The sequence below is a fragment of the Motacilla alba genome, chromosome 8, assembly GCF_015832195.1.
Source record: "Motacilla alba alba isolate MOTALB_02 chromosome 8, Motacilla_alba_V1.0_pri, whole genome shotgun sequence".
NCBI classification, from domain to species: Eukaryota; Metazoa; Chordata; class Aves; order Passeriformes; family Motacillidae; genus Motacilla; species Motacilla alba.
The window spans coordinates 1,067,126-1,134,108 of NC_052023.1; the positions used below are offsets into that span (position 1 = coordinate 1,067,126).

General features: G+C 54.9%; 4 protein-coding genes across 8 annotated transcripts in view; 2 read left to right on the top strand and 2 right to left on the bottom strand.

Moving 5' to 3' along the window:
• The first annotated feature begins 356 nt into the window (after positions 1 to 356).
• GNG12 (G protein subunit gamma 12) lies at positions 357 to 19,055 on the top strand. 2 transcript variants are annotated; one of them, XM_038144913.1, is made up of 4 exons: positions 357 to 453; positions 7,925 to 7,982; positions 17,056 to 17,172; positions 18,025 to 19,055. In XM_038144913.1, the coding sequence occupies exons 3-4, from the start codon at positions 17,077 to 17,079 to the stop codon at positions 18,148 to 18,150; spliced, it is 222 nt and encodes a 73-aa protein (XP_038000841.1). In that variant the 5' UTR covers positions 357 to 453; positions 7,925 to 7,982; positions 17,056 to 17,076; the 3' UTR covers positions 18,151 to 19,055. The 2 variants fall into 2 exon arrangements, with proteins under 2 accessions (XP_038000841.1, XP_038000843.1); XM_038144915.1 differs by having other exon boundaries at positions 375 to 453; positions 17,053 to 17,172.
• A 2,292-nt stretch (positions 19,056 to 21,347) lies between these two features.
• On the bottom strand, positions 21,348 to 23,370 carry GADD45A (growth arrest and DNA damage inducible alpha). Its single transcript, XM_038145073.1, has 4 exons — positions 23,130 to 23,370; positions 22,945 to 23,046; positions 22,648 to 22,861; positions 21,348 to 22,041 (listed from the first exon to the last, which is right to left on the bottom strand). The coding sequence occupies exons 1-4, from the start codon at positions 23,360 to 23,362 to the stop codon at positions 21,928 to 21,930; spliced, it is 663 nt and encodes a 220-aa protein (XP_038001001.1). The 5' UTR covers positions 23,363 to 23,370; the 3' UTR covers positions 21,348 to 21,927.
• Positions 23,371 to 38,838: 15,468 nt separating this feature from the next.
• SERBP1 (SERPINE1 mRNA binding protein 1) lies at positions 38,839 to 54,514 on the top strand. Of its 4 annotated transcripts, none has more exons than XM_038144346.1 (10): positions 38,839 to 39,426; positions 42,481 to 42,643; positions 43,719 to 43,856; positions 43,973 to 44,068; positions 44,637 to 44,711; positions 46,414 to 46,591; positions 49,870 to 49,917; positions 52,279 to 52,452; positions 53,468 to 53,506; positions 54,336 to 54,514. In XM_038144346.1, the coding sequence occupies exons 1-10, from the start codon at positions 39,066 to 39,068 to the stop codon at positions 54,390 to 54,392; spliced, it is 1,329 nt and encodes a 442-aa protein (XP_038000274.1). In that variant the 5' UTR covers positions 38,839 to 39,065; the 3' UTR covers positions 54,393 to 54,514. The 4 variants fall into 4 exon arrangements, with proteins under 4 accessions (XP_038000274.1, XP_038000275.1, XP_038000277.1 ...); XM_038144347.1 differs by having other exon boundaries at positions 43,997 to 44,068; XM_038144349.1 differs by lacking the exon at positions 49,870 to 49,917 and having other exon boundaries at positions 38,849 to 39,426.
• A 175-nt stretch (positions 54,515 to 54,689) lies between these two features.
• The window catches only part of LOC119703885 (interleukin-12 receptor subunit beta-2-like), a 17,562-nt gene continuing 5,268 nt past the window's right edge, over positions 54,690 to 66,983 (bottom strand). Inside the window, exons 7-15 of the mRNA XM_038144345.1 lie at positions 66,519 to 66,598; positions 63,706 to 63,928; positions 63,012 to 63,212; positions 62,035 to 62,136; positions 61,802 to 61,957; positions 61,036 to 61,173; positions 60,473 to 60,560; positions 59,743 to 59,842; positions 54,690 to 59,479 (exon numbers count right to left, since the gene is read on the bottom strand). Coding sequence (XP_038000273.1) covers positions 59,078 to 59,479; positions 59,743 to 59,842; positions 60,473 to 60,560; positions 61,036 to 61,173; positions 61,802 to 61,957; positions 62,035 to 62,136; positions 63,012 to 63,212; positions 63,706 to 63,928; positions 66,519 to 66,598 — 1,490 coding nt within the window. The 3' untranslated portion in view covers positions 54,690 to 59,077. The remainder of the gene's footprint in view (positions 59,480 to 59,742; positions 59,843 to 60,472; positions 60,561 to 61,035; positions 61,174 to 61,801; positions 61,958 to 62,034; positions 62,137 to 63,011; positions 63,213 to 63,705; positions 63,929 to 66,518; positions 66,599 to 66,983) is intronic.

Consider the following 66,983-nt stretch of genomic DNA (forward strand, 5'->3'; position numbering starts at 1 on the left):
ACAGGCACGCCGGGCTCGTCCGGCCAGCACGCAAGCCTTTGCAAATCCCACACCTGCCCCTCCCTGGCGACCGCCACAACCCCCTAACTCCCAAAATTCCCAGCATTTCCACGCTCCGACCCCTCCACCCCGCCGGATCCTCTACCACCATCACCCCCCAGGAGCCCCGCGTGCGCTGCGATCCCTCGGGCTCACGCTTTTCTCCCTCAGCCCCTTCCCAAACGAACTGGATTTTGGAATTCCGCATGGATTTGGGAGAACGCAGTGGCCACGCCCACCACCCTCCTGGCCCCGCCCACCTCCCCGCGTAGCCCCGCCCCGCCCCGTTCGGGGCGGGGCGGGGCCACGCGGAGAGGTGGGCGGGGCCGCTGTGGATAGGGCGGGGCTTCGCTCGGTGGGCGTGGCCTCCGCTCCCGCTCCGGTCGCCCGTGGAGACACCGGGAGCGGCGCTCGGTGAGTCCCGGGATCCCGGATCCCGGACAGGGGGGGGTTCCCAGCGCCAACAGCGAGCTCTGCCTGCCGGGACAGCCCGCCCGGCCCCGCGAGAGCCGCGGGGAGCGCCATCCCGGCTCCTTGGGCTGCCGGGCCTGGCGGGGCGGGCGGGGCCCGAGCGGTGCCTGGCTGCTTTTGGGTCGTCTTTGGAGTTTTTTATGGGTTTTTAAAGCGATTTATTATTTTTTGGGTTGTGCTGAGGGGGATTCCCGGCGGGAGGCAGCGCGGGGGTGTGGTGGGGTTCAACAAGTGGCGCGGGAATGAGGGAAAATCTGCTTAATAGTGTGAAAAACAACGTGCTTAATCAGGCAAAAATAATCCTAAATTAGGCACATTTTTTTCTTCCTTTCCGTCTCCTTCTCGCCTCCTTCCCTCCGGACCTTCCCCGTGGCACCGATGGACACCCAGAGCTGGCGGCTCCAGCTCCTCAGGGAGCACCCCAGCTTTCAGTTAACTCCTTTCAATTTCCCCAGTTTTAGCATTCCCAGCCGCCGGGCCGTGGGTTTTCCTTGGAATCGCGGAGCTCTGCTTGACCGAGGAAGTTTCCCACGTGCGGGGAGCTGTGGGCCGAGTGTGGGAAGGAGGTTAATTAGTGGGAAGCGTCATTATTCCAGGAGGTTTCGTGTTGATACTGAGATTACACGCCCTGTTGCAGTAATAGGTTTGCTCGGAATCGTGGAATTGCAGAACATCCTGAGCTGGAAGGGACCCACACGGATCATCGAGCCCAGCTCCTGGAAGTTTCTGGTTCCTTTAGTAACTTTAAAATCGCGATTCTCTACTGCAAGCTTGAATTCTTTTTTGGGAGTGGGGGGGAAGAAGGTTTTGAGTCTATATTGTGGCTTTAGCCTGGTGTTTCTGGGAAGGAGCTGGAGCTGTGTCAGGAGGGGTTTAGGCTGAGTTTTGGAAAGGTTCTTCCTGCAGGGGGTGGTGGGCACTGCCCGGATCCCCTGGGAATGCCAGGGTGACATTTTGGGGTCGTCCTGTGCAGGGCCAGGAGCTGGGCCTGATGATCCTCGAGGGTCCCTTCCAGCTCAGGGTATTCCATGATTCTGTGACTTGGTTAGTGTGGCAGCTGGGAAGCAGCAAAACGGAATTCCCAGCGGTTTGCCAGGCGGTTATCCAGGGGTTTAATGGGCTCAGAACCCCCAGGGCCAGGCACACCTTGCTTGTGTGTGTTTGCCTGGGGTGTGGGTTGGTTCGGAAATTCTGGGTTGGCCCGGTTCTGGGAGCAGAGTGGTGGACAGTGGCAGGATTTTGTGCTGCTCAGTGCCACTAAATGAGCTGGAGGGATTAGTGTGGAGTTAATGACTCCTCAATCCTGTATTCCATCCCGGCTGGGATGCACCGCAGCATTTGGGATCTCTCTAATCAAGGAGCAATCAATCCAGAGAGGAGCAATGATGCTGAGGGCGAGCTCATTCCATAATCACCCAGCTGAGGGGGGATTTTTCCTTGAAAGATGAAATCCTCCTCTTGCCCTGAAAGAGTTTCTTGGGCTCCCAGGCAGCAGAACAACTGATCTCTCATGTCTTGCTGGTGTTAAATCCAATTAGTGAGTTGTGCTGTAGGTTTTGGATGGTTTTTATTTCAAATATAGTGTGATAACTTTTTAAAGTACTGAAAGTTCTTAGGGTTTTAGGTCCTGTTGCTAAAAAGACTCGGAATATTCGAACCAGGTTCATGTGGAGTTCTCTGGAGCAGGGCCTGGGGTAACACAGTTGAATCCCAGAATCCAAGACTGTTTGGGTTGGAAGGGACCTTAAATCCCATCCTGTGCCACCCCTGCCACGGCAGGGACACCTCCCACTGTCCCAGGCTGCTCCAGCCTGGCTTGGGCACTGCCAGGGATCCTGGGGCAGCCCCAGCTGCTCTGGGAATTCTATTCCAGGGCCTGCCACCTTCCCAATCTCCCATCCATCCCTGCCCTCTGGCAGTGGGAGCCACTCCCTGTGTCCTGTCCCTCCATGCCTGTTTGAAAATCCCTCTCCCTCCTTTTCCTGTGGCTCCATCCCTGCAAGAGCTGCTGGGACGCTGAGCGGGAGATGCTGCACAGACTCTCCGGGCTGGGAAGGGGCTCCTTCCCGGGCCACAGTTCCCCAGATCCCAGAGTCCCTGTGTGACTGTGCTGTGGAAGCAGATCCCCGTTGCTGCAGGGATCCGTGCTGCAGCCCCATGAGCGCTCGCCCTTCCCCTTTGTCCCCTTTGCCGGAGCAGAGATCACTGCCGGGGGCGGAGGGAATCGTTTCCAAAGGTTTGCAGTTATCAAGGGAAGCAGCAGCACGGCCCTGGCCCAGGCACACAGCCGGATTCCTGGGAGGATTGAGTTGCTGCAACTCCATCTGTGCTTACACAAACGCTGGGAATGGGGGGAGGCTGCTGGCACAGAAATACCCCTGAGCAGGGGCAGGACTTGCAGGGAAACTCCATCAATTGGGATGGAACACCCCCAGCTCTTGAAAGTCGTCGTGGACTGAGTTTTTCTTGGGAAATGGGAGCTGCGGATGCGTGGCGGCTCTTGGGGTTGCTGCACTGCTGGAGTTGTGCAGCTGTTTGGTGAATTTTGCCCTGTTGCACAGCTGGGGCTCATTTTTACAAACCTCAGCGTTCCCCCGCACTCAGCGTTGGGAGATCCTGGTCCCTCATCATTCCTGCTCCCAGGAATCACCTGGGGGGAGTTGGGAAGGGTGAGACAGCGCTGATGAAAAAAAAGAAAGCTGAAAAAAAAAAAGCAGAAAGTTTCCATTCCGTGTCTTGCAAGGATTGGTGAGAAGGAGCAGAGGCCGTGACAGAAGTGCTCGGGGTGACTGGGGAGTGCTGGGATTCTCCGTGGGATTTTCGGGAGGGAGGTAGAAGCAGGAAGGTGGGGGCAGCACTGGGGGTACCCACGGGAGGTGGGAGTGTGGTGGGGGTCCATCCAGCCCCTGGGGTGACACGTGGCCCTGGGGATCCAGCATTCCTTAGTGGGGAGCTGCTGAGCCCCTTCCAGCCAGGTGGAGAGGATCCACTCCTGGATCTTCTGGGGTATCACCAGAAGATGCCTCCACCTCTGGGACCCTCAGGAGAGGAAGGAGCTGGAGCTGCTGGAGGGAATCCAGAGGAGGCACCAGGATAATCCCGGGGATGGAGCAGCTCTGCTGGGAGGAAAGGCTGGGAGAGCTGGGAATGTTCACCTGGAGAGGAGAGGCTTTAGGGTGACCTCAGTGTGGCCTGGAGGAGCTGCAGGAAAGGTGGAGAGGGACTTTGGACAGGAGGGGAGGGACAGGACATGGGGAATGGCTGCCACTGCCAGAGGGCAGGGATGGATGGGATATTGGGAATTGGGAATTGTTCCCTGGCAGGGTGGGCAGCCCTGGCACAGGTGCCCAGAGCAGCTGGGGCTGCCCCTGGATCCCTGGCAGTGCCCAAGGCCAGGCTGGACACCGGGGCTGGAGCAGCCTGGGACAGTGGGAGGTGTCCCTGCCATGGCAGGGAACAGAACAAGATCTTTTAGGTCCCTTCCAACTCCAGCCATTTGGGATTCTCTGAAAGCTGGGGCCTGGCGTTCAGCGTGCCCCAAATCCCTGGGAGCCCCAGGCAGCGTGGCTGGGGCTGGATCACAGCTTTGGGATGTTCCTGGACACCAGCAGCTGAGTATTTTTAGTTGTGTTCCTTTGAATATTTGGTAAAACAGGCAATGTGTTTATATTCAGCTTCCTGTGTCCGTATCAGCGTCTTGGCATGTGCTGGAGTTCCAGGGGGAGGAGGGAGAGGGAAGAAAGTGTGTTGTGAGGGCTGTTTGTGCTGCAGCAGCTGAGGCCGCTGCCATCAGCTCCCTGTTTAAGCACTGGGCTCAGCTCAGGCGGGAGCCAGCCCTGCTCCCCCTTTGTTTACCCCCTTTGTCCTCCCGTCCCTTCTCCCTGGCTCTCCCATCCTGCTGTGCAGGGACAGGTGAGTTCTTGGCAGGCTTTGCAGTGGCTGTGTGACCCAAGCCCTCCTGCCCTGCTCCGAGGAGCCCTGCTCTGTGCGGGGGCTGTTCTCCAGCCTGGCTCTCGGGGTGTTTGGAGGTGGAAAAGCCCATCTCAGTCCTGCTGGAAGGGAGCAGCCTGCATTCCCAGCCTGCATTCCCAGCCTGCATTCCCAGGCTGCTGCCCTGATCCAGCTGCTCTGTGCCATCACCCCTTTGCTCTCCAGAGCCATTCCCTGTGCAGAGCCAGTGGGAGCTCACGGGAGAGGTTTTGTCTGGCGTTCCCATCTAAAGGAGGGTTTTCCTTGTGCCCAGCCTCCCCCAGCGCCCATAACCAGGAAGTTTCCTGGAGCTGTAAGCTGAGGAGAGAAAATTCTCCCTCCCAGTTTCCAGGAGAATGCCAAGGGGGTGTCCTGGGACCCAGCCCTTGCTGCCTGAACCAGGGAAACATCAGGGATTGGTGGTTACCATAAAAAGGGAAAACTAGGGCAGGTTTGGACGAGATATTGGGGAGAAATTCCTCCCTGTGAGGGTGGGCAGGCTCTGGACCCCTGGCAGTGCCCAGGCCAGGCTGGACAGTGGGGCTGGAGCAGCCTGGGACAGAGGGAGGTGTCCCTGCCATGGCAGGGGATTGGGATGAGGTGAGCTTTGAGCTCCTCCCAGCCCAAACCAGTCTGTGATTCTGTGAATCATTTTGAGCAGATCCCAAATTACATTTTCAGCTCTGTTTGTAGCTTCAAGCCCCCTGCCAAGGTCAGGGATTTTGGTCTGAGCTTGGAGCTGGGATAAGCAGAAAGGGACAGGGACCATCCTTGTCCCAGCTGAATCTGGTTCATGTTGCTGCTGAACTCGCAAGGGATTCCTCCTGCAGAGCAGGGATGCTCCAGCTGGAGCTGGAACTCCTGCAGAGCAGGAGGAGCTGGCTGGTGCTGCCAGCCTTGGCCAGAGGGACTGGGACCCATCCAGCTGTGGAATTTCCTCAGCCCACGTGCCCGTCCCTGATTTATTCCTTCCCGAGCAGGGCCTGGCCTCTGAGTGGGGCTTTTGCAGGGGGTGCATTACTCCAGCCTCCAACTATGCCAGCAATGCTGGCTTGGTGGGTTTTATGAGTGGTTTGATAGGAGCTTTGATTAGGCAGGAGTATCAGTGTGGCTCTGGGCTGGAAGGCAGCCCCAGGAGCTGCAATTACTGCTCAGGTGAATTACAGAAATTACAGATGGGCTTGGGCTGGCTGATCCCTGAAGGTCTCTCCCAGCCCGGACCATTCCGGGTGCTCCCTGGTTGTGGTGGCTGCGTTTGCACCCCCCTCAGGGTGCACAGGCCAATTGTAAAGCTCATGACATCGATGACAAAGAGCAGAGGCCGTGACAGAATTCCTCAGGGGTGTGCTGGGATTCTCCATGGGATTTCGGGAGGGAGGTAGAAGCAGGAAGGTGGGGGGAGCACTGGGGGTGCCCACGGGAGGTGGGAGTGTGGCGGGGGTCCCTCCAGCTCCTGGGGAGACACGTGGCTCTGGGCATCCAGCATTCCCAGGGCATCCAGCATTCCTTGTAGCCCTGTGGATGGGCTTGGGCTGGCTGATCCTGAAGGCCTCTCCCAGCCCAGACCATTCCGGGTTCTCCCTGGTTGTTGTGGCTGCGTTTGCATCCCCCTCAGGATGCACAGGCCAATTTTGAAGTTGTTCTTGTTTTTCCCTGGCAGCGTCCAGGGGGTGTGAGCGGGTTGGGATGTTGCACAGATAAGCAGAGCAGCAGCTTCTCCATTCCAGCTTTGATTCTGTGCAGCAGTCACACGTCCCTGGAGGAGGTTACGTGTCACATTTATTTATTTTGGTTTCCTTGCTGGATGTGGACAGGACAAGCCTGGCACGGGGACAAGGACTGTGGCAAGGCAGACTGTCCTTAACACAATTTATTTTCCTCCTCCACACAGTGATTTGACCAGCACTTGTTGAAAGTGTGATCCTGTTTCCAGCATGGGAAGTGGGGTGTGATTATAATGGGAATACTGCCCGTGCTGCCTGCTGGAATCTGGAATGCAGGGAACTCTCAGAACTTTGGGCTTGTAAGCTAAAGCTTAGAATTAAACCCAGCATTTGGTCTGAGACCTTGGGAAAGGCTCCCAAACTGAGCTGCTAGAAGTGAGAATGTGGGTTTGTCGTTTAAAGCAGAGACACGTTAAGCTAAATAAAAGAAAGTTTAGAGTTTAAGAGATGGAAAAAATAAAAGTAATTACAGAAGTAAACAAAGAGTTTAGAATGCAGCACTGTAGGTTTGTGTGTCATACCATGATTGGCTAAAAGAGCTTACACTGTAGCATGAGTCCATAAAACAAAATATTTAAATATTGAGTCAAAAACATAAATATCCTTGTTGACGGTGTTTTATTAGTCAATAACTCCTTAAAAAGTCTTCTAACTAAGGGTCTTGAGACCTTCGAAACCGTGTTGTAATGATATGAGCCAAACTCACCCTTCCTGCCCATGCAGAAGACAAGGAAAACAAACCACATCATCAAAAACAACTCAGAAGTCCCGTGTCCAATTCCTTCCAAAATCCCCCACAAGTAAATCCCCTCAGCTGCCTGCCTCGCTCAGGGCCATCCCTGGGGAATGTCAGGTGGGCTTTCCCCTCCTCCTTCCCTGGGAATGAGGGAAGGGGGTGGCTGTGGCGGCTTGGGCACGGAGCAGCTCCAGGGCTGGGTGCCAGGGCTGGCAGCGCAGGCTGGATTCATCCCAGAGGCTGAATTGTCAGTGGCAGCCCTGGATCCGGCTGTGCCCTGCCTGTGCCAGCGCAGGAAGTGCCTCTGGTCCCAGTGCCACGCTGGGGACCTGCTCTGGGAGTCCCAGCAGAGGGTCCCACGGGAATTGTGAGCTGCTGGAGCCCGGCGCACGCCTGTGTGTGAGCTGCAGGGACCGAGCAGCAGCACAGCCAGCAGAGCGAAGGGAAGGCTGATTTCACTTGTAAATCCCCTCCCTGCTCCTGCTCTCACGCAATTCCCATCACCCGATGGTTCCCGTCTCCCTCAGGGGGCTGGGGGTGCTCACCTGGAGAGGAGAAGGATCCAGGGAGAGCTCAGAGCCCCTGCCAGGGCCTGAAGGGGCTCCAGGATACGAGGGCTGATACAATTCCAGGATCCTCTCAGGGTGTGCAAGGCCTCCGCAGGGAATGTGAGCTCTCAGATTTGTTTAGGCACTGATTTACACCCAGCTGTGAGGACACATCACTGCAGGCTGACAGCTCCGAGTCTCCAGGGACAAAGTAATCCTGGAATGGTTGGAAGGGGCCTTAAATCCCATCCAGTCCCACCCCCTGCCTTGGGCAGGGACACCTTTTACTACCCCAGGCTGCTTCAAGTTTGAGGTGGATTTTCCAATCTCAAAATATTGTTTTTGTGATTAGAATTAAGGCACAAGTACCAACCCCCCCAGCTTTGGCTTTCTTGCACTGTGAAATCCTTGTAATTTTGATTTCATTCTTGTTTCAGGACCATTACACCGATAAAATCAAGGCAAGCTGGACAGGGAGCAGGTCTGCCTATGTAGGTGAGTTTCCAGTCCGCTCTGGTTCTTTTATTTCCTGCAAAATACAAAGCAGCATGACAGGTCCCAAACCCTGGTGATTTAATTTTATTCTGGAGCAGAACAAATGTAAAGTCCTTGGCAGGATTGCTGACACTTTTCACCTCATTATTTTAACTGCCTGACTGCTTTTGGGTTGAGTTCAGGGTGCAGAAAAACCTGCTTTTCCCACAGAAATTAAGCTTTTCCTTGTTTAGTCCCCTGATCAGGGGAAATTTCTTACCAGTCCCTAAATCTTCATCATTTCTCTCTTTGCTACATGTGTTTTGTTTGATCATCAAAAAATGCAAATTATTCTATATTCCCTCCATCCTTAAAAACAGGCACCTGGATAAATTCCTGCAGCCAAGGAGGAGGTGAAATCCTTCCCACCTCCCCAGTTTCTGGAGCTGAGCCCCGCAGGGCTCTCCCCAGAGCATCCCAGGCTTTATCTGTGCCAGACAAAGAATCTGCTGAAGGTCACAGAGCCTGGGGCCAGGCTGGAGCTTTCAGCACAGCCCTCTCCTGCTTTGCAGCCTGATTTTCATGCAGCTGAAAGTCTCTTTGCAAATGTCTCTTTGGAGTTTTCCCCTCTTTTCCCTGCGGGGAGGAGCAGGGACCTTCTGGGGAGAGGCTGCCCTGCAGTTCATTGCCTTTCCAGTGGCTTCAGGCTGATGTCTCTAAAATAGCACTGCTCAGATGTTTTTCAGAGCAGCCTTGATCTAAAAGTCGCTTCTTGCGTGTGCTAAAGGCACGAGAAGCGAAGTCAGGAGAAATGCAGAGGAAATCAAAAGCAGGTTTTTCCACTGCTCCTCTCCCAAAATGTGCGTTGGGTTTGACAGAATCCCACCCTGGGGGCTGCCTTTGGAAATCAAAGGGAGCTGCAGCCCAGTTTGATCAGCGGGATGCTGCTGGAATAACTTGGGAAGGGGAGCTTGTGCAGGAGCACAGCCTTAATTAAACACCCAGAACACCAAGTCAAATTGAAGGTCTTGGGAGTTGTCTGTTTCCTTTCATTTCACACCATTAAGGATTTTAATCCCCAATTAAGACACTGGCAGCATTATTTATAATAAATTAAAAAAAATCTCTGCTGTAGACTCTCTCAGTACTCTCTAGTGTAAGTTCTCTGAAGGAGGGAACATCACAAATGGATGTTCTGTGCTTTAAGGGGCTTTATTCTGTGTTTGCACTGACAGGCACCCTGTGCAAACCAGCTGCATCTGCCACAATTCCCAATTTTCATGCAGCCCTGGCTGCTGCACCTCCTCCAGGAGGGAATGGCAGCAGAGCTGGGCCTTGCTGGACCTTTTCTGCTGCAGAATTGGGTTTGAAGTCTGAGCTGCCTGAGCTCCCCCAGTCCAAGCTGTGGTGCACCCCAGAGCAGCCCCATTCTCCCCAAAACCACTGCAGGTGGTGCCACATGCTGCCACATGCTCCAGTTTTCCTTTTCCAGAGGCTGGATCTTGTCTGGGGAGGATCTTGCTTTCTTTCACCAAACCTAAACTTCTTCTAGTGCATGTAAAATATTTGTGCCTGTAAATCTCACCTGAGTCCTGTTTAAAAATCCCGGCTTGTTTAAAGTGCAGTTCTGCTTAAAAATCCAGCCCTTCTGCTCAACCAAGGAGCTGCTACTGACAGCTTGGTTTGGGGTAGGTGTGGAAAAATCCTTCTCCTTCCCCGTGATGGGAGCAGGGAGGTCATGGGTGACCCCTGTTGCCATTTTTCCTGGGAAGTTTGCACTGTGGCTGTTGTGTTCGGTCTGCAAAGGGCAGGAGTGGCTCGGGGTGCTCCCAGGAATCTGTGGAATATTGCACCACTCGTCTCTCTGCTCGCTGTGTGGGGAAGAAGGATCGTGAAATTCCAGAGTTTGGGCTGGGAGGGACCTCGGAGCCCATCCAGTGCCACCCCTGCCGTGGGCAGGGCCACCTCCCACTGTCCCAGGCTGCTGCAAGCTGGCCTTGGGCACTGCCAGGGATGGGACAAAAACACCATCAGAAGAGAACCGACCCAAAAGCATCCCGAATCCCTGCTTTACTTCACCCTCAGTTTCCTGTTTTCCTGCTGCCCAGGTCCATTTTCCATTGTCTTCGGCAGAAGGAAAAGGTTCCAGCTGCGGTGCTTCCACTGGGTGTCAGCACGGCCCCGCGCTGGGCCGGCAGAGCCCTGGGCTTTCCCCTGGGCTGCTGCAAGAACCGGGCTGGCAGCATGGCAGGGAGCAGCTCTGCCTGGCCGGGATGGGCTCTTGGGCTGGAGTTCCTTTCCCCTTCCTCCTTTCCCCTTCCTCCTTCCCCCTTTCCCCCTTCCCCCTTTCCCCCTTTCCCCCTTCCCCCTTTCCCCCTTCCCCCTTTCCCCCTTCCCCCTTTCCCCCTTCCCCCTTTCCCCCTTCCCCCTTTCCCCTTCCTCCTTTCCCCTTCCTCCTTTCCCCTTCCTCCTTTCCCCTTCCTCCTTTCCCCTTCCTCCTTTCCCCTTCCTCCTTTCCCCTTTCCCCTTCCTCCTTTCCCCTTCCTCCTTTCCCCTTCCTCCTTTCCCCTTTCCCCTTCCTCCTTTCCCCTTCCTCCTTTCCCCTTCCTCCTTTCCCCTTCCTCCTTTCCCCTTCCTCCTTTCCCCTTCCCCTTTCCCTCTGCACTGGGACGTGCCTGCCTGCTCCCAGTGCTCCCCAGTGCAGGTGCCAGCAGGTCCCGGGGCTGCAGGGTTTGCTTTGGGGTGGCGATGGCACCCAGCCTTCCCAGAGGTGCTGCAGGCACCCAGCTCAGGGTGCTCCCCTCCACGCCAGCCCTTCCACTCCTTTTCCACCCTGAATAATCATCCAGGCTTCCCAAGTCCTTTCCAAAATCCTTGGTCCTGCCAGGGCAAGGCACGTCCTTGCTGGGGAGAAGCAGCAGCCCCGAGGGCCATTTGGGTTTCAGGCGGGCAGGGGCATCCCTTGGCTGCTCCTTCCCCCCTCCTGCTGGGCTCTCTGTGCCTCTCCCACCCTTCCTGGGTGTCCTCGTTCCAGCTGCTGCTGTGCTCCGGGGTGTGCAGGACCAGGGGGACACCTCTGCTCTCACTGCACCTCCAAATCCTCTGCAGCACCTGGGCTGGAAACAGAGCCAGGCACACTGAGATTCCTCCACAGATTCTTCCACTGGAGGCCTAAAAAATCCGAGATCAAAAGCGGGGAATGTCACAGTGCAGAGAGTTTGTGCTGCTGCTGTGGCATTGCTCCAGCTGTGGCTGTGGCTGTGCTCCAGTGCCTGCTCGGAGCTCAGCTGTTTATTCCTGCCCCCACCTTCAGTGCCAGCAGTGGCCTCCTGGCTTGGACTGGGAGCGTTTTCAGGTTCTGCAAGTCATGACAAACCCTGAGCTCCCGAGGGTGCCCTGCAGGAAAGCCAACCCCCAGCGTTCAAGTCCCGACCAGCCGCTGGCCCCCGCAGAGCTCCCGGAGTGCAGCACGTGCAGAGCACCCCGAGACCACGGGAGCCTCACCCCACAGCTGCCCTGCTCCTGGAGGGGGGCACGAGGGCTCTGCCGTCACCCCCTGCTCGTGCCACCCCTCCAGGGGCCTTTGGGGTTCCTTCTCTTTGTTCTCCACAAGGATTTCCCTCAGCTTGGTGGCACCCCATGCGTCCCCTCTTCGTCTTCCTCCTCCCAGCGCCTTCCTGCCCAACAAATCCCTGCATTTGCAGAAGCAAAATTTTATTCTTCTTATTCCTGTGAGGCCTGGGGGGTGTGAGTCGCTCAGAGGAGGCAGCTGGAGTTGGGGTTTGGGGTTTGCTGGTGTTATTCCCAAATTGTTTGCAGGGTGCCAGCTGAAGGCAGCGGGATGAAAGCACGCCAGGGAGGAAGGAGGGAGCAGCGTGGTTCTGCAGGCAGGGCTGTGGAGCAGCAGCCAGAGCCTGTGTCAGAGGTGGTGACAAACCAGAGCCAGCTCCAAACTCTCCCAGCAAACGGCAGGGAGTTTGCAGGACTGGGAATGGTGTCACTGGGAAACCTGCAGCACCTCCAGCTCGAGCTCGGGGCTGGGAATGAGCTGGGAGCAGCAGCTCTGAGCTTGTCCAGCTGCTTGTTTCCCTCTTTTGCCCCTATTCCTGTGTATTTAGGAGAAGTGGGATCATTCCCAGCGTGGAGATTGTTTCTGGTTTATCAGGCAGCAGCATCCAAACATTTCCAGGCTGGAGCTGCTCCAGCGTGGATTCCCTGCAGCAGCAGCAGCAGTGACTCCTGGGGCTCCCTGCCACCCCATGGGCCTGCAGGGCACCCACACCAGGGGAGCAGGGTCGGTGGGGACATTGGGAACACCCCATGTCCTTTTCCTGCCCTTTCCTTGGCGAGTTGGGCCCATCCATCCTTCTTTCCAGCCTCCCCAGCAGGGCTCCGGTGGCTCTGGAGAGGCCTTTGGAACCTGCATTTGCAGATCAGCTGTAACTTTAGATCCCTGCTGGCAGCCCTGGAAAACAAACCAGGGCTGGAAAGCCAGGAGCAGGAAAACCAGGGGCTGGAAAACCAGGGCTGGAAAACAAACCAGGGGCTGGAAAACCAGGGCTGGAAAACAAACCAGGGGCTGGCAGCGTGTTACACTTGCAGGTGCTGTCATTGTCACTGGTGTTGGTTTGTATTTTGCCCAGCCTGCTCTGCTGATCCAAACTCTGAGTTATTCACCTCAAAATCAGTTTTATTTCAAAGAAGCAGTTACAAGAGGCCTCTGAGGCTTTATCCTGCTGCCAGCCAGGCTTGGCTGCTCCAGCAGGAGCTGGCTTGGCGTAACTGGAGCAAACTGGGAGCTGTGTTCCAGGCAGAGCTGCTGGGATTTCCAGCAGATCCCCAGCCCTGCTTTAGCAGGGCTGATTTAATTACCTTTCACTCAGCAGGTGCCTCACAAGTCCTGGATCTAAGAGAGTAAATAAGACAGTCCAGAGTTTAATTATCCCACTGGAGCTGGGCCTTGGCAGCCAGCCCAGGCGGATCTGGGGATCTGCTGCATGGCAACCTCGTTACCTAAAGCCTGGGGAAAGAAATAGGGCAAGGCCTGGAAAAACAGGGCTTTTCTCTGCAAGAGGGGCAGCTCCGCCTGCCTGCAGGTGTTTCGGGAAAGGAAGAAGAGCAGGTGTGTGGCTGCAGGAAGTGCCCTGGAAGTTTCCTGTGGTTTTGTCGCTCCCCGGCAGAGTGCGGCTGGTGGGAACCCTCCTGTGCAGTTTGCAGCGGGTAAATGAGAGACAAATCCTTCCCTGGCAGGGTGGGCAGGCCTGGCACTGGTGCCCAGAGCAGCCGGGGCTGCCCCTGGATCCCTGGCAGTGTCCCAGGCCAGGCTGGATGGGTTCGGAGCACCTGGGGCAGCGGGAGGTGGCCCTGCCATGGCAGGGTGGTGGCCAGGGGAGGCTGTGCTGGGTCTGATCTTTCGTCTGCTTTTAGGCTCTGAGTCAGACCCCAGGGAGAGTTGCAGCCGTGCCTGCAGCTGCTCTGGGCTTTGGGAATCTCTGTCACCACCAGCCTGGGTCCTGCTCAGCTTTGTCACGCCCAGGGGACCGAGGCTGTCACCAGTGTCCCTACAGGGAACCCCCTCCTCCCTGGAGCAGCGTGAGGTCACAGCAGAAAATCCTGGAATGCTTTGGGCTGGAAAGGACCTGAAATCCCATCCAGAGCCACCCCTGCCAGGACAGGGACACCTCCCACTGCCCCAGGTGGCTCCAAGCCCCAGAGTCCAGCCTGGCCTGGATCTCCAGCCACGTTTTGGTTTGGGTGGTGAACGGAAAAACTTGTTGAAAGTTAATTTTTGGTGCATTTAGCACAGAAGGAGGAGCTGGGACTGGGAGTGCTAGGACACCAGGGATCCCAAGGGAAGGAGGCTCTCAGGGCTGCCTGCTGAGCACCAGGGATCATTTCCTAGAAATCAGAGCTGTGCCCTCTCCAGCCGAGGGGTTGTTTCTGCAGGGAGCAGCTTCTTCTCCTGGCAGATCCTCCAAGCCCAGCAAACCCTGCCCGGGGCTCTGGACCCCCACGTTCTGCAGAATTCTGGCACCTCCAGTTTAAATCTGGGGAGTTCTGGGAAGTCCAGGGTGCCCTGGGAGAAATCCCAGGCTGCAGCAGCTCGGATCCATCGCCAGGAGCTGGGAAGGAAAACAGATTTATTGGGAGCTGACCTAGTTGTTGTAAATCTCCCTGCAGAAGAGATTTAGTAATCTTAGGAGGGCTATTAAATCTCGTGGTTGTTTGGAGATGGGCAAACGCAGCAATTTAATTTTCAAATCTTACGGTTTGGCTTGCTTTGTTTTGGTTTGTTTTTTCCAAACATCTCAATTATTAACAAAGCTAAGCAGCTGGGAAAATAAGCACTGGAAGTTTCCTAAGGAGGTCAATCCATGTAGGGTGGGAAGGGATCCCGAGAATCCAACAGCTCCAGTGGCACAAGGGGGTTTGGGGCTGGGGGAGGGAAGGCTGAGTGTGGCCTTTCCCCAGTTAAATGAGAGGATAATGGTTTATCTTTTAATTTTGCAACTTTTTTAACCTTAAAAAAAAAGAGTACTAAAGTTAGAGGAATTGGCAGCTCCTGAACTGTCCTCTCAGAGCTGCATTTGTTACTGGATAAAAATTAATTGCTGCGTGTTGGGCTTTTCACACTGCAGGTTTTGAATATTGTGAGGGGAAACTGCAGGGGCTGGGCTGGGACTTTGGGCTCCGTTTGTGGTGGATCCGTGCTTTGTGTGCGTGTGGAACAGCTCCTGGTTATCCCAGAGATACCCCAGCTTTGGGGCCCATGGGCACAGCCCCTGTTGAACCCAGCAGTGCCTGCTGGAGTTTCCTGCTGGGAAAATTCATTTTTCATCTCAAGGGGCTCCAGGAGAGCTGCAGAGGGACTGGGGACAAGGGAGGGAGGGACAGGACACAGGGAATGGCTCCCAGTGCCAGAGGGCAGGCATGGATGGGAGATTGGGAATTGGGAATTGTTCCTGGGGAGGGTTTGGGATGGAATTCCCAGAGCAGCTGGGGCTGCCCCTGGATCCCTGGCAGTGCCCAAGGCCAGGTGGGACAAGGCTTGGAGCATCCTTGGATCGGCAGGGGGATCTCTTTACTGCAGGAAATGAGCTTTTAGTGGCACCAGATCCGAGTGGATGTCCCTCCCCCGGCGTTTCCTGCCCCTTGGGAGCTGCTCTGCCCAAAGCTTTTCCGAGGAATGTCCCCTGCAAGCAGGAGCAGGAAAACGCTGTTCCCAGCCCGCTGGGCTGGCACTGGCACACAGCCCTGCTGCCAGGCTGGGTGACAGAAACCCGAGCCCTGCAGGGCTGCTCCAAAGGGAAAGGGCACGGAGCTGCCCGGGGTCATGCAGAGCAGGGGGGTCACTCAGGAGGGGTTCAGAAACAGGAGGGGCTCAAACAGAGGAGGGGTCACTCAGGAGGGGCTCAGATACAGAAGGGTTTGGACACAGGAGGGGTTCAAACAGAGGGGTCACACTCAGGAGGGGTCAGACACAGGAGGGGTTCAAATACAGGAGAGATCAGACACAGGAGGGGTCAGACTGGAGGGATTCAGAATCAAGAGGGGCTCAAATACAGGAGGGGTTCAGAGGAGGGGTCACAAAGGAGGGGTTCAGGCACAGGAGGGGTTCAAACAGAGGAGGGGTTCAGATACAGGAGGGGTTCAAACAGAGGAGGGGTTCAGGCACAGGAGGGGTTCAGAGGAGGGGTCAGACACAGGAGGGGCTCAGATACAGAAGGGTTGGACACAGGAGGGGTTCAAACAGAGGGGTCCCACTCAGGAGGGGTTCACACATACGAGGGACTCACACACAGGAGGGGTTCAGGCGCAGGAGGGGTCAGACCAGAGGGATTCAGAAACAGGAGGGGCTCAAATACAGGAGGGGTTCAAACCAGAGGAGGGGTCAGACACAGGAGGGGCTCAAATACAGAAGGGTTTAGACACAGGAGGGGTTCAAACAGAGGGGTCACACTCAGGAGGGGTCAGACACAGGATGGGTTCAGGCAGAGGAGGGGTTTAAATACAGGAGGGGTTCAGGCACAGGAGGGGTCAGACAGGAGGGGTTCAGAAACAGGAAAGATTCAGGCACAGGAGGGGTTCACACACACAATGGGTTCAAACCCAGCTCCCCTTATCTCCTGGAGCTGGGCAAAGCCAGCAGAGCCCTGCTGGAGCCTGCTGGGATGCTGGCAGGGACACGGGCAGGGCTGGGCTGAAGATTCCTGCAGAGCTGAAGAATTTGGAATCCCGCTCTGGTTTGGTTGGGAGAGAACTCAAAGCCCACCCAGTGCCACCCCTGCCGTGGCAGGGACACCTGGCACTGTCCCGGGCTGCTCCCAGTGTCCAGCCTGGCCTGGGATGCTCAGGACTGAGCCTAAGGTAGGGATCCAGCCAGGGCTGCTGGGATCAGGATGGTGTTTCTGCCCAGAAGGGTTCCCCAGCCCTGGAGGGATTGAAATCCCTGTGGATGTGGCACCTGGGGACATGGGGCAGGGGTGGCCTTGGCAGTGCTTGGACTGGATGAGAGAGCTTTTCCAGCCCCAATATCCCGTGGTTCCATGCTGGCTCACTCCTCGCTCTCACTCTGCTGGGCTCAGGAGCTTGTCCCCTCCCCTGGGGCAGCTCCCAGGGACCTTGTGGCTTTCCAGAACCCTCTGGGATCCCTGGAAGCCCAGGGGAAGCTGTGCAGGGGGGGTCCAGTGGCCCAAGCTGTGCCACAGCCTCAGAAAGCTGCACAATGTGGGAAATGAATTTGTAGAGAATTCTCAAGCATATAAAATAGTCAGCCTCTGGTTGTGATTCTAACATCTGTGTTGTCTCGGCCTTCTCACGAGACTGAAAACGGAATAAAAGCTTTTTAAACACCCCTCAGTTGCCCCATCTCTGGTCAGAAAAGGGCCTAATCTGACAGCACAGCAGCTCCACGCCTTTCTCTGGAGCTTGCTTTACCTGCAGGGTTGTTTTCTGGCCGATGGGTCCTGTTGGATGCAATAATAATAATATTTAAAAATCGCTTTTTGCGGCGTGTGGCGGGTGCCTGCATGCAGCAGCAGTTCAGGGTGCCGTGCTGCCCTCTGGAATAACAACCCCCTGTCTTCCCAAGCAGAGCCTCCCTGCTGCCCTGAAAATGTCAGGCAAAACAGCCACCACGAGCAACAACATCGCCCAGGCCCGCAGGACCGTGCAGCAGCTCAGGATAGAGGCCTCCATCGAGAGGATAAAGGTGAGCACAGCCTCCTGCCCCCTCCTGCCCCTCCTGTTTCCCCTCCTGGCTCTAGGACAGGGAGATAACAGGGTGTCTCCCTGTGTTTGGTGTCTGTGTGCACCCCCGGATCAGTTTCACCCCCTCAAAGCTCAACAAATCCAAATAAATAATGATAAATAATAATAAATAATAATAATAGATAATAATAAATCCACTTCTTGCGGCCCAGTATCCCACCCAGCCCTGCCCTCTGGCAGCGGGAAGCTCTTCCCCCTTGTCCTGTCACTCCAGGAGAGATGAAAATGCCTCAGGAATGATTTGGAAGCCCTGTGGGAAATGGATTTGCAGAGAATTCCTAAAGTTCTGGCAGAAGGCTCACACAGTGTGTGTTTGTATGCAAACTTGGAGATAGGAAATGTTGATCTGGGAACAGAGTAGGACAGATACTGCTGAGGGGGAAATGGAGCTAGAAACAAGTTCTAAAGGGTGGCTTTGTAAAAAAGGATGAGATGCTTTGGAGAAACGGAACTGGGAAGGATGAGGGGGAGTTATAGATGGTTGGCTTTCAGGTGTTTCTGGTACGGTAAGAGTCGGTAGGTGAGGAAGCACTCGGAGTGTGTTGTGGTTAGGAACCAGCTGGTTTCTGCTGGGGGGGTGAGGCCCCTCCTGGTGGTTCCCAGTTCCCCGTGGGAGCCTCTCCGTGCCTGGAGTCACAGCCGGCCCCGGGAGCACCAGGCTGCCTCCTTTCCCTCGTTCCCCGTGGACCAAACAGCAGACAGAGCCCTGCAGAACGAGCCCACCCCCCTGGGGGGGGTTTTGGTGCCACTTCCATGGCAATCCCCCCTTGTGCTGACCTCCTGTGCCCCGCAGGTGTCCAAGGCCTCGGCCGACCTCATGCTGTACTGCGAGGAGCACGCCAAGAAGGACCCGCTGCTGATGGGGATCCCGGCCTCGGAGAACCCCTTCAAGGACAAGAAAACCTGCGTCTTGTTATAGGACAGGGGCAGCTCCTGCTGCCCAGCCCCTGCAGCCCAGCCCGGCCGGGCCGAGCACCACCACTCCCCCAGGTACCTGCACCCCGTGGGCACTCCCTGAGCCTGCCCTGAGCATTCCCTCAGCTCCCCAAGGCATTCCTGCTCGTCCCTGTCCCTCTTAGGAGCTTTCTGACTCAATCCCCGTCTGTCCTGGCCAAGGGAATGGGCTCCAGGGGGGTCCTGGTGGCATTTGCCAACTCCAGCACGACCAAAGTTGCCTGAGCTTTGCAGATGAAGCGAAGCTGTAGAGACCTGATGGAATCACTGGGTTTACATTTTATAATATAAAATTATGGATTTTTTTTTTTTTTTTGGGGGGTGGGGGTTGGGTTGTGCCTGTGCTGGCAGCACCTGTTTGTGCACAGGCACGCTTCAAGTGCATTTTCTAGCAAAATCTACCTTGCAAAACGATTGTAGCAGCTGCTGGGGAGCCCCGGGGAGCTCTGCCTCAGCCTTCCTCCCGCTGGCCTCTCATCCCAGGGCTTTCCACGGATGGAGCTGGGAATCAGAGATGCTTTCCCTGCTTTCCATGAGTTGGAAAAGCACAATTTCCAGCTTGGATTCTGCTGTGTTTTCTTCTCGAATGAAACACCTGTGTTGGTGTAAAACACACCCTCAAAGAAATGAGAAAAGGAAGAGAGGCTGGAAGTGCCCTGGCAGAGCTGGAGGAACGCTGCCCTCGCTCCCAATCCCAGCTGGCTTCTGAGCAGGGAGTCAGAACTTGACTCGTTTTTATAAAAAAAATCCATTTTTAAACAGGAAAAATGCCAAATTAGCTCCAGCTTGTGGTTATGCATCTATAATTGAGGGCCTTTCCATCTAGTATATATTTTATATATACACATAATAAAAAAGTCTTTCTCCGTGTGTGTGTGTAGATACATAAACTTTATGTATTAACAGCAAAATTGGAAGGGTTCAAAAATAATCCTGCCTTCAGCTGGCTGCAAATGTCCTTCTGTGCAGGCAGCTGCAGTCATCTGCCAGAGCCCTGCATTTCTGGGAGGATATTTGCAGAATTCATGAGCCACTTGTCACTTTCGTTGCACGTTTGTCATTTCTGCACGGAATTATAGACCCACTTTTGATACAGAATAAAAAAAACTCAACTTTGTTTGACAAATCTCTTCGGCAGAGCCCCGAAAATCAGCCCGACAGAGAAAGCTGCTGCTTGCCCTGCCAATTGTTTTTGTAATCACAGTGTTTTCCTAGTGGCAGTTGAAAAAGCCAGCAGCGTGGCTCTGCGCTAATTCCCCTTCAGCGTGCCTGTGTCTGTCTGTCCCAGCCCTGGCCAGGATTAATGAGCTCTGTTAATTGCTCAGCGGGGGCTGCAGGGCTGAGGGCAGTCCAGCTGTGCCCAGCTGCAGGTGGGCTGTGGGGAGGGAAGGAGCCTCGAGCTCTTGCTGGTTGTTTCCCCAGGAATCCGGGAAGAAATTGGAATTTTTTTTTTTTTTTTTTTTTTTTTTTGTTTGCTTTGAGGTCGCCGTGGGGCTGCGGGGCTGTTTTGGTGTCTGCATTTCAGCAAAGCTCGTGGCAGGGTGCTGATCCAGATGTGGGATCCTGCCTGGCCATCCAGCGCAGCTGCCCAAATCTGGCAGCATTTAATGGAGATTTTTTGGTAAACTTGCCATTTTTGAAATGCAATGTACACTGAAATCTGGAGTGGTTATGTTTGCACTTTGCTTTTTACCATCAATACCCCCAGAAGGAGCAGGAATTGTAAAATCTGGGGGAAATGCAGACTCTGCCCTCGCTGATTTTTTTAAAAAGGAGAAATGAAACCATTGCATCCACAGGTGCTGGGAGAAACCCATGGTGAGACCCCACCACGGTGCATCACTGGGCTGCCCCTCGTCTCCTTGGCCAAGCTGGCTGATCTGGGGAGAAAAAGGAGAATTTGGGTGCTGATTTGGGGAGAAAAAAAAGAGAATTTGGGTGCTGATCTGGGGAGAAAAAAGGACAATTTGTGTGCTGATTTGGGGAGGGAAAGGAGAATTTGTGTGCTGATTTGGGGAGAAAAAAGAATTTGGGTGCTGATTTGGGGAGAAAAAAGGAGAATTTGTGTGCTGATTTGGGGAGGGAAAGGAGAATTTGTGTGCTGATTTGGGGAGGGAAAGGAGAATTTGTGTGCTGATTTGGGGAGAAAAAAGAATTTGGGTGCTGATTTGGGGAGAAAAAAGGAGAATTTGGGTGCTGATTGTGTGCTGATTTGGGGAGAAAAATGAAAATTTGTGTGCTGATTTGGGGAGGGAAAGGAGAATTTGGGTGCTGATTTGGGGAGAAAAAAGGAGAATTTGGGTGCTGATTGTGTGCTGATTTGGGGAGAAAAATGAGAATTTGTGTGCTGATTTTTGTGCTGATTTGGGGAGGGAAAGGAGAATTTGTGAGCTGGCCCCAGGACCCCCCAGTCTGTGGTGTGGGGACAGGGCTGGGGTGACACTGGGAGAAGCCAGAGGGGTTTGGATTGAACCTGAGCTTGGAGAAATGAACGTGCTGCTGCTGCTGCTGCAGTGTCCCTGGGCACAGGGTGGCACCTGGGCTGGACACAGGGACAGGGTGGCCTCGTGCTGGAGCATCCCGGGAGTGGGAGAACAGGTCCAGCCTCCCGTCCTGGCCGGGCTGGGGACACGGTGACCCCGGGAGGGACAGTGTGTGTCACCGCTGTCCCCGGGCAGTGCCAGCAGCAGGGGTGGGATTGTCCCGCATACACACGGGGAAATGCCATCTGTGCCAGCCTGGCTGTGTCACTGAGGAGGAGCTGCGAGCTGCCAGCCCCGAGCTGGGGCTGCAAACAGAGCCCGGGGCTTTGCAAGGAAACCCCAGGCCAGCTTTTCCTCCCCCCGGGAATCGGGTTCCCACCTGCCAAGGAGGAGCTGCAGGAGCACAGACACATCGGCAGCAAAGCCTTTTTTTTATTATTATTTTTTTTAGCCCCTGTTGTGGCAGCGTTCAAGCAAAATAAATAAATAAATAAGATTCCCAACATTTCCTGCAGCACACGGGCTGCTCCGGCGGGTAATTGCTTGGGAGGGGCCGGGAATGAACCCACACTGGAGCTGCACAACAGGACCTTGCCCATGGCCAGGAGGAGGAAGCAGCTGCTGCTCAGCCCTTGTGTCTGCGCTCGTGGAGTGAGGAAATAAAAGCCTGGGCCAAAGGTTTGATTTTACGCTTTATTTCATAAAAAGAAAACACAAAACAAGAACACCATAACCCCAAAAAACACTCGAATTTCAAACAATTATATTAATGGCGCTGCTTTTGCGGCCAGCTGGGAGAAGATTCGTGGCTGCAGACCAACTGCTCGAGGGCGTTTCGGTTCTCAAACCTCCAAGTATAAATAATTTTTCCATCGATATCAGAAAATAACTTATTATTATTATTATTATATATCTTAGCATAAAAACGTGAGAATTACATCCCAAAAGTACAACAACGTTGCTGGCAAAAGGCCTCGATTACCCTTGTTTGCTCGTTAAGGTGTTTAAAGCAGGAACTTTAAGTGGCACTTAAGGACAGAAGGAGTGAGGGGAGTTCTGGGGAGGGCGTCGGGCTGGGCTCACCCCTGTTTTCCTCAGCTCCAGCCAAACCCCCCCAAACGACATCACTTTTAGCTTTATTATTTTATATCTATTTTTTTGTTGTTGTTGTTGCTGTCGGGTTTTATTTGCCCTGCCGGAGCCGGGGCAGGGAGTTCCTTCCTGAGCGAGAGTGCTGCGGCGGCGCAGCCCGGCCGGGGTCACCGCTCCGGGAGGTTGATCACCGGCACCCACTGGTCCAGGTACCGGCTCTCCCGGCAGAAACACATCAGCTGACTCAGCGCCGGGTCCTTCCACTGCGACGCCTGCGGGTTCTGGAAAGGGGACGGCAAAAAGCTCCAGCGCGGCAGCAAAAACAAGCCGGGAGAGCGGCGGGGGGGCGGGGGGAGCGCGGCAGAAAGAGCAGCAGCGTGAATCATCTTAAATTGCTGCCGAGGCAAACAAACAAGTCAGGCCTGGGAGCATGTGAGGAGTTTAGCTTTGGACTCTGGGGCAGAGTAGGGAAGGGGGAAAAAAACAGGAGAGATAAAAGGGGGGGAAGGGAGAGAAAAACGGGGGGGGAGAGGGAAAGAAAAAGGGAAAAATAGAGAGGGAAGGGGGGAAAATAAAGAGGGAATGGGGGAAAAATAGAGAGGAAAGGGAGGAAAAGGAGGAAAACTAAAAGAAAAGACAGAACTGGAGAAAAGAGGGGAGAAACAAAGGAGGAAGATGGGGAGAACACAGCAAACGAGGAGAAAAGGCAGAAAGAAGGGCAGAAGGCAAAACACAGCGAACGAGGGCAGAAGGCAGCCGGTGTCCCGGGGCACGGGAGGCACCGCGGGACCCCCGGTTCTGGCCCGCGGGTTGGAGCCCCGGGCGCGGCGGTTCGGGGGGGTCCCGAGCGGCGGCGGGGGTCCCCCCGCGTCGGCGGCCGGGCTCACCGTGACGAGCACGCAGTGCAGGTCGGCGGGCGGGTCGGGCCCCGCGGCGGGCAGCAGCAGCTCGGCCAGGCGCGCCGGGTTGCTGACGCGCAGGATGTTGATGTCGTTCTCGCAGCAGAAGGCCCGCAGCAGCGTGAAGTGGATCTGCAGCGCCGCGTCCCCCGCCTCCTCCTCCTCGGCCGCCAGCAGGCACAGCACCACGTTATCGGGGTCCCTGCGGGGCACCGCCGTCACCGCGGGCGCACCGGGCGGCGGGCACCGGCGGGGACGGGGGACGGAGGGGAGGGGGGCACTCACACGTTGAGCAGCTTGGCCGCCTCGTAGACGCCGAGGGTGAGGCTCCGCTGGCTCAGCGCCTTGCTCAGCACCTCCTCGAGCGCGTCCCCCGCCTGCTCCATCCTGCGGCGGGACACGCGGCACCGGCCGTCACCGGCCGCCCCGCGCCGCTCCCCGCCCGGCCCCCGCCGCCCCCCCGGCCTCACCTCCCGGCGGCGCGGCGCTCCCCGGGCAGCTCCTCCAGAGTCATCACGGGGCCAGGGCCGGACAGGGGCAGGGTTCGGGCAGCGCTGGGGCTCGGGCAGCGCTCGGACACCGCGCTCCGGCCGCTCCGGCCGCTCCGGCCCCGCCGCCCGCGCCGGACAAAGGCGCCCCGCGCGCGCGGCCCCGCCCGCCCCGGCCAACCCGCGCCGCCCTCGTTTGCATAGCCCGCTCCCATTGGCTCATGCAAATGAGACCACGCCCACAAAGTCGCTAAGTCCGACCGGGTCCGGCCCCGTTTGGAACCGGGATTGGGATCCTGGCACGGAACGGCCTGGCCTGGGCACTGCCAGGGACAGCCACAGCTGCTCTGGGAATTCCAGCCCAGCCCCTCCCCGCCCTGCCAGGGAACAATTCCCAATATCCATCGAAATCTCCCCTTTCCCAGCTTCCAGCCGTTCCCTGTGTCCTGTCCCTGCAGGCCTTGTCCCCAGTCCCTCTGCAGCTCTCCTGGAGCCCCTTCAGGCCCTGCCAGGGGCTCTGAGCTCTGCCTGGATCCTTCTCCTCTCCAGGGGAGCACCCCCAGCTCTCCCAGCCTGGCTCCAGAGGGGCTCCAGCCCTGCAGCAGCTCCGGGGCCTCCTCTGGGCTCTCTCCAGCAGCTCCCGGTGCTGCTGATGTTGTCCCCAGGGCTGGGGCAGCTCTGCAGGTGGCGCCTCACCTGGGAGGGGCAGTGGGACAGAATCCTCCTTGGATGGATGGCGTTCTCTGCCTTCCCTGCCCCAGGGATTGCAGTGCTCCTGGCAGGGAGCTCCCCTGCGCCCGGCCTCAGCCTCAGCAGCCTTCAAACAGGGCCAGTGTTTGCCACGGGCAGCAACGCGGCTGCCCCGTCCCTGCAGTGTCCCAGGCCAGGCTGGACAGGGCTTGGAGCAGCCTGGGACAGTGGAAGGTGTCCCTGCCATGGCAGGGGTGGCACTGGATGGGATTTAAAGTCCCTCTCACCCCAAAGCAGTCTGTGATTCTGTGATCTCTCCCTTTGCAGCTTTCCAAGAACATGGTGCTCCTCCGGGAAGCTGCTCCCGCTCCAGATGTCCCGTGTCACCCTGAGACCTCCGGGCAGGGCTTCTCCTGATGGCTGCTGTGTCAAAGCTTTCCCAGCTGTTGCACCCAGGCCCCTCCATCCTCCCACAGCCCCTGCCAGAGCTCTTTCCCAGCCTGGCTGTGGGCTGGCACATTCCCTCCAGCTCCACGGGCTGCAGCCAGGACCCTTGGTGATCCCTCATGGAGATTTTGGCAGCATGTGCTTTAAAGTCTGGTTTGTGTTGGTGTTTTCCTGTTTTCCACAGCACAGTGTGCAGAGTGATGCCGGCTCCGTGCACCTCCTGCAGAACCCCAGAGCTGGCCGTTTGGGAAATACCACAGAATCCTGGGATGCTGTGGGTTGGAAGGACCCCGGGGATGGTTTTGTGCCACCCCTGCCATGGGCAGGGACACCTCCCACCACCCCCGGTTGCTCCATGTCCTGTCCAACCCGGAGCACTTCTGGGCCATATCAAAGCGTTTCTGCAGCAGAATAAAGAGGGCGATTTCTGTGCCCCTCCCGGCTGTGCTGGCTCCAGGAGGGAGCTCCCAGGGGTTCGTTCTGTCCCCCGGGCCGGCCCTGCCCCATCCTGCTGCTGCTGCAGCCTGGCGAGACCCGGCCCGGCTTAACGAAGCCGGGGGAAAGGCAGAAAAGCCCTTTTTGCATCAGGTGGAGGGGTGGCAGATGGCCGGGCCGCAGCAAAACAGGTGGGGGCATTGTGCGGTGACCCTCCCAATTAAGTTCGCTTAATTTGCTGTATCTCTATTAGCAACTGCGGGCTGCGGGCTCCGCCCGTGCCTCCGGCCCCGCAGCCCCATCTGTGCCGGGCCCGAGCTAAATCTGTCTCGGGGGCAGCTGGGGAGCAGCTGAAGCCTCTTCTGTCCCTGCCGGGCGGTGGCAGCTCCCGAGCCGGCTCTGTCCCTGCGCCATTCCCGGCCCGGCCGGGCTTCTCGGCTCCCCGGTTCCCCGAGGAGCGGCAGGGACACCGGGTGCGGACGGCACCAGGGACACGGGGACAGCGGTGGCCGTGCCGGGATGTGCGTGGCTGCCGCTCCGGGCAGCCCGGGATGGAGCCGGACCCGCGGTCGTCCCTCGGTCAGCCCCCAGCCGGCAGCTGCTGCTAAACCTTCCTTTCATGGCCTGCCAAAAGCGGCCGGGGTGTTTCGCTCCCCCCCCGGCCTTTAATCCTGACTTTCATCCTTCTCTGGGCTGGGCCTGCCCTCCCCTCCGTGCTTGGCGTGGCGCAGCCGGGGGCAGGAGCTGCGCTGGGCTCGGGCTCTGCCGAGGGGCTCAGCTCTTCCCCCCACCCGGCAGACGCTCGCCCCAAATGTTCTCTGGGCTGCCCGAGGTCGGAGGCAGCCTGGGGAGCAACGGGTTAACCCTGGGATGTGGGAGATGCCCGCTGCAGCCCTCCATGGGGGAGCACGCCGGGGCCAGCTGCAGAGGCGCTTCCTGCACGTAAGAGCGTCGAGTTTGTTTAGTTTCGGGTTTTGGGAATGAGAGCAACCATCAAACAGCGACAGCGAGAGGCGACAGAGCCCCAGCCCGGCCGGAGCCACGGCAGCTGCCAGGGCCCTTCCCGGGGCTGCCTCGGGGTGGTCCCGGCCCCGAGCCCCGGAGCAGCGCCAGGGGCTGCTGCTGCTGCCGTCCCTTGGCTCCTGCTGTCCCTTCCAGGGGTGTCCCCATCCCCTGAGCCCCGGAGCAGCGCCAGGGGCTGCTGCTGCTGTCCCTTGCCTCCTGCTGTCCCTGTTGGGGTGTCCCTGATTCTCTCCCTTGTTTCCCTGCTTGGCCTGTCCCACCCGGGACCTTTGCCCAGCCCCGCTGGCCGCTCGGCCATCCCGCTGCTGTGGACAATCCCTCTGTGTCCCTTTGCTGGGACACCCCGGCCGCCCCCGGGCACCCCCCGCTGCCAGTCCCTCCGGATCCGCGGCATCCCGCGGGCAGCGAGCGCAGCAAACGCCAGCTTGCACATTCCAGGGCCGGCCTCTGCTCCCGCAGCCGCCGTGTCCCCGGTGCCACCCGCTGCGTGTCGCCGAGCTGCCCCTGTCCCCAGCTGCGGCAGCGTCCGGGCACATCCGCCTTCCCAGAGCGGGGCATCCCGCCCGGGGCCGTGCAGGAGCGGCTGCCCCGGGCTCTGGCAGCCAGGGAACGGCGGCTTTGCCTCTCCGTGGGGCAGGGCAGGAGCCTGGGATTGCCCGGGGTTGCCCCGGGATCCGGCCGGCACCCCGGCACCATCGGTGCCACGTCCCCTCCGGCACTGAGCACAAGAGCAGAAGTACATTTCCCCCTTTTTCCTTGGAGTCCCTCCGTCCCCGATGGAGCTAAAAGCGGGGTTCAGCTGCGGCCCCGCTGCTGCCGAGCGGGGTTTGGCTCTGGCCGGCCCCAGGGAAGCCTGGGCCCGCCTGGCTTTGGCTCCGGAGCCGGGCACGGTGCCCGCAGCTTTCCCAAGCGAAGCCCGGGGCACGGCTCGGCGACACGGAGCAGGGGTGGCACTGCCCTGGCACGGCATTCCCTCCTGCCTGCCACAAGCTCCTCTGCAGGCTCCTGACGGGGGGCAGGGGCTGGAATTGGGGGTGTGGGGTGTGTTTATCCCGGCCGGTTTGCCTGCGCTCAGCGCATTCCTGCTGCCCTCCGCGGGGCTGGGACACGGCCGGAGGGAGCCGGGCCTCCCTGGCGACACACTCCGGGCTGGCAGCAGCGGCTCTGCAAGCAGGGAGCACGAGTGCGAGCCTGGGAGAGCTTCGATGGCTTTAAACTGAAGGAGGGGAGACGGAGATTGGAGATTAGGAGGAAATTCTTGGCTGTGCGGGTGGCGAGACCCTGGCAGCTGCGGCTGCTCCATTCCCGGGAGGTTTGGAGCAGCCTGGGGTAGGGGAAGGTGTCCCTGCCTGCTCCCCAGGGGACTGGATGAGGTCTGAGATCCCGTCCAGCCCAAAGCACTCCAGGGTTCTGTGATTCCATGGATCACCCATGTCCCACCACCCTGGGTAAATACCTGAACTAACTTTTCCTTCTGCTGGAGGGGATTCCCTGCTGGAATATCTTTCCTGCCCCAGCCCGTGAGGCGCTCCCCAGCCCTGGGGTTGCAGCGCTCGGCTCCCAGGGCAGCAGAAAGCTGTGCTGCTCCTGGCAGGGACATTCCCCTGCCCTGCATGCCCCCCTCCATCCCTTCTCCCTGCAGGCACAGCCTTTTCCCTCCCGGGCGCGCCGGGCACACGTGGCAGCCCTGGTGGGAATCACCCGGCCGGGCAAAGTCCAGAGCGGGGACACAGAGAGAGCTGCACTAAAATAAAAACAAACTTTGTCCATTTGCTGGCGCCGTGGCCAATAAAGCAGCGCACGGGTGGCACTGCCGTGAGGGAACACTGTCCTGCACCACAGGGAATCTTCCTGTGCCCGGCTGCAGGCAGCCAGCAGCCCCCGCAGGGCAGTTCCCTGTTTCCCAGCTTTTCCCTCGGCTCTCCCTTGCGCGGGAGAGCTCCGGTGTGAGCAGAGGGAGGGCTGGACCCTCCCCAGGGCAGCCCAGCCGTGCTCGTGGAGTCAGGGAGCTGGGCTGGCTCAGCCTGCACTCACAGTGACCTTCACCGGTGCTCCTGTGGGTGGCAGGGAGCTCGGGGGGACCTCAAATCATTCACCGGGATTCACTCTGTCTCCTATGGATGCGTGGAGTGGAAGGAGCGTTTGGAAAGCAAAGAGCAAGGAGCGTGGGGTGAAGCTCAGGGTTTGATGGTTGTTGCAGTACAGATAATGAAACCGAGGTGTTTACTTGAGAGCAGATTTTAAAATACAAGCTAAAATATATAATGCTTTATAAGACCCGATTTCAGAGCTGCCCCAGCACCTGGAGCTGCTGGAGAGAGCCCAGAGGAGGCCCCGGAGCTGCTGCAGGGCTGGAGCCCCTCTGGAGCCAGGCTGGGAGAGCTGGGGGTGCTCACCTGGAGAGGAGAAGGCTCCAGGCAGAGCTCAGAGCCCCTGGCAGGGCCTGAAGGGGCTCCAGGAGAGCTGCAGAGGGACTGGGGACAAGGCCTGCAGGGACAGGACACAGGGAATGGCTCCCACTGCCAGAGGGCAGGGATGGATGGGAGATTGGGAACTGGGAATTGTTCCTGGCAGGGTGGGGAGGGGCTGGGATGGAATTCCCAGAGCAGCTGTGGCTGCCCCTGGATCCCTGGCAGTGCCCAAGGCCAGGCTGGACGGGGCTTGGAGGATCCCTGCCCAGGTTCAGTCCCTGCTTGGACAGGGACAGGGAAAGGGACAGGGATGAGGACAGGGCCAGGCATGGGGACTGGGACAGGGACCGGGCCAGGAACACGAACAAGAACAGGGCAGGGACAGGATGAGGACAGGGACTGGAACAGGGAAGGGGACAGGACAGGGATGGGGACAGGGACGGGGATGGGGACACAAGCACAGACAGGAACACGGACAGGGATGGGAAAAGGACAGGGACTGGACAGGGACAGGGAAGGGGACAGGACAGGGACAGGGACACGGACAGGACAGGGAAAGGGACAGGGACACAGTGGGGACAGGGACGGGGACATGAACAGGACAGGGACAGGGAAGGGGACAGGGACACAGACAGGGCAGGGACAGGGAAGGGGACAGGGCCAGGGCAGGGACAGGGACCCGGCGGGGCCGCCGCCGTCTCTCCGGCGCCCTCTGGCGGCCGCAGCGGGGGCAGCAGCCGGAGCCCCGCGGGCATGGCGGCGCGGCAGGAAACGCGTTTGTTTGTTTAATGTAAGCGTAGTTTAGCAGTAAGGAAAAACAGAACGCTGAGTCCAGCCTTACCGCGGGATCCTGACGGGGAGAGCCTGGTGGGAGCAGCGGGGCCGGGCTCTGTTTGTGCTGACCGCCCTGCTCCGCTGCGGGGCTTTAGGCTGGGGGTCCCCAGCAGCCCAGGGAGCCACTTGGGCTGCAAAACCAGAGGAAAAAGGGTGAGAAACCATCCACGGAGAGGATGGAGGCGGTGGCAGGAGCAGGATGGGATGGAGCTCAGGGTATCCGTCCTGATGGCGCCTCCACACCAAACCCGTCCAGCAGTGCAGAGAGTGGGGAGCCCTGGGGAATGTGGGGCTTGTGCCCCAAGCCCAGAAGCTCTTTAGGAGGAATTAGAGGTGATGAAGCGAGCAGAAGAATGCAGCAGCACGTGCCCCAGCGCACCTGCAGGGAGCTGCTTCCTGCCTGGCCTCACGGAGCAGCAATGTCCCATGGAGCAGCAGCAGGGCTGGGGGCTCCCAGCCCCCCTGGATGTCACCGTGTCACTGGGATGTGGTGACACTGCTTTCCACCTGCCACGGGCGGCTGAGGACCTGCCACCGCTTTCTGCAGCAGCACCTGTCAGACCAATCCCTTAACATGGACCTGCGACAAGGGTGACTTATTTTTCTTGAGAAAATACACTTTTCCCCCCCAATATGCATCATTTTCTAATTAGAACTAGGATCAGTTGGAACGAGATGGTCTTTAAAGTTCCTTCCACCCCAAACCATTCTGTGATCCAGTGACCTTGACCACGAACTTGTGCCACGGACAGGATGGGATGCCTGCCATGCCACCACCCTGGGGATGATGCCCATCACGCCACCAGGACGCCTGGGGACTGCCCTCCCTGCAGCCTTATCAGAGCTGTCAGCCCTGCAGTTCCCTGCGGGTCTGTGTCCTTATCCCGGGCAGCAGCCGCGGGGACAAGCCCTGGGACAGCCCATGAGCCACGCGAGGCAGCGGCTGAAGCACCCAGGGTGGGATCCCCAGCACGGGGAGGGGTTGGGGGTCCTGCCGCAGGTCCCGGGCTGCAGGCTGAGCATCTCCCGCGTGTCTGCTGTGCCTGCAGCCCAGGGCCCGGCCGGGATGGCTGGGGTCCGGGGAAAGGTTCACTTCCAGGGCAGGAGCTCTCCCGAGCACATCCCGAGCCTTTGCAGCTCCTCCTCAGGCATTTTGGGGCCGGTGCCTTGTGTGAGCTGCAGAGCCAGCCCCGGCATGCTCAGCCTGTGAGCAGCCTCCTGAGCACTGCCCCGAGGTCCAGCCCCTCCATCCCCCCGTGAATTCCATGGAGCAGGGTGCTCTGGGTGCTCTCTGCCCCTCAATATTCCCACTCCTCAGCTCCGGGGGTCCAGCCCCTCCATCCCCCCATGAATTCCATGGAGCAGGGTGCTCTGGGTGCTCTCTGAGCTCCAGTCCCTCCATCCCCCCGTGAATTCCATGGAGCAGGGTGCTCTAGGTGCTCTCTGCTCCTCAAATTCCCACTCCTCAGCTCCTGGGGTCCAGCCCCTCCATCCCCCCGTGAATTCCATGGAGCAGGGTGCTCTGGGTGCTCTCTGCTCCTCAAATTCCCTCTCCTCAGCCCCGGGCCGCGCTGCACCCCGAGGATGCACGGAGAATTCCCGGGGTGCGCTGCCCCTGCGGGCTTTGGGCTGCCCCGCGCAGGGCAGGGCACCGGGCCGGGCCGGAGCGTTGGGGACGCCTCCCCAGCTGCCACCCGAGCCGAACCGGAGCGCTGGGGACACCTCCCCGGCTGCCACCCGAGCCGAACCGGAGCGCTGGGGACGCCTCCCCGGCTGCCACCCGAGCCGGGAGCGCTGGGGACACCTCCCCGGCTGCCACCCGAGCCGAACGTGCCGCAGCAGCCCCGGGGCTCGCTCGGGACGTGCGGGCCGGGCGGGCCCCGCCGCTCGTTAGCCGAGCCGGGCGCTTTAATCTCGCTAATGAGCGGGTGCCGGGCAGCAGCAGCAGCAGCAGCACGGGCGGCTCCGTGACCTGCTTTGGGCGCTTTGATCCGCCGGGCCCCGCGCTGCCTCCGCCGGGCCGGCTCCGCCCGGTGGGCCGGGGGCTCCGGGAGCCGCGCCTGGGCTCGGCCGGTGCCCTGCTCGGCCCCTGGGGACACCAGCCTGGGAATGCCGGCCTGGGAATGCCGGACTGGGATCACCAGCCTGGGAATACCAGATTGGGAATACCGGCCTGGGAATGCCAGCATGGGAATGCCAGCCTGGGAATACCAGCCTGGGAATACTGGCTTGGGAATGCTGGCCTGGGAATACCAGCCTGGGAATACTGGCTTGGGAATGCCAGCCTGGGAATACCAGCCTGGGAATACTGGCTTGGGAATGCTGGCCTGGGAATACCAGCCTGGGAATACTGGCTTGGGAATGCCAGCCTGGGAATACCAGCCTGGGAATACTGGCTTGGGAATGCTGGCCTGGGAATACCAGCCTGGGAATACCAGCCTGGGAATACTGGCTTGGGAATGCTGGCCTGGGAATACCAGACTGGGAATGGGAATACCAGCCTGGGAATACTGGCTTGGGAATACCAGCCTGGGAATGCCGGCCTGGGAATACTGGCTTGGGAATACAGGCCTGGGAATGCCAGCCTGGGAATGCCAGCCTGGGAATAGCAGACTGGGAATGCCAGCCTGGGAATACCAGATTGGGAATACCAGATTGGGAATACCGGCCTGGGGATGCCAGCCTGGGAATGTCAGCTTGGGAATACCAGCCTGGGAATACAGGCCTGGGAATGCCAGCCTGGGAATGCCAGCCTGGGAATACAGGCCTGGGAATGCCAGCCTGGGAATGCCAGCCTGGGAAGACCAGATTGGGATCACCAGCCTGGTCTGTGACAGCTGGCACCGGCAGGAACGGCTCCAGCTCACGGCCCAAACCTGGCACTGCTGGCAGGGGCAGTGTCACCCCTGCTCTGTGGCAGGGCAGTGTCACCCCCACCCTGGTGGCAGGGGCAGTGTCACCCCTGCTCTGTGGCAGGGGCAGTGTCACCCCCACACTGGTGGCAGGGGCAGTGTCACGCCTGCTCTGTGGCAGAGGTGGTGTCACCCCCGCTCTGTGGCAGGGGCGGTGTCACCCCCACACCGGTGGCAGGGGCAGTGTCACCCCTGCACTGCTGGCAGGGGCAGTGTCACCCCCGCTCTGTGGCAGAGGCGGTGTCACCCCTGCCCAGGGGTTTCTGCACCAGAGCTGCTGCTCCTGCTCTGCCCAGAATCCCACCGAGCTCCTGGATCCCACCAAGGCTGTTCCAGCCAAGCCCAGCAGGGAAAAGGGATGCCCAGCTGGCACGGAGGGCTTGGCTCAGGGGGTTTTGTGCCAAATGCAGCTGCAGGGACAAGAAGAACCAAGCACTGGGGCTGGATCGTGTTTGGGACAGGTCCCTGGTGTGAGGAGGGCTGTGAATGCCAGAGGGATGGGTTGCACTGATCCCTGCTCCAGGAGGGTTTTCCCAGCACCACGAGGCTCAGGGTTCAGCTGGTGCAGCGAGGAGCCCGGCCAAGCTCCTGCTCCTCGCTGTCCTGCAGCTGCCAGGTGGGAAAATGTGTCTTCCTTCACTCAGCCCTGCCTTGGCCGTGCCCCAAAACAAACCCACACTCGTTCCTGCCCTGCATTGCGCTCCATAAAACAAAAGAATCTTTTTTATTTGTGTGGCAGATGAACTCTGTGCTGCACGCAGCTCCTGGAGGGGCAGGCTGAGCATGGTGAGGGTGAGCAGGAAGGATGAGGATGGTTGTTGGAATCCTAAATGCTGAAAATTTTAAACTTTCTGTGCTGAAGGGCACAGACCCACCAAAAATTACAATATTTGAACTGAGGCTGTGAAAAAAAACTTCCAAAATTAACTTATAACACCGGGATTATGAGTGTGTAGTTTGATTAGAAGTGTGTGATATCACTACGTAGAAGACTTCAGAGTTTAAAGTTTTGAAACATGACAATGTATATGGAGCGAGATAGAAGTTTTAGAACAGTACTTAGTTGTTCTTCAGCTTCTTCCTCATAAATTCAGACAGTGTTTTGGAATTGGACAGGAAAGCCTGCATTGTGGGCTTCGAGCGATTAGTTATGGGGTTAAAAGGGTGAGCAGGGAGGCTGAGGGTGATGAAGGGAGGCAGGCAGGCTGAGGGTGATGAAGATGGGCAGGCAGGCTGAGGATGATGAAGGGGAGCACTGCCCCTCTGCAGCCCCATGCTGGGCAGGGTTGATATGGGTGACTCAGGGCAGGCTGAGGATGGTGAAGGGGAGCAGGCAGGCTGAGGATGATGAAGGGGAGCAGGCAGGCTGAGGGTGATGAAGATGGGCAGGCAGGCTGAGGATGATGAAGGGGAGCAGGCAGGCTGAGGGTGATGAAGATGGGCAGGCAGGCTGAGGATGATGAAGGGGGGCAATGTCCCTCCGCAGCCCCATGCTGGGCAGGGCTGGTGAGGGTGACTCAGGGCAGGATGAGGATGATGAAGGAGGGGAGGCAGGCTGAGGGTGATGAAGGGGAGCAGGCAGGCTGAGGATGATGAAGGGGGCTCTGTCCCTCCACAGCCCCACGCTGGGCAGGGTTGATGTGGGTGACTCAGGGCAGGCTGAGGATGATGAAGGTGAGCAGGCAGGCTGAGGATGATGAAGGGGGCTCTGTCCCTCTCAGCCCCACGCTGGGCAGGGCTGCTGAGGGTGACTCAGGGCAGGCTGAGGATGATGAAGGGGGCTCTGTCCCTCCTCAGCCCCACGCTGGGCAGGGCTGCTGAGGGTGACTCAGGGCTGCCCCAGGCGCGCAGCGATCCCCGCGGCCCCGGCGGAGCTGCCGGCTCAGCAGCCCGGCCCGGCTCCCTGGCCGCCCTCCACACCCCGCAGCGCTCGGAGCCGGCTGCACCGACAGGACGGGCTGGTTCTCAGCAGGCGGAGAACGAGCAGCGCTCGGTGCTGGCAGGGCTCGCAGCAGCGCTGAGCACCGCTCCATCCCCACCATCGCTGCCCCAGGGACCGTGATGGGGGAGGGTCTCCTGGATGGTCTCGGTGGCAGTGCCACCGTGGGGCACGGTGACACTCGCAGCCCAGGGGTTTTCGGTGCCCCAGGGACGGTGGCAGCCCAGATTTGGGCTGGCTGGCCGTTCACAGGGCAGTGAGTCAGCCCCTTGCAGGTCCTGGAGCTGCTGTGCACATCCCACGTGCCAGAGTGTCCCTGTCACCGCTGGCACCCCGTACCCCTCTCGGGGACCCCATTCCCCCAGCAGCAAGGCCTGCGGCGGTGTGTCGGGGTCGGCAGGAGGCTGAGCAGCCGAGGCCGGGCAGCGGGGCAGCAGTGGGGGAAGCTCAGCTCCCCACACGCGGGGAACGCCGGCCGTGGGCTGCCCGCGCCCCGCGGTTTAACGTGTTCCCCTTGCCGCCGCCCGCAGGGCTGCCACACCACCCCGGCCAGCCTGAGATGGAGCGGCACGGGGGGCGAACCACGGCAGCTTGGCTTCTGCCAGGCAGAGCGGGCCCTGCTGCGGCCACTCCCGGGGCCGTGTGGCAGTGCCAGCGTGGGAGGTGGCAGCGGGCACCCAGCCGGGGCAGCGGCGGCGTGGCAGGAGCTGCCCGTGGCAGCTGGAGCTGGCAGGGAGGAGCAGATTTCTGCTCAGACAGCCACCAGCCTGCCCAGCGGGTTCCACCTGGGCACCTCCCAGTGCTCTCAGCACTGCCGCTCTCGGCCCTCGGCTGTTTCATGGAGACTCCTCTTGATTTTTCCCCCCCGATTTCCCCCAGTAAGGGCCCTGGGAAGAGCTGCTGCGGGTGCCGGGGTGGCAGCCAGAGGGGCTCGGGCAGGAGGGCTGGGTGCCCAGCAGGAGCTGAGCACAGCAGCGATGGCTGCTGGGGTGTGGAGGCTCCCCTCGGTAGCACAGCGCTGCGATCCCCGCGTGCCTGAGCTCTCCTGAGCTTCCTAGCAGAGAAACATTTCTCTTCTCCGTGTTTTCAGATGAGGAGGGCAAAGCCTCTCTCCTCCAGGGCAGTTTCCAAAGGAGGTGTTTGACCAGTGCAGCCAAGGAGGCTCCTGTGCGCCCATCCCTGCAAGCGTTCAAGGCCAGGTTGGGGCATTGTGGTCTCGTGGAAGGTGTCCTTGCCCAGGGCAGGGGGTGGAATGGAATGAGCTTTCAGGTCTTTCCAGCCCAAGCCTTGCTGTGATTCCACGATTCCATCCCCCAGCCCCTCCTGGCACCGCCATTCCGCAGCTCTGAGAGCCAGGGAAGGGGTGGCAGGAGCACAGCTCGGAGGAATCAGCCCAGCTCACAGAAATAGCAGCGACAGAAGGAGCGTTTGGTGTACCCGACCTTCTGCTTCGTATGGCTCCAGTGCTGCTTTCCAAACTAAAAATACCTCTTACCTTGACTGCTCCAAGGAGGAACACTTGCTCGGCAGGTTGTTTAGGATTCAGGGGAAGAAAGTTCAGGCAGAGCTCAATTAGTTTGCCTTAATTTACAAGCCAAGTTCTGTGTCTGCATGATTTGCTTTGCTTGTCTGTGCACATTTTAGAGCACGGAGCAATGCTGTGGGAGGGCGTTTTTCACTGCACGTACTTAGGGCAGAAACGCTGCTGTTATTCACATGTTTACAGCCCTCCTCGAAATGAAACTGCTGCGTTTTCTGACATATTAAAAAAACAAAAAAAAAGGACCTGTGATGTGCTGAAATGAGCAGAATATGTGGGAGGATAAAGATGTGCATTGCAGATCGTGGATCTCCTCGTGAGCTCTGCCTTCTCCTGCTCGTTCCTGCTGTCCAGCTGGGCAGTGCTGGTTAATTCTGGGAGCTCTTCTCAGAAGGGACCCGTGTGTGGATGAAAGCTGAGAAGTTGTCACATTTCTCCGTGATGTATGTGAGTTTTTTCATACTCAGAAGTCATGGCCATACTTGACTTTATTTGGAAGCAATCCCTGTATTTCCTGTGGCCCAGAATCACAGAACCATTAAAGTCAGAAAAGACATCCAGGACCATCGAGTCCAACCTAAGGGAAGATTCCCGCCAAAAAAACCTCCAAGCAACATCCTCCTTGTCCATAAGTTATTATATCAGCCTATGCTGACAGCGAAATAACTGAAAACCCCACAAAGTGGGTCCAGAAAGTCCAAAATTAGGAAAACCGTGGCTGAACACTTTTCCCCCCGCTGTGAACTTGCTGCATTTCCTATTCCTGCTTATTAAGCAGGCAGCTGACAGCTGCTGGCACGGCTTGGGAATAGCAGAGGAGCGTGGCGTGTCCCAAGGCTCTCCGGGCCACTTTTGGGCAGCGGCTCGGGAGCAGCTCCTTAGGTGGGATAGCCCTGCGTGTCCCAGCCTGAAATAGCCTGGGAATCTGCTCCTCCGGCCGCTGGGAACGCCGGTTTGCTCGCTGGGAAAGGGGAGCACACGCGTCTGTCGTGCAGGAGGAGGCCGGCCCTGCTCTGGTGGCGGCTCCTGGAGGATCTCTGGGTGGTTTTTAATCACTCCCTCGCTGTCTGAGTGCCACCCATCCTCCCCTCGGCTGGCTGCAGGGGATCTGAGTCCTGATCCAGGGTGGGCTGGGATTCCTGCAAGCCCTGCCTGTCCTCTGGGGAAAGCTCATCAATTGCAACGTGCCAGTCAATGAGCTGATTTTCAAATCAGGCCTAAAATAGGTGGCTTCTGTCCTGCCCTGGTCCTTCACATGAGCAATGACTCTGGTGTGGGTGCAGCACTAGGATCTTCCCTTGGTGTGAAAGCTTCCTTTTAGCTGAGATATTTTAAACACCCTTTTTTAAGGTCAGGAATGGTAATATTGTCTTGAAGGCGGAAGTGCCTGAAAACTGAATTATACTGATGGAAAGCGTTGTGTTTTGGACTTTTGACCCATGTGGCTGATTGCGGGGCCGTTTCAATGCCAGCAGCAGCGTGCAAGCACGGTGTGTGACACCCCAGAGCGGGGCTGCAGCTTCCTGCAGGCTGCAATCCCTGCTTCCTGCTGCGTGGGATGCACACCTCTGGATTGCCTTCACGCGCTGATCCATCTCCCTCGGTCTATTAAACACCTCCAGCCCGTTTCCACCAGAGAACGGGATGGTTTGGGTGGGAAAGGACCTTACAGATTGTCTGGTTCTGCCACGGCAGGGACACCTTCCACCGTCCCAGGCTGCTCCAGCCTGGCTTTGGACATTCCAGGGATCCAGGGGCAGCCACGGCTGCTCTGGGCACCTGTGCCAGGGCCTGCCCACCCTCCCAGCCAGGAATTCCCAATTGCCAATATCCCACCTGGCAGAGGGAATTCCCTGTGTCCCGTGTTTCAGTCCAAAGTGCCACCCCGAAGCTTTAACATTGGAAAACTGTGGAATCCTGAGCGAACGTCAGCAGCACGGGGAGCCGGACACGCGGAGCCCTTGGAAAGCAACAAGAGGCAGATGCTGTGCCTTCCCCCGGAGCTGCAAATCCCAGCCCTCGGAGCCCATTTCCCGAGCAAATCCCCTCCCGTAAAGCTGCCCGTGCCATCTGGCACAGGCACGTCAGGGATCCGAGCGGGAATGGTCGGTGTTTTGTCCCTAAAACGTGCGTGTGGTGCAACCGTGTGTCAGGGCGTCCAGGCTTTTCCCGGGAATGTCCTTTCAGTAAGGTGGTGCTCGGTGCCGTCTGATTCATCCCTAAACGGCTGTGAGAGAATGTGTTCCGTTCTCGGGGTGAAATTGAGGGGATTATTCACATCCCAGCAAGGGGGGCGGCTGCTCCAATCCCCCTCAGAGCCACCGCAGGAGGGGTTTCCTCAAAAACCTCCCCAAAAGTCAGCACAGGGAGCTGGGGGGCTGCAGGAAAATAGAATATATCATGAAGAACAATCCACGAAACCAAAAATTTTTAATTTATTTGAGAAATTTTTCATTTATTTGAAGAAACTAAGCCATGGAGCTTTCCAAACCAGTCTTGAATTTGTGAGCAATACGCATTCAAGAACTGAACAAACGCAATTAAATTAATTTTTAAAGCAATTATTTCAAGCTTCTTGGAGCGGGCAAAGCAAATATTGGAAAGAACATCCTTGCTGAGGCACAGAGTTTATTTTATAGCAGGTGCCAAAATGTTCTGATGACTTAGGATATAAACTGTGAGCAACCAACTTGTGTTTTGAAGGACATGTCAAATCTGTGCCTGTTTATTATGTTGTGTATATATCTATATCTATATCTATATCTATATCTATATCTATATCTATATCTATCTATATCTATCATCTATATACACACACACACATATATATATATATAGAGATATATAAATGTTTTATATAGATCTCTTGATATAATGCCTTTTGGTTATAATCAGATAATACTATATTTATTATAACATATCAATATTATAATAGTGGTCAATATGTTACTATTAATATTTATTATATTAATATTATTATTAAGTGTACACTGCACGTTATGTATTATGCATGATGCATTTTTATTACGTTTTATACATTACCATATATATACTATACATTACATATTATTATATATAGAAATATACAGTGTTTATACTGTATTAATATTGCAATATTAATAATATGTTAACACGTATTAATACCGCAAACACCTACCACCTCCACTCCACACTACCTGCTACCCCTGTCCTCTAATTAAACGAGCAGAAATGACCACGAAAGCGGCAAATCATGCCGTAACTTTCAGATCAAGGCCTGGAAATCAACTTTTATTAGTCAATAATTCCGCTTTATTTAGGTTTTATTTCTGAGGGAGCCCACACGCGGGAGGTACCATCGGCGAGCGAAGCGCGGGGGTCGACGGGGGAGGCGGGGGGGGCGCGGTGCGGGGCTCCGCCCCGCCCCGCGTCCCCCCCCCGCCTCCCCCGTCGACCCGTTCCCCCCCCCACGCTGCCGGCGATGGTAGAGCCCACGGCGGGAAACCCCGCGCCCGCCTCGCACAATGCGCGCGCAGTTCGCGGCGCGGCCGCAGGCGGCGCTGCGGCGCCCGCCCCGTGGGGGTGCCCGGATGCGGCCGCGCCGGAAGAGAAGCGCGTCTCCTCAGGGCCCGCCATCTTGTGCGGCAGCGAGCAGGGCGCGGGGGGCCCGGTAGCATCCGCGCAGGATCCCGCCGACGGGGGCCCATCATGCCCGGACACCTGCAGGAGGGCTTCGGGTGCGTCGTCACCAACCGCTTCGATCAGCTCTTCGATGACGAGTCCGACCCCTTCGAGGTGCTGCGCGCGGCGGAGAGCCGGAGGAAGGAGAGCGGCGGCGGCGGCGGCGGGAGCCAAGCGGGCGGCGGGGCCCGCGGCCCGGCGGGCGCCCAGAGCGGCTCCTCGGGCGGAGCCGGAGGAGCAGGCCAGGCGGGCGGCGGCGCGGGCAGCGCGGCCAAGCAGCTGCGCAGGGAGTCGCAGAAGGAGCGCAAGAACCCGCTGCCGCCCTTCGCCGGCGGAGACCGCCGGGAGGATGGCGGGGGCCAGCCCGGAGCGCCGCTGCGGAAGGAGGGTGAGCGGGCCGGGGGGTCGGCGGGGAGGGTGGGCCGGGCCGCGCAGAGGGGGCCCGGGCTGGGCCGAGCCGCACGTGGGGCCGCGCATGGCGGAGCCCGCCCCGGGAGCCCGCCCGGGGCGCCCGCGGGGCCGGCGGCGGCGGCGGCGCTGGGCTCGGCCGGCCCCACGTGTCCCGCGGCTCGGCCCGCGCAAAATGGAGTCGGGCGTGCGGGGCGGCCCGAGCCGCCTCGGTGCCGGCGGGAGGGAGAGGAGTAAGGCCGGAAAGAAATGGGGAATGGCAGCAGCAGTGGAGAGGCTCGTGGTGGAAGGGATGGGAAAGGCCATCCCGTTCCATCCCTGCCGCAGGGCACCTTCCACTGGCCCCGGCTGCTCCACGAAGCGGCCAGCATGGGCTTGGGCACTGCCAGGGATCCATGGGCAGCCACAGCTTCCCTGGGCACCCTGTACTAGGGCCTGCCCACCCTCCCAGGGAAAAATTTCTTTCCCGTATCCCATCTTAACCGGCGCATGGAACTCTAGAATGGCTCGGGTTGGAAAGGCCCTTCTCGTTCACCCCCTGCCCTGGACAGGGACGCCTCCCACTAGGCCAGGTTGCTCCAAGCTCCGTCCAGCCTTGTATCCTGAGCTTCACTCGTGTTCCAGGGGCTCCGATGGATTTTACGGGGTATCTGGAAGTTCCTGGGCTTTCCAAGAGCTGTTTGGGTCGTTCTCTAGGGGAGCAGCGCTGATAGCCATCTTCTTGTTTTCATATATATTTAAATAATCACCTGCATGAATTCTTAGTTTCTCTGAATTTTTAAGACGTCTTACATGAAAAACTTTGGGAAAAAATGAAATTAAAGGCTGGAGAACGTGCTTTGGGAATTGGGAGGCCGGGGCCCCACATGGATAGGGAGGGATGTGGGCACATGGCGTCCCGTGCGGCTCCACCGCGCCCAAACTTCAGCGCTCGGCAGGTGGGTCACAGCTCAGGTTCACAGGAATCCTTGGAAAAAAAGCCATCGGAGTGTGCTGAGAGCAGAATGACGTGGGAGCAAGGGAATAACAGGTTAACTGCAATTTCAACAAGCTTTTCGCAGAGCACGGTGCTGCGTGAGAGCATCTTAATGCTTCCGCTTTTATGTTACAGAGTGGTTCTGATTCTCCGCTGCTTTGTGCTGTTAAGGAAAGAAATAATTTTAATGTGTTGCTTGTTTTGGAAGGTGGGCGTTGTGAAGGTTATTCGAAAGCACCTTGTGAGAAGACAGATTTAGGAAGGATGTTAGAAATACTCTTTGCTTGTGGATCTCGCGCTCATTAACGTTAGCAGTGTTTTCTGTGTGAGGGATGCAGTGGTTTGTCCAGAGTCCCAGTTCGCCAGACCAGTGTCCTCTGGAAGCCTTAGTGGGGTGCAGGATTGCCCCCCGAGATCCCCCTGGGACACGGCAGAGTCTGTGGCACCGCGGGAGGCCTCTGGGCAGCCCCTCTTCACCTTCCGATTTTCGCAGCTTGTTTTCAAGAGCAGTGTGAAAAATAACTATTTTCGTGGTTTGTTGTGGTAGTGAAACAGAGAAAGTCGGGGCTGCTGTTGTAGCAGTGTGGTAAACAAAGTCAATTTCCAGTTCGAAAATGTCTATTTTTGTGCGTGGCTGTTTTTGCAGTTCTGGCATCACAAAGGTGCTCGATGCCAGGGTTTGTTTCCTGTGTGAATGTATTTTAAGCTATTCCACTACTCCATAAGGCTGCGAGTGATTTGCCTGCTGAATTAGCAGTTCAAAGCTTGGTGATGCTGAGAAATAACTCGTATTTTGGGTTAGGCTTCAGCAGGAACTGGGTTTTTCTGAGTGCGGGGCGTTGAACTCGAAATTCAAAAGCCGTGGCTGTTCCATTCCAGTTCTGCAGCATGCCTGCTCCTCTCCCTGCCTCTGCTCCCGGGGAATGCCTGTGCCCACTGGAGAGCCCCTCTCCCAGTGCAGGCTGCCTGGTTTAGCCCCTTGTTTCCTCAGGGAGTCGGGAATGCTTGGGGAGCTCAGTGTGCCATGCAAACTTCATGTTAAACACAGCTTGGAAGGTGAGGGAGACATTGTTCATCTGGGTGTGTTGGCTTGGATATCATTACAACTGCAACTTCTCTAGCCCCACCCAAATTTGACATTGCTTGCTAGGCAGGAACTCGCTTCTTTAAAAAAAAATTAAAAATCAGCTTTGAATTTAAAAGCTGGTTTGTTAATTCTGGAGCCAGTGTTTTGGCAAGAAAGCGGTATAAGAGATGTGTTTGTACTCATCTTTTAAAGAAGAGTAAACAAGGCCTTTCACATGAGTGGAAAAGAAAACTGTGTTATATCTTTGAGAGGGCTTGGTGGAGAAGAGAATGCCCACGGGAGGTTTTTATTTGCAATAAAAACCCTTTCAGGAGGCCTAGGCAGGGAGGAAGAATGCTGGGCAGCTCGGTGGCACTGTGGATTCTTCAGCTATTTTGAGAAGTGCACCAGGAGCAGAATCTTTGTCAGGGAATGTTGGACTGGGAGGATCCATGGGGGTGAGGAGCCCGCTTAGTCACTGACCAGAACCTTCAGGACACCTTCAGACACCTGTCTGGTACAGGCGGTGGCACTGCTGCCCAGAAGAGTTTCCAAGGACAGAATCACAGGATCATTTAGGTGGGAAACACCTCCAAGATCATGGGATGGGGTGCTGCTGTAGAACAGCACAGGATGACTGTCCTAGGCAGCACAGGATTGACTGTCCTAGGGCCAGTGAGGCCATGCTCACTTCATTTGGGTGTTCTTCAAATGAAACCCACTTGTTTTACCTGAAAAGCCCCTTTCAGAGAAAAATAACAGTAATAAAACCCTGCTCACCTTGATCTTTGTTTGAAAGTTGACCCTGTCATTTCATTAGGGATTTCTTAAGATCTCAGTCAAACGCAATTTGAAATCCTGGGTAAAAAAGGGGCTGAGAAGAGTCAGGTGGAGGTGGGGCTGCTCAGTTTATGCAGCAGTAAAACTTCTATTCCCGCTATCTGTCCCGGAGCACTCCACATTCCGTTGATGTGTCTGGCCTGATGTTTCAGGGATAAGGAGGATTGGCAGGAGGCCTGATCAGCAGCAGCAGCAGCAGCAGCAGGGCGAAGGCAAACCCATCGACAGGAGACCCGAGCGACGACCTCCCCGCGAGCGCCGCTTCGAGAAGCCCGCCGAGGAGAAGGGCGAGGGAGGAGAGTTCTCCGTGGATAAGTAAGAGTTTTGTCTTGCTGAGAAACAGCTTTCCTAGCTTTGACAGGCAGGGCTGTCCTGCCTTCTGCTGCTCAGGTAAAAAAGCTGATTGAATGCAGATTGAATTGCTGTCATGCAGATGATAACACTTCCTTTTCCATGCTTTTGTTTGCAAACCTAAGTTACAGGCTGGGAGTGATGTGGATGAACAGGTTCATAGGTGTAACTGAATTGTGGTTTAAATCGAGGTACTCGCCATATTTCTCACATCCATAGCAGATAGCTCAGGAAGGGAACCCAGCATAGCTGTTTCCTGCAGGATGAGATTTGTTTGCTGTTACAGCTGTGGCTTTAATTTGCGCAGCTGAATTAAAGCCAGCAAAAGTTTGTCCATGTAGGTGTTTGCATCCTGGCTGCAACAGCTTCAGACCTGGGAGTGGTGAAGCCATCTTAGATCTACATGAAATTAAAACTGTCTTGAGTATTGTGAGACAGCCAGAATTCGAGTAATGTTCAAATATTAATGTTTCAATTGCCAAAGCTAAAATCCTCCTAAAAGTAAGTTGGGTTAAAGCGAGTTTAGTTGAAGTTTTAACATCAGTTAATTATGTAACAGAATACAAAGATTAAGTTTTGGAATTAATGCCAGAAGACACAAACAAACAACAATCCTGAGTATTTGTTTCCAGATTCTAAAATCATGGAACCGCAGAATGGTTTGGGTTGGAAGGGACCTTGGAGGTGATCTGGTTCCAGCCCATGCCACAGGCAGGGACACCTCCCACTATCCCAGGTTACTCCAAGTCCTTCCACCCTGGCCTGGGACACTTCCAGGGATAGGGGAGCGACTTTTGTGGAATTAGAGCCTGAACCCAGCTACAAACTAATTACCAAAGGAGAAACAAGTAAATAGAGCTCTCAGGAGGACAATAACCATGAAGCAGGCTGTACATTTTTGGAGGCGAATCACTTGACCCAGCTTACAAACAGCAATCACCAAAGCAAAACCAAGTCAATAAAATCCTCAGAGAGGACAGGAGCACGCAGTGCTGTGTGTTTCTGGAGTGGATCCCTGAGCTGGGGCTGTTCCTTGCAGACCCATCCTGGACCGACCCATGCGTGGACGCGGCGGCCTGGGCCGGGGCCGCGGGCGCGGGCGCGGCATGGGCCGGGGAGACGGCTTTGACTCTCGCGGCAAGCGGGAATTCGACCGGCACAGCGGCAGCGATAGATCGTGAGTCTTCACCTTTTCCCGCCCCTTGTGGCTCCCCTTTCCCGCTCCGCCCCGTTTGAAATTGATCTTTTGAGTTTCTGTGTCTGGACACTATAATGTTAACTCAGTTTTGTTAGTTCTGTTTCACATTCACATTTCAGCGGCCTAAAGCACGAGGACAAGCGCGGCGGCAGCGGATCGCACAACTGGGGAACCGTCAAAGACGAGCTCACGTGAGTGTCCTGTCGTGGCTCAGAAAACCATTAGCGCTGTGTTAATCAGCCCTAATTATGGCTTGCAGAACGCCCAGATTTAGCTGCCTTTTTGCCTTTGATCTCCATGGTTTTTGCCACGCTTCTGCAGAGTTTAAACCCCCAGCGATTTCTTGTAGCATAAGAATAGCTTCACTGCTCAACCAGAGTTTTGGGGAAGTTTGGGAGGTCTTGTGCTGGTTTGGTAACGGTTCTTGGTTAAAATGAGAGTGTTCCACTTTTGGTAAATTTTGGTCAGGATAAGCATTCATTTTGTATCACAAAAGTTCAGCTGTCACATTGAGATCTGTTTTTAATGCCCAAATCCATTTTGTGTTGGAAGGGACAGTGGGAGCCTTTCAGGAGGGGTAGTAGGAAGTATTGGGGAAAACCATTAGTTACGTGAAAAGCATAGAGTTTAAAAGGCACAGAGAGCACCAGTCCTTACTGAAACAATAAATCCACCCTAGATCTTGACTGTTAATCTTACGTATCTTTAAAGAGGGATGAAATTGCAAAAACCCCAACTCCCACCGTTATGTAATTGCAGTGAATTGGATCAGTCAGCTGTAACTGAGGAAACGCCGGAGGGAGAGGAGCACCCGCCTGCTGATTCTGAAAACAAGTGAGTAGCACCCCTCTCCGTGCTCCTGGGCTGCTGCAGGGGTGCTGTTGCATTCCCTTCAACCTCTGCTGTTTATCCCCACATCTGTTTGGCCAAACTCATTGTCAGTAGATCATCCACAGTGCTGCTGAATGAGTCTCCTTAAAAGCCTTGTGTCTGGAAATTGTTGTCTTTAAACCATTCCTTGGTGTCCCGCAGGCTCTTTCAGATTTATTTATTTATTAATAATAATTTCTAATACACTTTGGGTCTTGGGGTTACAGCTCCAGATTCCAAGCCCAAAAGTGTCTGTGCTCACACTAAGGTAGCAGCACCAAGCAAATGGGACAGAAATGCCAATGGAAGGCAACTTTTCCAGCTTAATTTTCCAGAGCAGCCTTGGAGACCGTGTGGCTGAGCTGTAGGAGAAAGGTTGTATCTTTCATTCTCCAGGCAGTTTTCAAAGTTACCTGGATCTCTTCCCATCTCGCTTGGACACTGTTTCAGGAGGAACCAGGGACTGGAGGAATGAAAGAGTAACCAGAGCAGCAGCAGGAGCCCTACTTTTACTGAGCTGATGTAAAATACAATACGGATTTTTATGGTAGCCTAGCGTGACTAAGGCTGTATTTTAATGAGGAGTGGGCTTTGTAGAGGACTCAGAAAATGGCAAACAGAATTTTGAAGTACTTGTTCCTAATGATTCCCAATGTGTTTGCCATGGCTTGGTTGCCTCACTGAAAAGTTTCTCTAGAGAAAAGCATCTCCACATGGGGAACTTTTTAATTGTCTGGTGTTATGTGGATCTTTGCTCTCGGCGTTTCAGCAGAACTGTAGGATGTTTTACTGCAGTAAAACAAAACAAATTCTGATTGCATCCTGTGTCAAAAATCATTCTCTCCTACACAGTGAGAAGAAGTTGAAATACAGTTATTTTGACAAAACCTTTGCATTACTGTTCAAAATTAATGGCTGCCAAATGAAAACCTTTGAAATTGAGGCTTTCACGATCTCTTTGCTGCACGTACACAGCATTGGTTTCCTATAAATCAGAAATTCAGTTGCATAAACACACTGAACAATGACCAGAGGCTTCCAGTAGCTGGAATATGATCTGTTACTGAGCACAGTGCTTGTGTGTTTTACTTAAAAATAGCCTTTGGCACTCGGGAGATGTGCTGTATCTCACAAATAAGGTGTGTGCTGTTACTTTTTCAAATTAGCTGGAAGTAAAACTTGTTTGAATAATTGTCTTTGGTTCAACCAAGGAAGCAAATTATCCAAAGCTGCTTAAATTCTGGTTTTTAAAATCCTAAAAAGCTTGAAAACTCTGGGAAGCATGAGTTCTCGCTGCCTTGACTTGAATGTTTATGAGAGATGTAGTTCAAAAAGGGGGGAAGGAGCTCCAAACAAGTCGTGCCAGAAGTTGGGCTCTCAGATTTGGAAATAAAACTGACAGTAATGTGGAGATTTGGTGGCCTGGGTCAGTTTTAATTTTAACATTTTGCTGTGCTCAGAGGTGGCTGGGTGTAATTTTTTTGACACTCCCTCTAAAGGTGAATTTTCCTGTGGTGGAAGCGAGTGTTCCTATTTTCACCTCTTAACTGCTAAATCCTTGACAAAGATCAATTTGTAACCTGGTAGCAGGCAGCAGATGATTTTGGGATTGTGTGCAGAGTGTAAATCCTTAGTTGTGACCATGACCTGCATGAATTGACCACAGAGAGAATGAGGTTGAAGAAGTGAAGGAAGAAGGCCCCAAGGAGATGACTCTGGATGAGTGGAAAGCCATTCAAAGCAAGGACCGCGCAAAAGTCGAGTTCAACATCCGCAAACCAAACGAGGGAGCTGATGGGCAGTGGAAAAAAGGATTTGTGCTCCACAAGTCAAAGAGCGAGGAGGTAAAGTGCCTTTCCGTGCTTGGAGCGTCCACCTTGTGAAAGTTTTGCTGTTGGTGAGCATTATTTGGAGTGGAAGCTCCGTTCTGGGAGATGCTGACCTGCAGCTGGAAGTTTAGAAAGTGGGAGCAGCATTTTTTTTAAATTTGAACTTCATTCTTGTTCATTCGAGCAACATTCTTTTAGCAGCATTGAACTTCTGCGGTAGCACGAGCGGCCGTTCTGGCTGTGCTTGGCTTCAGGAGCTGAGCTGTGCCCTTATCTTTGTAAGAATTGCCTCTTGGTAGAGTGTGTGGGCAGTGTTGTCAAGTTTGCTCTCTGAAAAAGGCAGCTTGTGTTATTTAGCTTCTGCTCTGCAGTACACAGGTTCCTGGAGCTTGCTGAGGGATGTCAGCGTGAAGGAAGACTGGTCATGCCTCAGAGACCTTAAACCCAACTGTGCATCTGAAATTGGTGGTGTGGGTGTCTCCTCACTCAGTGCTGTGACACAGGCCAGCCCTTGGGAAGGCAGTTGGAATGATTTATGTGCTCCAGTGACACTCGGCCTGGCTGCTGTCGAGTTGTTTTAAATTTGTAGTTTCTCATTTCAGGCGTTGCATAATGTTCATTATTCTGTTCCAAGAGTGGCAAGGGGAGATGCAGCAGGGAGGGAAGTGCTGAGAGCTCTGGTTTTGTAATGCAGGGCTGTGCTAATCTTTGTTTCTAATCTTTGTTTTTAGCGCTCTATAATATGTTAAGTAGCTCACTTAAGAGATTGGTGGCAGCCAGCAACTTTGTATACTGGTGGTGCTGAGTCCTTTGAAGTGACCGGATAGTGTGTAATACTGTTTGTTCTTCTGAAATGTGTTCCTGCTCTTCCCACCTTGCCAGTTTTTATCCTGGGAGCTGGGGTGTAATACAGGGTGGGGGGCGCTGCTCCGTGTTCCAGTGGAGGTTCCATTTCTGCTCTGGTTGAGCTCCCAGTGAGGCTGCCGTTGTGACAGATCAGGCTCTTCCCTTGCTGTGTGGGGCAGTTCAGTTCCTGAGGTGATTGCGTGGCTGTGTCTCCTCTGAAGTGTTCAGTAAATGCTGCTTTCTCTGCCTTGGGTAGCAAAGGGAGTTTGAGTTACATTTAGTGTTGCTGTGTGCTGAAAGAATGTGTTAAACAGAAGTATTTATGTACTTTACCAAGATTTACTGAACCTGGAGTTCTTCAAATTCCCCCAGTCTCTCTGATCAGATTTATTTGACATGTACTCATCCGAGGGCACTTTTTTTAATGTATGAGCATACATGGTAGTAAAGGTGATGCTACTTGTGAGAAATTTAGAGGCTACAAAGATCCAGACTGTATTTTCCTTTTGAAAACTGGATCAGTTAACTAAAAAAAAAACCACAACCACCCTAAAACAACCAAGCAAAAAACTATAACAAAAAAATCTGAACAAAAACTGTGAATAATCAAATTACTGCCGTGGAAGACCTGACATAATTAGTAGATTGTTCTGTTTAAGAGGTGAACTTCTCAAATAAACAAGTTGGATATTTTTAGCACCATCACATAAGAAGGTAACAGCCTCTTGCTGCGTAAGCATGAAAGTGAGGTATTAACAAATCTGCCTTCAAATGGAGCTGCCTTTAGCCTGCTTTATTGTCCATCCAGCAGATGTGTCTCCCCATCTCCCTTCTTCATTGTTCCCTGATCCCATGGGAAGCAGTGTGGGGATTTTCTCTCAGGATTACAGGAGAATAGCTCTATAATACAGGCCTTAGGAAAGCTCCCACTGCAGCTCCTTTGTGAGCAGCTTTAGAAGGCAACATATTTCAAAAAACCACCAATCACCTGCTATTTCCTCTCTTTGTCCTCTTGGATGTACTTAGGAGTCAAGAAATTAAGGTTTCTCTGATTCTTATTGGTAAGAAGGAGATGATGTGTGGAAGTGATTTAGTTTATAGGTAAATATTGGTTTTTAGCCCCAAATCTTCTGTACTCTTATGGCTGAGAAACCATGTGTGCCCCAATAGATCTGTCAGAAATCTGAGGTGTTGTGATGAGCACCTGCATTCCTGGGGCTTGACAACTCTTTGGAGAATGCCCCGGGAGCCTGGGGAAAGGGAGAGTGAGGATCTGATGCTGCTCATCCTTGGGAAGGAGCTGTCCTCCTTTTCCTCCTGGCTGAGGGCTGAAATGCTCCCCCTGCCTGAGCTCTGTCCTCTTGTTGCCCTTCACTCTGCAGGAGTGGTAGAATGGACTCGCAGTTCTGCCTCAGGTTCTTGCTGCTTCAGTGTGACATGCAGGGCCATCAGCAGCCCTGCTCCGAGGAGCCTCTTCCCAGGACACAGGGCTATGCCATAGAACAGAGTTCCTCTTTTTCTCTGCAGCTGCTTTAGTGCCTGGAGTCTTCAGTCCCTACAAAACCAGGAACGAGTTATATTGTGGACAGATCCTAAAATTCATCCCAAAAGGGGAATCCAGGACTCCTGGAAAAACTGATACCCAGGAGAACACTGTCCCTGCTGTGCCTCTTCAAACCTCCTCACTAATCCAGTCCTTCCTTAGAGGAGGTTGCACTGGGAGATTAGGAAATGTATTTTGGAAAAGAATGATTCATCTCCTCAAAGTTGGGAGGAATGACTCTTGAATGAAGGCTCTGCAGGAGGATTTCCATGAGCAGTGATTCAAACATCCCAGCTCTTCCCATCTCCCTGCCTGACCTGTGGCCATGCTGGAGACCAGCCTGCACATGTGGTCTCTGCCAGGGCTTCCTGCAGCTCCTGGGCAGCTTCCTGGTGTCCATCCACCTGAGCTTTTTGCTTGGTGTCCATCCACCTGAGCTTTTTGCTTGGTCTCCATCCACCTGAGCTGTTTTCTGGTGTCCATCCATCTGAGCTGGTTTTCTGGTGTCCATCCACCTGAGCTTTTTGCTTGGTCTCCATCCACCTGAGCTGTTTTCTGGTGTCCATCCATCTGAGCTGGTTTTCTGGTGTCCATCTGAGCTTTGTTTTGGTGTCCACCTGAGCTTTTTATTGATGTCCGTCCACCTGAGCTGTTTTCTGGTGTCCACCTGAGCTTTGTTTTGGTGTCCATCTGAGCTTTCTCCTGTCTCCACACTTGGCACATCCATCCTGTGCTGTCTCTGGCTGCTTGCGCAGCTGCTCCATGTGCTCAGTGCCATCTGTACCAGCAGCTCCTGTGACCTGATTACCTGTTGTTCCCGTACGTAGTCGAGTCTCATTTCTTCCTTTTGTTTTCTCCCTTTGTTCCTTTTGTCACTTTGGCGTGGACACGCAACTGTCACCAGACAAAGGCGATGACAGAAATGCAGGGGAGTCTGCTGGATTCAAATGAGGTACCGATCCTTTCTCTGTCACTGGTGATCCCTGGTGTTGGCTTCAGCCCCTTCAGCAGGGAGCTGATACTAAAAACTCACCAAAAGAAAGAATTGTTCTGAATGTGGAGCTTTTCTGTCCATGCCTGCTGTCTCACTGTGCACCATCCAGCACCCAGCGTGGTTTTAGTCCCCTTGCTGCTCACCCTGCTGGTTTCAAACCTTATCATAAGAGCTTTTGTCACGAGTCTCTCTTTTTTTGTTGCTGCTCTTTTTCCATCTCTCACTGTCTGCTTCAGCTCTCTTGGTAGTTTGTTCTTAATTTTTGACAGCCTTCCCCAAGACCCTTAAGGGCAGCACTGCCTTCAAGAAGTGGTCAGTTATTAAATCAGAGCACTGCTGAGTCACCAATACGTGGAAATTTAATGTTTCCCAGGATTTTTCAGGATAAGCAACTTGATCAGTATGTCTGACCTTTTACCCCAGTGATGGAAGAGGCTGAGGAGAATGTGCCAATCTTTTGTTGGAGTTTTAAATGACCTTTAATTAACTACTTTGGATAGAGGAATCATCAGGTTACGTAGAGAGTTTGCAATTTGTTGGTGCAGTGTTTATACCAAAATCAAAATAATTTTTGGTCAACTGTAGTGATTTGTTTTTGAATAAAAGCAGCATAGGGGATGGAAAGGCACAGAAATACTGCACAAATCCACTGATCCCACCACTCCTAGTAATCCCAGGAAAGGGAATTGCCTCATGGCTACCAGAAGCTGGAAACAATCTCAGTACCCTGCAGTGATAAAAAATTAAATGGTAAGAAAGGAATTTAAGGCATCTCTAAGGTGTTGTAGTGATTTACAGAGTGATGGTGTTAGGTTTGAGTAGTGCCACGTCAGGCTGAGGCCTGGAATAACTTTTCTTTGTTGAGACAAACTTCCTAAGTTTGGCAGAGAGATTTCCAAGGGAAGGAAAAATAAAATCAGGAGTGAAGTAGGGACCAGCTGTTCTGTGGGATGCATCCCAGTGGAATGTGTTGGTCATAAAGCAGCAAGGAAGGGATATTTGAATCAAATTGGGGATGGAGGGAGAGGACAAGGGGGAATGGCAGGCATAGATGGGATATTGGGAAGAACCCATGGAATCCCGGGCAGCAGCTTTGGCTCCAGAGCTCTCCATCCCCTGGCAGCCTTGTGAAGGCTCCACAAATGGTAATTAAAGATCACAGGGCTTAATTGCACAATGTGTTGCCTTTGAAAGTCCGAGTGTTGTGTAACTGCAGCAGAAAAGTCATTTGGAGTTGGGAAGCTTGAGCCTGCACGAGGCATTTGTGTAGGAAAACCAGGAAATTGGTGAGTGCTGTGCCAGGAGTTGGGGGCTTGGAGGGAAGGAAAGTGTTGGATGTTGTCATGTTTCCAGAACACCAGGGTTTGGCTGTAATAAGCAGGATTTTACTTTCTTTGTGTTATCCTGGATGCCAAAAACTGGCTTGAACGTGGAAAAAAAATGTGTGTAAAATAGGAGAAATAACTGCTTTAAAAACACCTGCTGAGGTTCAGTGAGTAACTGAACTTTTCCAAGGATGCTGCTCTTGGTAACTCCTGGGAGCATCCCTTGCTCCTCCAGGCTCAGGTTTCCACCAAATGCACTGGGAACAAGCCAGTAAGGGAATATCCTGGCAGAGGTGCTGAGATCCACATTTTCCAGTGTCACCGGTGAGACTGGTTGTGTTTTAGCTCCTCCAGCTCCTTGTGTTTGAGCTTTTTGTGCCTCCTTTGCTGTCGCAGTGAATGCAGAGCAGTGAGGGATTCTCAGCAGGTCCCTAGTCTTGAATCTTTATCGAGGGCTCAAACAAAAATGTGTAAATGCTCGGGGAGAAAAATCAGGGTGGGTGACCAAGAGTGGAAAAAGAGGGGAAGGAATTGGTGGAACCAGGACAGAAACTGGGAATTGCTACAACATGGGATTCTGTACTGGCTTGGTAATATCAGTCTGGTGTGGGATAAGGACACATTGCTCTGATGGAATTTTGGGAAGGATTTCTCCATGGAAAGGGAGGTCAGGCTTTGGAAGGAGCTGTCCAGGGGGGTTTGGACTGCGCATCCCTGCGGGTGTCCAGGGAAGGACCGGACCTTGGTGACAAGGAGGGGATTGGGCACAGCTTGGACTCAGTCTCTGAGGTTGGAAAAGTCCTCCAGGATTGCGGGAGCTCACGAATTATCTCGGAAAGGCAAAATACTTTGGTTGCTAGGAAATGGCGAGTTTCCCGAGGGACAGGCAGGAGCGGATGCTGGGGCTGTGCGAGCGGGGCTGTGCTCTGTGCCGCCGCGCACAGGCGGGGGTTGCGGCGCCGCTCCCTTGCTGACCGAGATGTGCTGGCTGCAGGCTCACGCTGAGGACTCGGTAATGGATCACCACTTCCGCAAGCCCGCCAACGACATCACATCCCAGCTGGAGATCAACTTTGGAGACCTGGGCCGCCCCGGGCGCGGCGGCAGAGGGGGCCGGGGCGGCCGGGGCCGCGGGGGCAGGGCCAGCCGTGGAGGCAGGACCGACAAGGTGAGCACCACCCCGGGGACATTCCCCTCACCTCCTGTCCTGCTGGCACCTTCCAGGGGGGGCCGGGCCGCGGGGGCAGGGCCAGCCGTGGAGGCAGGACCGACAAGGTGAGCACCACCCCCGGGACACCGCCCCTCACCTCCTCCTTTTCCCTGGGGGAGATGCTCCGACTGCAAGCAGCGTGTTTTAAACCCAAGGGAAAATCCTTCTGTGCAAAGCTGAGTTTCAGCCGGGTTGTTAGGACAAAAGGATGAATGTTTGAGCAGTGCTGTCACCAAACACAAAAAAGGGTGGATTTTTTTAAAGAGTGCCTGTCTTTGTGTCTAAACCTGAAGGATGACTTTCCAGTGTGGACAGATCTGAATGTACCATGAGCTGCCTGAGGTGGTGCCAGAGCAGATCCACAAGTGCTGGTTATTTTCAGCCACAGCCAGGACACTCTGCGTGCATTGTGACCTGCTGGGGGTGAAGGACTGGTTGTACAGCTGCATGTCACATCTTGAACCTGAGGAATTCAGATTTTCCAGTTGGAAACGGGGCTCTTACTGGTTTTTCTCTAACCTCCAGTAATGCCTTTCCCTTCTTTGGTGCTAAGGCACCAGGGGAATATCCTGAAAAAATACTGATTGGCGTTTGGGTGACAATATGTGCAGTTGAAGCACTGCAGTGTAGCTACAGTGAAGATTTGATTTATTATGAATCACTTACTTGCCTTAAGGGCAGCAGTCAAATTGTTGCTGGTTGGAAAATGAGCTCAGTCTGTGTGCTGTTGTTTTCTTCACACAGATTTGCTTGGTTTTGTCCCTTCTAGCAGACACAGACTTCACAAATTTTAGTTTATTAGTTGGGAAGCTCTCTCCTGACAACAGTGTCAGAATATTTTGAGGAATTGAAATTCAGCAGTGGTGGTTTGGTTTGGTTTGGGTTGTTTCACTAATACTCTTCAGGAATGCTGCCATAAAGTAATTCCAAGCTTTCCTGCACCTGACTTTGTGTTGCTTTTGTTTCCTTGCAGTTGGTCAAGGAGTTTGATGTGATCCACACGCCCAACCAGGTGAGTGAGCTCTGCTTGAGCATTCCCTGGCAGGGACCAAAACTTCCCTCCTTTTTCTGGCTGTTCCTGCTCTTGTGTGCTGAGCAGCTGGAGGTGCTGAGCCTGTAGCTTAAGCCCTGCTGTTGCTTTTTAATTCTGGTTTGTGGCCTGTGGAGTCTTAGGCAAGGCAGAGACTCTGCAGCCACGGGTGTTGATGCAACTCTCATTTTAAATATATTTCTTGATAAATTCACACCACGAGAGGAAGTTCCACTGCCTTGGCTCTTGCCATTCTTCTCCAAGGACCAAGTGAAGAGTGTGAAATTCCTTATTTCTGCTCTGGGTTTTAGATGTGGTGCAAAGCCTTTCAGAAAACTACTGAGGAGATCCTTGGCTAATGCATGAATTTTTAGGGCTAAAAATTTGGCACAAAAATTACTTTAATCAACGTCTGATTTCTGAGTGGGAAAAATTAAACATGAAAATCTTAATTTGTGCTGCAGAAAGGGCCCTTTCTGTAACATTTCAGTTGTGTCCCTCAGTAAGGATTGGTCCACGGGGAAGGATCAGCCCATGGCAGGAGGTTGGAATTCCATGGTCTTTAAGGTCCCTTCCAAGCCAGACCATTCTGAGATCTCTTTAAAAAGAGAATTGTGCAGTAATGATGTGCAAACATCAATTTGCCTACAATTCCTCTCCAGATTAAAAAAAAAAACAAAAAAAACCCAACAAAACAGTGTAAGAGGCTTTGTAATTTCTGGAGTAAATAAAATAGGGTTGTTTTTGTAGTGATTCCTCCTGCCCCAAGGTGGTGCCTCCAGGCAATAACTCTGTGATGTTTCTCTTGCAGTCAAGTGCTTCTGCTCCTGACGTAGATGACCCAGAGGCTTTCCCAGCTCTGTCCTAAACTGGATGTCATAAAGCCAACCCTGCCCTGGTGGGGCCTTCCTCTCCGAGGCTTGCATGCTTAAGGATCCTAAAACAACTAAGAAATTGAAAAAAAACAAAACAAAAAAAAAAAAAAAAAAAGAGACTGTCATTCATACCATTCACACCTAAAGACTGAATTTTATCTGTTTTGAAAATGAACTTCTCTCGCTACACAGAAGCAACAATATGGTAGTCAAGTTTTGTATTTAGAAATGTAATGGTAGCAGGGATGTTTTCATAATTTTTTCAGAGATTATGCATTCTTCATGGATACTTTTTTGTATTGCTGCTTGAAAATATGCGTTTCCAAACTTGAAATATAGGTGTGAACAGTGTGTACCAGTTAAAAGCTTTCCCTTCATTTGTGTTCTTTTTTTTTTTTAAATTTAAAGTCAGGATTTTAGACTTTTCCCTCTTCCCCCTTCCCCCCACCAAACCCCAAACTAGGTTTTAATTATTGCACACTACTTCAGTTTCCTTAATTCCTCTTTGGCAGATTTTTCTCAGCCCATGGAATCTGTGGAATATTAATTTGGCAGACTGCTAGTGCTGCATGGAATGAACTCCTGGAGTACTTAAGTTTTAATGCTTCACTTCCAACATGGAAAACCAGTCATTTTTTCATCTCTGTTGGGTAGTTTGTTTACACAAAACCTTTCTAGAGAACTGAAAGCAGATACTTGAAATCAAGGTTGAAAGCACATTGGTTTATGATTCAATACCTGTGTATGGATCCAGCAATGGGTAACTGGTCTGAAAACCAGGTTTTTAAAATTCCTGTATCCCACCTTGCACTCCCCCTTTGGACCTTTATTTCCTCTTCCTTCCCTTCAACAGAACAAGATGCTTTTTTGGCAAAAAAAAAAAAAAAAAAAAAAAAAAAGAAAAAGTTTTTTAATTACCTTTGCTTTTTGTTTGAGAGGATACCCTGAGATTTGGGGAAATTCCTGTTGTTGGAGCTGGGATACCCTGAAATAGAGGGAATTCCTCTCCTTGGAGCTGGGATTCCATGAGAATGGGGGAATTCCTCTCCTTGGAGCTGGGATTCCATGAGAAGGGGGGAATTTCCTGTCCTTGGAGCTGGGATTGCAGGGGTTTGGGGGAATTGTTGGAGCTGGGATTGGGGGAAGGTGGCGGCTGTGGCTCTGGAAGCCCAGGTGGGTCCCAGGCGGGGGGTGGGATTGCCACCCAGGTGCAGCAGTACCTGAGGCATTCCCAGCGCTGCTCCAGCCGTTCCCAGGAGGGAGCTGGGCTGGCTCAGGAGGGAGCTGTGGCCCGTGGCTTTGGTCTGGGACAGTGGCAGACTGGGCACGGCGCACCAAAAATCCACCCCAAAACCTCAGCGCCTCAGCTCTCCATCCAAATGCAGCTCTGGCTCAGTGCTGTGCTCGGGATCTGCTTGGGACTTCACCAAGGAATGGTTTTTCCAGAGGGTGATTGTAAGAAATTCCTTCTCCTCCCTCAAAATCCACCATAGGTTCAATGTCTTCCCCAAGTACCCCTTCAGTACACCAAAATAATCGAGTGAATGCCTGATAGAGGATTTTGTAGGGGTTTTATCAGCATTTGCTAGGAGGATAGGAACAAATCTCTCAAATTTTATTTCATGTTTACCTCTTTCCTCAGCTTAGAGCATATTGGTAGTTTTGTAGGTAGGTAGGAAACTAAAGGTAACCCCCTATTTTTGTAAAAACACTGCAGGACAGGCAGGAAGTGTTGGAGCCCTTGGAGTGTGGAATACCAGCCTGCTCAGCTGGGGTGTTAGCAGCTGCCTTTGCTTTTCCTGAGCTGTTTTCCACGAGAGCTCCTGTTGTGACCCACTGTGAGTACCACGGATCAGTTCCCTCACCTGCATTTCCAGCCCCAGGCAGGAGGAGCAGGCAGATTTTCCATCAGAGGGTGGAAAATCTCTTGGTTCAGCTTTCCTGCCCCTGCTCTCAGTGTGGGGCTGTTGGAGCAGGGCTGTTCCTTTTCCCTCTCCCATTGTCCTGTGGGATGTGCTGCACTTCCAGCCTTGGGGACACCCTGGGTAACACCCAAGCACGTGGAGCAAAGCTTTCCCTGGAGCACAGCCCTCCCCTGATCCAAACTGCTGTTCCAGTTGCCACCCAGGTGATTTTGCTGGCCGGATTTTCCCTTTTCCTGCTCTACAGCATTCCCAAACGGCACCTAGAGTGATTTTCAACACAGCTTGTAACTTAAAATTGGTCCTTCTGCTGTTCTGCCAGATGTAAATTCGCCTCTTTCAGCCCATTTGTGTCAAGAACTAAAACTGTGAACATTTATCTTTAATATTGGTGGGTGTTAACTGAAATAAAGGTTTATTTTCATGCTCTTTTAAAAAAAATGTCCTGAAAACCACATGGAAATGAAACCACTGAGGTTCATAGTGGCTCAGCCAGGGTCTGTCCCAGGAAGTCCAGCTTGCATTCCCATTCCCAGGATGAATTTGGCCTTGGAAAAGCATCTCCCAAGTAGGTTATTTATGATTAATGAACTTGCTTTTATTAACATTTTCTGTCCTCTTGCTCCTGCTGTCACACCAGAGCTAGGGGACTGCAGCTTTTAAATTCTGATCCTGTGGAAATAGAGCAGAGAAGGTTGGAGGTGAGGAGCAGATTGGCTTTGGGAGTGAGCGAGGGCAAGGTGTGAGCAGGGGAATTTCCTTGGAGCTGGAATGCTGGGAGGGAGCAGGAGGCAGTGATTGGTCAGTTCCACGAGTGAGCTGTGTGGGAAGGGACACGGATTCTCCTGGAATGTCAGGAGTCACTGGGAATGTGTGCTGGCAGCAGTTGGAGGAGCTGAGCCCACCCCACCTGTAGCTGTGCCCACAGGGATGGCTTTGCACAGACAGAGCTCTGGTTTGGTAAACCCAGCCCTCACTTCCAGCTGTGCCACTTCCAGCTGTGCCACTGGCAGCTGTGCCAGCCTGCTGCTTCCCCAGGGCCATTCCAAGCGCCAGGCTCCCTGCCTTGGGCACTCTGGGCTGCTCTGCCTCGGCCAGGCTCCACTGGGGTGTCCCCAGCACAGCCAAACCTGGTGTTCCTGCTGGAAAGGGTGTCCTGAGGGGGAAATCACCTCCTGGGACAGCACTGGCAGACCTCCAGGCTGGAGTTACAGAACTCTTGGAGTGAGGCTGGACATGAAACATTTTGATAGATTTGGAGATTTGCTGTGTGAGGACAAAATGAATTCAAATGTTCTCTTATCCTCAGGGTGAAGTAAAAAATCAGCATGCAGAAAAAGATGAATGGCAAAACAGTGCTTTATTTAAAAAAAAAGAAAAACACCTTTTTTGACATTTAATCTGCCTTTCTAGCTCAGTCTGGTTTGCAGAGCTGACTGGAGGGGCTGAGTTGTGCTGCTCAGACAGAATCCTCTTGCCAGGGTGGTTCCCAGGCAGCAGGTGGAGAGCAGGTTCTGGTTTTTTGGATGTCTGACCCAGTTCTGAGGGAGATGTTTTCCTTGATGTCACCCAGCCAGGTGACACAGGTGGGACCAGAGCTCAGAAGCCCAAAGTGCAGTGGCTGAGCTGGTATTTGGCAATGCCCAAATCTGCACTCGAATGGAATGGTGGCAGCAGCAGCAGCTCGTGTCCCTGCTTGGGGATGCAGAGGATGCTCCAGGTAAGTTCATACCTGGACTGCTCCATCTCTAACTGCAATGTTTCAGCTTTATTTTTAATTTTTAATTGTTCTGCGTAAAGCTGGAGCTTGACCAGAGAAAACAACAGGAAACCAAGTTCAGATTTCCAACATTTTATTTATATACACACATCTGGTAAACAAAGTCATTAAATGTGTAACACCCTTGCAGCCTGTAATTAGAACACTCCAATAAATCACTTAAATTCCTCTTGACAATCCATTTGACTGAGTACAGATGCTGCCTGCTGCTTCTAGCTCTGGTGAGGAATTTTCCTGCCCTGACCTGAGGCAAGGAGGGGGCCTGGCTCTGGTGCTGTGTCCCCCGTGGCTCTGGTGACACTGGGGACTCTGACTTGGTGCCAGGGGAGAGGAGCAAGAGGTGCTGAGCTGTTCCATCCTTCCCTTTTGCAGTTCCTTGCTCTTTCTGGTGCAAATGGTGATTTCCAGCTCTGATCCTGGGCTGGGCCGTGGGACAGGGCTTGAGGCAGCCCAGGCTGCAGGGAGGGCTCCCCAAATCCCCAAAATCCAGCTCTGGCATCCCCAGTGTGCCTCTGATTGCAGAGGAGCAGCCGTGTCCTACGGCGAGGTGTAGCTGGGGAAGGCTTTTGTCACTTGGAGGTGTCACATGTGAGGGACTGGACTGGCTGAAACACTGAAATATTTCGTAAATGCTAAAATCCAGGCTGGGCTCACATCAAAACACACTGAAATGCTGTAAAGTGCCAAGATCCAGGCTGAGCTCACATTGGAACACCAAAATGCTCTGTAAAGTGCCAAGATCCAGGCTGAGCTCACATCAAAACACACTGAAATGCTCTGTAAAGTGCCAAGATCCAGGCTGAGCTCACATTGGAACACCGAAATGCTCTGTAAAGTGCCAAGATCCAGGCTGAGCTCACATTGGAACACCGAAATGCTCTGTAAAGTGCCAAGATCCAGGCTGAGCTCCCATCGAAACACACCGACATGCTCTGTAAAGTGCCACAATTCTTGCCGGGCTGACATCGCCCCCTGCCTACCTCGGGAAGGAGCTGCCGCTGAGCTTCACTCGATCCAAAGTCAGATTCCCTTGGCAGCAGAGGGCGGGAGGCAGGAACGCGCTCGGGAACACGGAGAGGGGGCTGGGCTCGGGCTCGGGGGCAGGCTCCGGGGCCAGGGTGCCGGGGCTGGAGATGTACTCGGCCACGGGCTCCGGGGGCTCCATCGCCTCCACCACCAGCCTCCGGTACAGCTCCGGCTCCTCCGCCGAGCTCTCCCGAGCCCAGTGGCCGTGCCCCCTGCTGCCGGCGCTGCCCACCACCAGCTCGTCCCCGGGCTTGGGGGGCTCGGGCTGAGCCGGGCTTTCCTCCACCGGGCTCGTCTCGGGCTCCTCGAAGCCGCCGGGCAGGAAGGGGCTGGAGGGAGCGCTCAGCTCGGCCTGCGGGGGGACACGCAATGAATCCCGGCACGGATCTCCCGGGACTCGCTCCCCACGGCCGCTCGTCCCGCTGGAAACGGGAGATCTCGGCGTTCTGCTGGAGTTTAATTCGCCCGGCACATCCTCCAGCCTCCTCCAGCAGAGATTATCCGCTGCCAGAGATTGCTGGATTTGCTGCTTCGGGAGATTACTGGCTCGCACGGCTCCAAATGCTTCTTTTTAATGAAGGTTGTGGGATTAGAAGGAAAACCCCTCTAATTTACCTTGGCAGCCGCTAAGCTCTTGGCCCACGTGGCGTTGGCAGGGTCGGGAATGGCTTTGCTCTGCCACTGGGGCAGGAGGAGGGACAGGAGCCACTGGAACCTGCAGGGGGATAGATGCAATTAGAAACGTGAACGGTGAGACCTGCAGCACCCTTGTGCTCCTTGATTGTGGAATTAACCCAGGTGTGATTGTGGATCCGCCCTCAGAGGCACCCGCAGAGCTCTTGGCTGGGTGGGGATAATTCCCAGAGATTGCTCCCCTTCAGTTTGGTTTCAAGATCTGGTTGAAAATTCACACTGTCTATGGACTACAGGTGTATTTCAAGCTCAGAGCCTGTTTGTATTATCATTCATGTACTCTGAAACCTTCATTTTGAACAATCCCCACTGTTCCGTGCTCATGAAGGGGCATGACCATCCTGTAGGACAAGGGAAAATGGCTTCAAACTCAAAGAGGGTCGATTTAGATTAGATGGGAGTGAAGATTTTTTTAAAATGCACTGGCACAGGGTGCCCAGAGCAGCTGTGGCTGCCCCTGGATCCCTGGCAGTGCCCAAGGCCAGGCTGGACACTGGGGCTGGAGCACCTGGGACAGTGGGAGGTGTCCCTGCAATGGCAGGGGTGACATTGGGTGGGCTTTAAGATCTCTTTCAACCCAAACCATTGTGGGATTTAATCCCTGCTGATAACCACCCGGTTTTATTGGGACACAGCTGATGGATCCACTCACACTCTCCTTGCTGGAGGCACAGAACAAAGGCAGGCTGAGAGGACGAAGAAGCTGCAGAGGAGCACCAGAGTGACCCAGCCCCCAGCACCTGGAAAGCAGAGCAGCCACCATTCAGCTCCACAAAAAGAGGGGGAAAAACCCCAAATCTTTCTGTGCTCCGTGATAAACCACCCTTCACCACAGAGGAAACAGCACAGCGCTGGGAGCTTGAAGGCAAAGAAAGAGATTCCACATCCCAAACCCAGCTGAAACTGCAAATCTTCAGCACCCAAGAGAGCTTCAGAGCTGGAGAGCTCCAGTGACTGCAGAGCAGCAGGAAAAGCATTCCCAGAGAGTGGGAAAGGGGATCCCAGGACAAGGAGCACCCTGGCACCACTTGGAGAGCTGCAGTGACTGCAGAGGAGCAGGAAAAGCATTCCCAGAGAAGGGAAAGGGGATCCCAGGGCAAGGAGCACCCTGGCACCGCTTGGAGAGCTGCAGTGATGCAGAGCAGCAGGAAAAGCATTCCCAGAGAAGGGAAAGGGGATCCCAGGGCAAGGAGCACCCTGGCACCGCCTCCTTACTCTCCAGGCAGACGCTGTCGCTGTTGCCCCGGGGCCCCTCCCCGGCCGCGGTCGCCGCTGTCATCCAGAGCTCGTGGTGCTCGCCGGGCTCCAGGTGAGGCAGGTGCAGGGAGCGAGGAGCCTTCCCGGCGGGAACGGCTGCGGGGAAAACAGGGATGGAAATGGAGAGCCTGGCGCTGGATCTACTGCCTGCAGCTGGCACGGGGCTCTGAGTGAAGGGAGGAGGAGGAGGAGGAATAAGGAAAAAGAAGAGGAAGAAGAATAAGAGGGGAAAAGAGAAGGAAGAAGAGGAGGAGGAAGAGGATTAAGGAAAAAGAAAAGGAAGACGAGTAAGAGAAAAAAAAGAGGAAGAGGAGGGCAAATAAGAAGAATAAGAAGAGGAAGAGGAATAAGGAAAAACAAAAGGAGGAAGAATAAGAGGGAAAAGGAGGAGGAAGAAGAAGAGGAGGAAGAGGAATAAAGAAAAGGAAAATGAGTAAGAGATAAAAAGAGGAAGATGAATAAGAGGAGGAATAGGAAGAAGAAGAAGAAGAAGATGAGGAAAAAGAAGAGGAATAAGAGGAGAAAGAAGAAAAATAAGAAGATGAGGAAGATGAGGAAGATAAGGAAGAAAAAGATAAAGAGGAATAAGAAGAGGAGGAAGAAGAGGAGGAGCAGGGAGAAGCAGGGATAAATCTGATAGTTTCAGACTGAAAGTGACTTAGAGTGATCCCACAGGAGACCTTCAGCAAAGACAGGGGAAGCATTTCCAGCCCCAGGCACCCACCATGGACCTCGGGCTGGCCCTGCCCATCCTTCCTGTGCAGGTAGATGTGGTACCCAGTGATGCAGCCCCTCTGCTGGGGGGCTGGGATCTCCTCCCAGGAAACCAGGACACCGCTGGCCCAGGGGGTTGTGAACATCTGGGGCCCAGCTGCTGGGGCTGCAAGACACAGGACTGGTGTTAGAGCTGAGCTTAAAATGCCTTACAAACACCTGGACAGCATTCCTGGCGTTTACCTTGAGCTGTGGAGTTTCCCCTGACTGCAGCTGCCTGCCCAGCTCTGTCCTGATAAAGTGCAGACACGTGGATCTGATAGCAGACGTTATCTCTGATGTGCTCTGGGGGGAGAAATCACAGCTGCAGAGCTGCTGCTCCAAGGATTTGCACTCAGGGCAGAAACGTTGCAGCAGCTGCTTAAAGCTGAGATAAATCTTGTGGTTATTGATAGATCTTCCACAAACAAGGGACAGAAATTTTCTCTGATCTACTGAGACTGGCAGAGCCTTACTGGGCTTTAAACTGAAAATTAATGGTTTCCCACTGCCAGAGGGCAGGGATGGATGGGATATTGGGAGGGAATTGTTCCCTGGGAGGGTGGGCAGGCCCTGGCACAGGGTGCCCAGAGAAGCTGGGGCTGCCCCTGGAGCCCTGGAAGTGATTTTAATAAAAATTATAGAAATATATAGAAAATGTATAGAATATATAGGAATATATAGACTAAATAGAAATATATAGAAATATAGAATCCCGGACTGGTTTGGCTTGGGAGGGACCTTAAATCCCATCCAGTGCCATGGCAGGGACACCTCCCACCATCCCAAGTTGCTCCAAGCCCCATCCAGCCTGGCCTTGGAGCCCAAATTCCCACCCGACTTGTTGCCAAGAATATTTCCCAGCCAAGCTGGTGCCGCGGCCAGCCCGGGGTGGCATTCCCTGCTGTCACAGCGGCCAGCCCGGGGTGGCATTACCTGCTGTCACAGCGGCCAGCCCGCGGTGGCATTCCCTGCTGTCACAGCGGCCAGCCCGGGGTGGCATTCCCTGCTGTCACAGCGGCCAGCCCGGGGTGGCATTACCTGCTATCACAGCGGCCAGCCCGGGGTGGCATTACCTGCTGTCACAGCGGCCAACCCGAGGTGGCATTACCTGCTATCACAGCGGCCAGCCCGGGGTGGCATTACCTGCTGTCACAGCGGCCAGCCCGGGGTGGCATTACCTGCTATCACAGCGGCCAGGCGGGACGGGGGCAGCTTCACCCAGCTGTGCTGGGGCTGCAGGTGTGGCTCCCTCCAGGGCTCTGCCCACTCCACCAGGTAGCCCCCGACGGGCAGGGCGGGTGCAGCAGGGGGGCTCCAGCTCACCAGGATGCTGCTGTTCCCCAGCCCCGCGGCAGAGACCCGCTGGGGAGGGGGCAGATCTTGCAGGGGAGAACAAAACCCAGCGTCAGCACGAGGTTCTTGCAGCCTCAGTCAAACTGGGACCTTCGGGGTGTGGGGTTTGCTGGGTCTCGTCCGCTTTGGCACCGTGGGAAGGATAAAACGGATTATAGTGAAAGAGAAGGTGCTGAGGGGAGGGTGAGGCTTTGCTGGCAGGAACAGTGACATTCCTGGCTTTTCTCATGGATGGGACACCCTCAGCTCGGCCTGGCTGTGCCATCCCAAGCCCTGGCAGGCGCTGGCACAGCACGCCCCAGCCCCCTGCCCCGATGGAAGCGCGAGGGTTGGAGCTGCTGCAGTGATTCCAGAGGAGGAGCGGGGACATCCCGAGGGCTGGGCAGAGCAGGAACCGCAGGGAAAAGCGGATCCGCAGATCCCTGAAGCTCACCGAGGGCAGGGAGGGACCGCAGCAGCTGCAGGGGTGTGGCGGAGCGGAGCCGTGCTGCCGGCCATGCCGAGCCGCGGGAGCCTTACCTGGGCTGCCCGGGAGCGTCAGGACGGCCGCAGGGACCGAGCTGCCCCGCGGGCTGTGCGCCGTCACCGTCACCCTGTGGGCCGCCCTGGGGGTCACCCTGGACAAGCTGGTCCGGGTGGTCCGGTGGGATTGGGATTGCGCCGGGAGCTCCCCCTGCTCCAGGGCTTCCAAGGTCACGGTGTAGCCCAGGATTCTCCCTCCTGCCTCCGACCTGCTCAGAGCCTGCGGGCAGAGTGCGTCTGTCACCGGCTGTGAACCAGGTGCTGCCGCCTGGGAGCGCTGGGGGCGAGGGGTGGAGGGACAGGACACGGGGAATGGCTTCACACGGACACAGGGCAGGGATGGGTGGGATTTTGGGAGCTGGGATTGTTCCTGGCAGGGTGGGCAGGCCCTGGCACAGGTGCCCAGAGCAGCTGGGGCTGCCCCTGGATCCCTGGCAGTGCCCAAGGCCAGGCTGGACACTGGGGCTGGAGCAGCCTGGGGTAGCAGAAGGTGTTCCTGCCATGGCAGGGGTGGCACTGGATGAGATTTAAGTTCCATCCCAACCCAAGCCATTCCAGGATTTATTTTTCCCACCCAATTCCAGTTTTGCTGTGAGAGCACAGCTGGGGACACTGAAACCCTTCCTGCCCTGAGGCTGAATTCACCCTTTTTTTGTTTTTTTCACTGGAAGCCACACTTTTCACAAGGGAGGGGAAAAATGATGATCAACTGCTCCTCTGGATTTGTCAAAATGAGCAGGTTTTGCTTGGGAGGAAAACCTTGGATTTTACTTAAAGCCGCCATAAAGAATTATTTAAGTTGAACCTCTCGGAACACACATCTCTGACAGCCTGTGGAACACCACGCCCTGCTTTTAGCTCCCCTCTGGGTGCCTGCAGTTGTACTCTCAGTTTCAGTTTCCTGATGTTTCTGCGACATTAATTCATTTGTTTGGCTAATTTTTGTCATAACGAAACAAAGCACAAAGCACAAACCGGAATGTTTGCAGCAGCTCAGGACTGAGGCAGCACTGGAAACCTGCTGAAATTAAATTTTCAACCCTTTTCCTGGGTGTTTGTTTGAGAACAAGGGCACACCCACGGTAGGAAGCGGTCCTGAGTGTCAGCCCGGCTTGAGAGCTGCTGTGAAACCTCTCAAGGCAGTTTATTACCCCGTTTTATGAATGATGCTGCAGGAAGTCACTCCTGACAAAGAAAGTGCTGCAAGATAAAGGTCTGCGAGCTGAAGCCACAAAGTCTGGGGTCACAGGATCACATGAGAATTTCTGCTTTCACTTGCGTGAATTTTTTTACCCAACTCCGGCGGGTTTTCAACCAAATTCTGTGTGGAATGTTCCCTGTGGGGTCCCAGCCCCACGCAGCGGAGCCCGAAAATGCTGTCAGCTGGGGAAGCTGGAGAGGAGCTTGGGAGAAAAGGGAGGGAGGGATGGGACAGAGGGAATGGCTCCCACTGCCAGAGGGCAGGCATGGATGGGATATTGGGAATTAGGAATTGTTCCCTGGCAGGGTGGGGAGGGGCTGGGCTGGAATTCCCAGATTTGCTGTGGCTGCCCCTGGATCCCTGGCAGTGCCCAAGGCCAGGCTGGAGCAGCCTGGGACAGTGGCAGGTGTCCCTGCCATGGAACCGGATGACATTCAGGATCCCTCCCAATCCAAATAATCCTGGCATTCCATGAAATTGTAGGTAGAAAATTGCTGATGAATCTCCTCCCAGGGAGGGGACCCTTGGTCTGCGTCCCTGTCCCTGGGAACTGGTGAAACCTTTCTGCTCTGCCTGGGTTCAGTCCTTTCCTGCCATCCTAAAAATCATCATTTCTCCTCTCACCTGGCTCTGGTTTCATTCCCCTCTCACCTGGCTGAGCTTTGCTGTCCCTGCTGGGGTGTCCTGGGTTACCAGGTGTGGCTGGGGCTGTGTATTCAATTCCCATCTGTCAGAGCCAGGGCAGTGATCCTCTGTTCACTGGGCAGGTTTCTTTATCTCTCCCTCATCCAATCCTCCCTCCAGGAGAGCTCTGCTGTTCATGGGCCATTAATTATTAATCATCTTCTGTCCATGGCCACTGAGTGTCCCTGCATTCCATCATCCCATGGGGAGATGCTCCGCCCAGGGGAGGAGCCAAGCATTCCTACCTGGATACAATCTGAGCTTTGGAACAACAGAAACAGCCTTTCCACTGCGTTCCCAGAGGAGCAGCTTTCTCCTGCCCTGCATTCCCAGAGGAGCAGCTTTCTCCTGCCCTGCATTCCCAGAGGAGCAGCTTTCTCCTGCCCTGCACTCCCAGAGGAGCAGCTTTCTCCTGCCCTGCACTCCCAGAGGAGCAGCTTTCTTCTGCCCTGCATTCCCAGAGGAGCAGCTTTCTTCTCACTGCATTCCCAGAGGAGCAGCTTTCTCCTGCCCTGCATTCCCAGAGGAATTCCAGGCCCATCCGCAGCAGCCCTGGAGCTCCAGAGGGAAACTCCCCCCTTGTGCAGGATCCCTGCTCCAGCAGAACCACAGCTGGCCCTGCAGGAGGGCTGAGCCACCATGGAATGGCACTGCTGCCACCACCCTGACACACCGGGGGTCAGCCCCTGTTCTGGCTCTGGCAGTGGTTTGTTTTGTATTACTGCGTTTTTATTTTGCTTTTATTTCTTCCCTAATGAAGAATTGTTATTCCTATTCCCACACCTTTGCCCGAGAGCCCCTTAATTTCAAGATTATAACAATTAGGAGGGAGGGGGTTTCCATTTTCCTCTTCAGGGGAGGCTCCTGCCTTCCTCAGCGGACAGCTGTCTGTTCAAACCAGGCCTTGGGGTTTCAGTGCACTCACCTTCCAGAAAAGGGAGAGGTTCTGGTGCCCCGAGTCCAGCTCCTGCAGCCGGTACCAGACATCCAGGGTTCCTCTTGGCACTGCAGGGAAGGAAAAGCAGAGCAGTGGCAGTGGCCGGGGCTTGGAGCCAACGCGCAAGGAGGAAAAACCCCTGAGAAAATTCAAATTTCATCTTTTAAATGCCCCTGGAATGCTGCAGGGTGTGATGGCCCAGGTTTGCTGTTGCTTGGGTGGGATCACGAGGAGAACAAGCCATAAAGCCAAGGAGAGGAGTTTGGGTGTGCTGGTGGCTTTGTCCTGACCTCAGCAATCTGGATGGTTCCCAAGGGAAGCCTCACATCAAAGCACAGCATTAGCTCCTGTCTTTGCATAAATTTGAGGATTCTGAAGGTGCTTGGGCTTGGCTCCATCCGTCCTAGAGCAACAGGCAGCCTCGGATGGGGGCGTGTGGGATTTTCCTGTCTA

Bases quoted from the DNA above. Each gene is read 5' to 3' on its own strand.
- GNG12 (XM_038144913.1), top strand. From the start codon at position 17,077: ATGTCAGGCAAAACAGCCACCACGAGCAACAACATCGCCCAGGCCCGC. The intron at 17,173-18,024 runs GTGAGCACAGCC...TGTGCCCCGCAG, and splicing joins CCTCCATCGAGAGGATAAAG to GTGTCCAAGGCCTCGGCCGA.
- GADD45A (XM_038145073.1), bottom strand. From the start codon at position 23,362: ATGGGAGCGGGCTATGCAAACGAGGGCGGCGCGGGTTGGCCGGGGCGG. The intron at 22,862-22,944 runs GTGAGTGCCCCC...GGTGCCCCGCAG, and splicing joins GCGGCCAAGCTGCTCAACGT to GGACCCCGATAACGTGGTGC. The intron at 22,042-22,647 runs GTGAGCCCGGCC...TCCCCTTTCCAG, and splicing joins TGCACTGCGTGCTCGTCACG to AACCCGCAGGCGTCGCAGTG.
- SERBP1 (XM_038144346.1), top strand. From the start codon at position 39,066: ATGCCCGGACACCTGCAGGAGGGCTTCGGGTGCGTCGTCACCAACCGC. The intron at 39,427-42,480 runs GTGAGCGGGCCG...CTGATGTTTCAG, and splicing joins AGCGCCGCTGCGGAAGGAGG to GGATAAGGAGGATTGGCAGG. The intron at 52,453-53,467 runs GTGAGCACCACC...GTTTCCTTGCAG, and splicing joins GTGGAGGCAGGACCGACAAG to TTGGTCAAGGAGTTTGATGT.